This window comes from Gadus morhua, chromosome 4, assembly GCF_902167405.1.
Source record: "Gadus morhua chromosome 4, gadMor3.0, whole genome shotgun sequence".
Classification (NCBI taxonomy): domain Eukaryota; kingdom Metazoa; phylum Chordata; class Actinopteri; order Gadiformes; family Gadidae; genus Gadus; species Gadus morhua.
The window spans coordinates 35,637,845-35,699,214 of record NC_044051.1 but is presented as its reverse complement, the minus strand read 5'-3'; the positions used below and the strand labels follow the sequence as shown (position 1 = coordinate 35,699,214).

Below are 61,370 nucleotides of genomic sequence, written 5' to 3'. Positions count from 1 at the left end.
CTGTGCAACAGATTGTCCCCTCGCAATACCATGGGTGTCACTAACATTGTTTTCCTTGGTGTCACAATTGTGTACAAATGTAAATATATCTCAATCTTTGTTTTGTTATACAAGCCTACTTATGAGTTTCCTGTAAAATTGTGTCTACTAGTTTTGTGAAGTAAACTATCAAGTGTGTGTGTATATATATATATTTAATAGGGCTGTAACGATACACAAATTCAGGATTCGGTTTGTATCACGATTTTTGACCCACGGTTCGATACATCCCACGATTCTTTTAAATTTAAAAAGCATTTTATTTAAACAACACTTAAATACCAATTATCTTAATGTAACATTTAATAACAAATCATTTGGAACACTGAACAGATTTGAACCAAAAGAATACTATTAAAGTATAGCTAAATTAATAAAGAAATAACCAAAGATTGCAGTTGGAGGATGCTTTTTGCTGGTAGGCATAATAGGGCCCCTTTAACTGTTTGGTTGGTTTATTCAAATATCCTTATTAGCGCTTCTTATTAGGCTATGTAGCTTGAATAATGACATAATCAGGCCGTATAGAATGCAACATGTTTAATAGCCTAACTTTCAATAGATGAGGAAAAACATGAACGTCGCAATAACGAGGAGTAGCATATGTGTATGCGCGAGAATGGCAGTGTGCGTATGCGTGTGTGTGTGACGTCAGCGAGTGAGCAGACGAGCGAGGAGAGCGAGCGGTAGCGCGTGTGTCTAGTGAAGAAGCGAACGAGTCCGGTAGAATAAAGTACCCATCCTGTCAATAATCGGTGGCCGCTTCATTCCGACCTATAAGCAGACAAACTGCCAGTCAAATCACACAAAACAATAGAGACATGATCACACAGGCAATTTTTTTCGCGCTTGGCCCACTCTGGATAAATGTCGTTCATATCGCATATGAGGACTTCGACGGCTGTGGAGAAATGCAATCCTCCGTAGCCACGGAGAGCTGTGATCACAGAGAGGGCATCTCGTCACATATTTACGGCATCGATAGGAGGGGGCGCTGTCAGCAGACTATTATTTAGACAAATTATTAGCAAATTTCAATCGGACAATTTGACCGAAGAGTTAGAAAGGGCATATCGCGCTTCTGCCTTCTCACACCGCGAGACAGGTTCGTGGCTTTGAGTATCGCGATTTTCGGTTTGATACGCGTATCGTTACAGCCCTAATATTTAAGCAATAGATCACGCCAGGCTGTGGTATGTGCTCATTATACCACTGTTAAGGGGCGTTGTCCGGCCCCGACGCGCAGCGGAGGGCCGGCGACCCCCTTCACAGTGGTATAATGACCACATGCCACTGACTGAAGTGATCTATTGCTTTTATACAACGGTTACTGTTATGGCGAAACGAAAGTCATAGACACACTACATTTAAAAAGAAACAAGGAAAGTCAAAGTAGCCGTTTTATTAAAGACTACCAAAAAGTAGTCCCTCCTGGCTGCCGCTATGCATCGACGGTCGCTATGCAACACACTTTAGCGTCCCTCCGAGAGAAGGCTCCGATAGAGCGGTTCGCCGGCAATTTATCCTATGGAGCAGTTCACTCGCCGTGTGCCTAAGCTTTCGTTAGTCTCTCCATCGCCTTGCTCACTCCCGGAGTAACAACATTTACACCCTCTCCACATCATCCAACATATGTTTTACTTTGTAACTGTTTCTACTTCCAGGCGCGGAGTGATATTCAAACTTTCACAAAATGATCGGGCGTCATAGCAGTTATGTATACGCTCATTATACAACAGTTGGGAACCAATCAGATCGCTGAATTTAGGTCCCCCGTTGTATAAATATATGTATATATGTGTATAAACTTAGTTTGGAAATAAAAAATATTATTCATTCAAATACAAACACTTGTGGTAACAACAAATGTGCAATTACAATACATACATAATACATTTTCCCATCCCATTGGCTCCCCTGTCACAGACTGTACAAGGCTTGTACAGTGGATGCACCATGGGCAGGTTACGCAGGAGTGAGACAGAAAATACTTCTGCCAGAAGATGAGTGCGGAGCAAGTGGGAGTTAAGCTGGTGGTCCTGGAAATCTGCACTTCTGAGAAACATCTTGGCCAACAACCAGTCGTACTCTGAGTCGGTAGGACAGAAGATGGGGTTGTCCTTTGATGGTTCCTGCTTCAACTAAAGAAAAGGAACAGAGCTCAAAGAATGAATCGAACAAATCAATTTCATGGATATGGGGAGTTCCTCAAAGTTTCCATGCAGTTGCATAGTTATTCTGTAAAGTTTCCGTGCATCAGCCAGCATTTGGGGATGGAATTAAGTGTTAATATCAACCCTTACCTAGATAGCTATGGGCATCAGCTGATCCTCAGGGGTTTTGTGGAGCAGGACGAGTGGAGCCATCAGATACTCCTGCTTGCCATTAACCTTGTTGGCTTTCAATCCATCCAAGAGTTTGTAGTCACACAGGAATATGTTGCCGCTCTGTGTAAAGGTCCCATGGCATGAAAATCTCACTTTATGAGGTTTTCTAACATAAATATGAGTTCCCCTTGTCCCGCCGCGTCCTGCTACGCGGCCCAATACCTCCATCTAGTGGCTACTGTATGCCAGTGGTCCTTCTCCTGACACACCGGTCTACAATCACCAATCACCATTCACTACTTCAGCCGGGGATCTCCTATCAGCCGGCGCCAGTTTGTCGTTACGTCTACCCAGTTAGTGTCGGTCCTACCAGCATTCTTGAGCATCTTTTTCGTAGCCTGTCCCCGGGGTAACCATCTCTCCTCTTCTCTAGTCTCCCCCTGTCACCGAACCCCTTCCTGCCTGACTACCCGCCTGTCGTCGAGTCCTTGCCTGCCTGACTGCCTGCCTGTTATCGGACCCCTGCCTGCCTGACTACCCGCCTGTCGTCGAACCCTTGCCTGTCTGACTTTCTGCCTGTTACCGGACCCCTGCCTGCCTGACCACCCGCCTGTTGTCGAACCCTTGCCTGTTTGACTGCCTGCCTGTTACCGGACCCCTGCCTGCCTGACTACCCGCCTGCCTACCAATAAATCCCGTTTCCTTTACCCCGTCTCCGCCTCCCTGTGTTCAGCACTTGGGTCCCCACGTCCTGTTCCATAACACCCCTAGCCTGCCTATGGTCCCGCAGAGGCTAAAACTTGTGTTGGGTGTAAAACGAGCACTAGGTGTTCTGCTCGCCTTTGAAGAAACGGAGGCTCAATCGCGCTGATTTGGAATGTGGTCCCATATGTCGTCATAAAGGATCTAAGCACCTCCCCTTTCTCTGCCTTGCCCGACCAGAGAATTTGGCCCGCCAATGAGACACGACCGTGCGAGCACCACGTGTGTGTGTGTGTGATAGGGCTTTGACTCCGAACTTCGTAATTCTAATATAATTCGACTATCAAAAAATTAATCAATATTCGAACCTGTTATGGGCAGGCCAACAGGCCAAAAATTACATCGTGAGAAAAGTGGATTCTGAGGATAAACCCCCATTGGCTCCCATTCATTCTGGACTCGCCTACGAGCGCCCCGCATGGTCAGAGATTATTACTGCAACCAGTCCAGAAAACCGGAACTAACGAGCGAGTGCCCATTCTCCTCATATTAGACATTCTCTGCCTGCATCTCTTTTGCTAGGCTCCTCCCGCTGTGGAGGTACACCATTTGATCGGTGACAGGGAAGTTTTCCGGCAATACCGAACAACGATGGATCACCATTGGGTTGACACCGTCTAGAAACTGGTAGCCAAAAAGAGAATCCATCATCCAGTTCTGCTGAACGTATTCTACAAACAGAAGGCATGGTGTGAATGCATTTACAGAGGCTTAGAACACATTTATTTAAAACATTATTTGAATAAAGCTGATCTAGGTAAGATTTGAATGTTGTAAAGAGAGAGCGCCCCAAAACGATTAACATTTGATTGTAAACATCTAAACTCCCCACCTCCGTCCCTCTATGCTCTAGTGGTGGATTTAATGATTAGTTTCCGTGACCCAGTTCGCGTGACCCAGTTCGCGTGATTCAGTTCGCGTGATTCAGTTCGCGTGATTCAGTTCGCGTGATTCAGTTCGCCACGAGGAGTCGTTCGCGAATCGTTCGTTCGTTCAGTCGAGTTTCCGGTAGCACTAACTCCACTGAGTCTGACTGACTCAGCTGAGAACCGTGCAATTGGGTCCATTCCATGATGCGATTTACCGCTGCCGGAAACCAGGCTGAATTAACACACGATTCGTGAACGACTCCTCCACGTTCAGTCGAGTGTCGGGTGAATCGATTCACCGGAAACTCGACTGAACTGGGAGGAGTCGTTCGCGATTCAGCCTAGTTTCCGGTGAATCGAATGGTGAACGAGACGACCGAACGAACGAGAGAGACGAACCGGTTCGGTTCGTTCGTCCTAAAGACTCGTTCATTCGAACCGGTTCGTGAACAAACGAGCCAACACTACTATGCTCCCAACCTCCATACGCTAAGCAGGGTTAGCATAGCTGGTAGCGCTCTAATATACAAATCGTCTCACACCGAGACAGGCATGCTTGAATCATCCCTTTGATTCATACATCGATTGGTCTTAGAATTCTTGTTTAAAGTCAGAAACGTCAATGATATTGCGAAAGAGGGCATTATACTGTTTTTACCAATAGTCAATTTGCATAAACTTTGCCATTTTCTGTTCCACCACGTTTTTTTTTATAAAACAATGAGGGACCTTTCAAACCCAAACGTTAAACCCATAAGTTTATAAGTCACACAATAAAGTTCACAACATTGTATTATCGTTTCTCAATGCAGAATAACAATCTAATTGGGACTCAACAGTTACCATCCTACCTACAGAGCCTTGAATATTTAAAGTAAAACCGCTACATGAGCCATCAACTTAATGTGCAGCATTCTGTACTAGACAGTGTAGTTTGTTTGTGGCGGAAGACTGTGCCAATGGCATCAATGCCACTCCAATTTTCTTTACGATCCGCTAGTCCATCGAGTTTCATATCAGTATTATCAGCCTGGACAGAGAATACACAAAAGATTTCAGCATAGTACCGCACTTATTGAAGTGTTGAAATCCTTTGTCTCAAATAAATAATTAACATAATTAATGTAAGACAACAATAATAATAAAGAATAATTAAAAGAAGTTGAAGCTGACCTTGTCAGGAAGAGCATCAGGCAGAACATCGTCAATCTTCATACAGTGAGGAATGCCCTCTGCATAACTGTGCAAGCTGGGGAATATATTTTAAAAGTTAAACCCCTTGATAATAACAATTCAATACTATTAACACTAGAATAGGTAGCCTTTGGTAGTTGATTGTTATGAATAGACACAACATTTCAAGAATGGTTGCCCGAGTGTGAAGGGTGGGACATTTTAAAAATAAACAAAATAGTTTCTCCCGTGAGGCCACCAGACACCAAAGATATTTAGAACCAAGGTCATATTTTATCATAAATTCGTTTTTTTTCTTTGTTAGCTTATGAAATGTTGAATTGTGAATAAAAACACCCTAAAGGGTACAATATGTAAAAATATTTTTTGAATTGTACTGCCTTGCATTTTTTAGGGGTTAAGTTCCATGTACCTTTTTCCTCTCTTAACTGATGAATTTCATCGTCGATGATAGAACGATGGAAGGGGAACTGGAAGGTCTCTCCTTCTGGGGACTTGACCTCCACCTTGGTAGGGAGCAACAAGTCTCCTGCCGTTTCTAGTGGCCCTACAACGTCGGTTTTGGCCAACTCAATCAGTATCAGTTTGCCAATGGACTTTTCGCTGTCCACCTTACATTTTAACCACTACAGGTGGACAGGACGAGAGAGAAGTATGATACAGTAGCTTGTCATTAGTTCTAAAGAAACAGGTGATTCTCTTCATCATTAACATGAGGAAATGTCTTAGTGGTGTCGAGATTAGGCCCAATGAAAGACGCATGATAAGATGAATTCATCATATCACACAAACGTTATTGTCAATTACATTGACAATAATTTAATGTAGTCAAATGAGCAAGTTGACAATATTTGTACTAAAATGTCTTTAAAATATCATACTTACAGGTTCAGGTCCGTAACAATGCAGGGTCCCTTCTGTCCCCACTAGTTTAATGTGGAGATGATCCCAAGTGGGGGAAAGGAGATGGTCTCCATTCTTTAAGACCACTTCGTATGCAGGCATCTTTCCTTTGTAATGTTAACGTTGGAGTGGTCACTCACATGAATATTTTAACATGAGATAGAATGCAGGTCTTACCTTGTTATGTAGCCCACTAAAGTGATGCTTGGTATTTTTGATTTGACTTGCTTTTATGCTCGTATTTCCACGTCACCCCTCCGGATATAACCCAACCCAACTCATCAATAACTAGGGACCAGAACAAGAAGAACTGCTTTCCTTTGTCACTGAGGGCAATTAAACTAACGAGTTAGCCTGCTATATGTTAATCTAAGTGCTTTCATAGCTGATATCATTAGTTAGATGTAATAACAGCCTTAATCTTTTATTTAACAATGATGGGGGCATATGCTAACACATAAACAGTTGGCAACATAAAGAGACAGGGTTTGCGGGGAAAAGCATTGAATTTCACATAAGTGAAACAAATAACAAATAGCAATTAATCAAGGAGAGCCTGTGGGCAACCCGTAACCACAACAGGCTCCGCCTACAGGAGGTGACAAGTCATTGCAGGAGAGGAGCGAGGCAAAAACAAAGTATTAGTGCAACAATACACAGAGGCAGCACAAAAACATTTACCACGTAACAATCTTATAAAATCTATTCCTCAAATCATGACCCATCTAGTCAGGTGATCATAAGTGTAGGTATATAATTGTATCCGAATGTCAAGTTGAAAGCCAAGAAACTCCAAAGAAAATGTAAACCTTTATATCCACATTTCAGATTCTACGGTGCGGTGGTTTAATGATTTGTATTTTGTAATGTACAATATGTCTTTGGGCAAAAAGGATCAAAATTTGATCAGGATAATCAGCGTATTCTGGAGTTTCTAACGTAATAGATTTGCACAGCTGTTTCGATTGGCGATAGTTGTTACACTTTGGGTTGGGGAGTTCAAAATTCAAATATTTGCCTACCAGTTTACATCAGTAAACAATCTCCTAGAGAGCACAGTGTTCTGTTGTACTCCTACTCATGCCTCTTCCTTTCTTGATCTCTACAGTTGGACCCTGATGCTGTGACAACTGACAAGTCTTCTTCCTCTGTCCTTTTTCCCTGCCTCTGTTCAGTATGTTCAGTGTTGTTAAATCATTTCTCTTTTTGTGACAAGTCATTGCCTTTCAGCGATATATTGATGCACTTCTTATGACAAATGTACTTACTGTAAGTCGCTTTGGATAAAAAAGTCTGCTAAATGCCCTAAATGTAAAAATGTAAATGTAAATCATTGCACATTTACGAGGCTTTTTTTTTATTAAACTTTATTTTCGAAAAATAGACAATGACAGATGAAATGATATTGAGCGGGACATTGACTGTATTATTTAAGGTTGTCATACCGTACCATGTAGGCCTATACAACACATTGAACATTGAACACAAGAATTGGAAGAAATTCAATTTATACCCATGTTTTATATAGTTATGCTCACCATACATAACTATATAAAAAATAAAAGTGCCTGCAGGAAAATATAAATACAGTACGCAAAAATTAACTTCGGAAAGTCCTCAGATTGTGCTTCAGCTTCAGATGCCGTCAAGAGGGGTCTCTGGTCGTAATCTGTCGCAAGTCCGTCCCTGACCAATCAGCATTCATTAGCAGAATGCTAGCGTGCACGGCCAACAACGGCCCAAATGAGATGAGTTTCTCAACTTTTGTTTTGTAGAGGAAAGTCTTTGCTTTTTGTTTTATGTTTATACTGACTTCAGTGAAGAAGTATTTTGTTTCCCAAGCAATTGGCTGCCTGCTGCCTCTTTCTTCACACACTTGGATCCACACCTTACCCAGACAATAGGCCTATCAGTTTGTTACATTCCAAGTGCAAACAATAACATTCATTTGTGATTATAATCTTGCGTGTAACTGTAGAACAAGGAACAAGGAACCTTCAGACAATACTGCCCTCCATTCCAAAGACATGGCAAAGCAAGATTTACGAGAATTAGATGCTCTTGGTGTTTCTTTTGGCTGCCTGATTGATATCTTAAAAAAGTTCAAGATGAGTTGACTGCAACTATATGGAGACAGTTTCACAGGGCACACAGATTGTTTGTCCCTTCTCCCTACAGAACAGGGCCTCGTTTCCCGATAACGATGGATCTTCGCTCCGATGGATCTTCGCTCCGATGGATCTTGCGAACCATCGTGAATTTCTTTGGAGCGTTTCCCGAAACTCCTCTTAACATGAACAAGCGTTCACTGCACTCACGACGTCCGTAGGATTGTAATTGTCTGCTGACACGGTGCTGAAATGGGCTCCGTACTGAGGGAGCCGCAGGAATGTCGCAGCAAAATGGGGTTAAAAAGCGTTAAAATATCTCCCCATCTAGGCCAACAGCAGAGTAGCCTATGAAAAGAATAGACTGCAATAATTTGAATGCTAAAGATATTAAAAACACAATTGATTAGGCCTAGACCGACATATGTATCAGTCCTAATCCTGAATGCACTGTGCGTACATTTTTTCACGGCATTTTCCCCCCTTCCATATTAAAAAAATCAAAAATAGCTTGTGTGACAACTAGGCGCTGATTTCTGAAACATGCTTTGCGCGGCAAAAAAAGCTGACTTTACCTGATCCGCATTAGTTTTCATTGAATGGCGCGCATTAGTTAGATTACCTTGTTACGGAAAAATTAATGGCGTAACGCCGTTCTTTTAAACAGCATTATTACCAACACTGACTGGGAGATAGTTCAAAGAAATAAAGATTCTCTAAATAGCAGTTACAGTGCACAACAAGCAGACCTAGACCCGAACATAGCTAAGTGTTGCTTACCTATCTACATAGGGGAGGATGACGCTGAAGTTAGTATCCGATTCGCAGTATCTGATTCGGCAGTTAAAGGGGACCTATTATGCTTTTTCGACTTTTATGACCTTTAACCGTTGTTCAATGGACAGTCAGGGGGAGGGGCCATGCTCATGGAAACCTCGACACTCAGCAAGGAGGAGCCGGGAACGAACCAACAACCTTCAGGTTACCAGCCAACCCGCTCTACCTCTTGAGCTACTGCCTCCCCATGAAAGTCATGTTTAACCATAATAAAGTGTCAAATAATGACGTACATGCATTTCGACGCATTCCCTGCTGACAGTCTGGGGTGGCTGTGCAGAGCGCTAAACACTCGGGACAACGTTTGCAATTCACTTGTTCACATTTCCGGGAAATCATCTACGTAGAGGCACTCCTGCCACGCCCCCATATGCCTGGTCAAATCTGCCCGCGCGGGCGCTTCAAGGAAGGTAACCAATCACAACGGAGTTGGGTTGGCAGGAGCGGGGCGAGGGGGCGGAGAAGGACGAAACCGAGCGTTGGAAGAGAATGCAGAAAGCGCCCAGATGAGAGGAAGAGTTTCCCGAAAATCTAGATTGTTTTTTGTGTATGGTTAAACATGACTATCAATCATTATAACAACGTTTATAGGTCATAAAAGTTGAAAAAGCATATTAAGGAAGGAAAAGGTTAAGGGATTCTTAACGAGCAGCATGGAGCAACTGATTCTTTGTTGTTTAACCTCTTCAGTCGCGGTAAAGTTTCGGTTGAATTGGTCTAGGGCAGCACTATATGGAACCTTGCAATTCTGGAACAAGACACTTTGATCAAAGGAAAGTATAGGGGAGAACGATGAAGACATATTATAACATCTATTCCTAAATTATGATTTAGTCAGGTTATCATTTGTGTAGATATATCGTTTAATCAGTCAAGTTTAAAGCCAAGAAACTAGGACGTCATATTATATAGCGCACCATGCACAGTGGTGTCCACATCAGACAATCATTGGCTCATCATCTGCACCTGCTTATTTATTCCATCTGTTCCCCTCACTCCCTGCTGAACCTACACAAATGTTTGTGCTGTGGATTATTGACGTAACGTGGATCCATAGTCCCCGTTATTGTTTTTGAGACAAGCTTCTGCTCAACTTTTGTTTTGTAGAGGAAAGTCTTTGCTTTTTGTTTTATGTTTATACTGACTTCAGTGAAGAAGTATTTTGTTTCCCAAACAATTGGCTGCCTGCTGCCTCTTTCTTCACACACTTGGATCCACACCTTACCCAGACAATAGGCCTATCAGTTTGTTACATTCCAAGTGCAAACCATAACATTCATTTGTGATTATAATCTTGCGTGTAACTGTAGAACAAGGAACAAGGAACAAGGAACCTTCAGACAATACTGCCCTCCATTCCAAAGACATGGCAAAGCAAGATTTACGAGAATCATATCCTCTTGCTGTTTCTTTTGGCTGCCTGATTGTCATCTTAAAAAAGATCACGATGAGTTGACTGCGACTATATTGAGACAGTTTCACAGGGCACACAGATTGTTGGTCCCTTCTCCCTACAGAATAGAACCATGTCTCCATGAAGGACATCAGGTAGATGGCCTCGGGAGACCATTCTGATCTCCGCTGAATGGCGGCAGCCATTCTAAAGATGCCCTCAGATAATCAGTTGCTGCTACCCTAGGTGCTGGGCCTAGAGGGCACCTCGAGAGCTATTAAGATAAGGATGCAAAAAAGGGGGAATATTGAACATCAAATCTGCCATCTCTGTTATTTATATGGATGCTCCATTATTATTTTTTTAACCGTTAACAGACAAGAATACCTTTTCTGATATGGGCAAAAGTATGCAACCCATAAAAAAATCTGCAATGTTTTGTTTTCATTGAAATAGAGGGCTGGCCAGACTGATTGCTTGCAGATGTTAGATTCCGATAATGCTTACGTTTCCGAAGATACATTTGAAGAGTTAAACTCTGTAAGGCCCCATCATTATTAAATAAAAGATTAATATTAAGGCTTATATTACATTGATGGATATGAAAGCACTAGTTATCGATTAGCATATAGCAGGCTTACAGGGTGAGTTAGTTAATCAGTTAGTTGTACCCTCATTGTCGAAAGCACGCAGCTCTGACGGGGGTTTCCCATTCTGGAAACGGCCCCTATTTATTTCCTTATGAACCATAATGTACACAACGGTGTCATATCCGGAGGGGTGACGCTGAATCATGAGTATAAAAGCAAGGCAAATCTAAAATACCAAGCATCGCTTTAGAGGGCTATATAACAAGGTAAGACCTGCATTCTAGCTCATGTTAAAACGATTCATGCGAGTGGACCACTACACCATTAACTCTACAGCGGAAAGATGCCTGAATATGAAGTGGTCATAACGACTACAAATCGTCTCGGTGCCATCACTTGGGATCATGTCCACATTCAACTATTCGGCGAAGTTGGGGAGAGCAAACGCAAAGCTGTCTCTACTGAACGTTTTTTTGAATCTGGATCTGTAAGTATGATATTTTAAATATATTTTAGTAAAAATTTGGTCATTTGCTTATTGACTACATTTAATCATTGTGCAAGTAATTGACAATAATGTTTGTGTGATATGAACAATTCATCTTATAATGCGCCTTTCATTGGGCCTAATCTCACATTGTTTCCCTGATGTTAATGATGACGTCAATGCTCATGCTTATATTTAGAACTAATTACAAGCAACTATATCACACTTCTCTCTCGTCCCGTCCACCTGTAGGTCTTAAAAGGTACGGTGGACTGCAAAATGTCCATTGGCAAACTGCTGCGTATTCAGCTGAACAAAACCACCAGTCTATCAAGTATCATTGCAGGGGGATTGCTAAAAAAAGCAGGAGACTGGTTCCCTGCCACGGTGGATGTCAAGTCCCCTGAAGGAGAGACCTTCCGCTTCCCCATCCATCACTGGATCACAAACAATGAAGTTCATGAGTTCAGAGAGGCCACAGGTACATTGAACCTACCTTACCTTAACCCTTACCTCAAGCCGGGCTTGCAGATATGTATTTGTTATTAACCAATACGATTTCTGTAAAATGCCTATAGCCGTTAAAGTTAGCATCTACATGACAATTTATTTGAGTACAATCAAAACGTATTCTTTACATATTGTTCCTTATATGGTGTTTTTATCTTGCGTTGCAGCTCGTTTAGAATTTGATGACAAAATGCTTTGTGTGAGAAAAACCAGAGCGTATGAGTTGAAACTGAGAAAGGAACAGTATCGGTATGTAATTTACAATTCAACATTTCACCAACAATTCAGATGCTTATTTCAATATTTGTGTAAGTGGCTTAGCCTAAAACTTAAATCCACTGAGGGGCTGCTACTCGGGCTATAGAGTCCTATGGCTAATTATGTAGCTGACGCGCTCGCTGTATGCTGGCTGTTGTGTCAATAACAATGTCCAACTTCGTCCTTTTCTTTTGGGTATTTATTCCAAAGGCAGTACAAACATCAGGTTCATACATTTTCATCAATCAACGTATCTAACTAATGCACCAGGTGGTGGAGCGAGGCGATCGAGTTAAGCGCTCGAGTGAGCTTTCAAGCTGTCAAAAAAGATTATCTTTTTTTCGTAGGATGGTAATAATAATAATAATAATAATAATAAATGAAATTTATATAGCGCTTAATATGGTACTCTAAGACGCATTACGTATTGCCCTATCAAAACTATGTAAGACAGACTAGGAATGAAAGAAAAACAGGTTAAACATGAAGAATAAGGTGGGAGTTAGGTGGGGAAGGCTAGTGTTAAAAGGTATGTTTTGAGGGCAGATTTGAAAGAAGAGAGGGTTGGAGAGACTTTTATGTGGGAGGGGAGTGAATTCCAAAGGGTGGGGGCAGCAACTGAGAAGGCCCGATCACCCCAAGTCCGTCGCTCAGCCCGTGGAACTTGTAGCAGGTTGGCAGCATTGGACCTGAGGAATCGGGAGGGGGTTTGGTGATGGAGGAGGTCGGCAAGGTAGGGGGGGGGCTAGGCTGTTGAGGGCCTTGTAGGTGATGAGTAAAGGGTGGTAGGGGTAAGTACCACCTTTTTCACCTCTGATTGGTAAGAAGGGCTCTCCTCCAATTGATTATTTGATTTGGCTGCAGGCTGTCGGCTAGTCTACCACCAACAGAGGGAACCAAACTCAATCCAACAGTGTTAATAGCTTCATTAAATAGTTTCTGTTAAGCAGGCAGGATGCAATAGGACCAACACATCTCACGTCACCTCAGGGAGCCTTAATGAACTCTGTGTTGACTGATCTGTTAATTGTACTGGGCCCATTTTCCCGATAATGATGGATATTCGCTCGTACGATCATTCTCACGATGGATCTTTCGAACCATCGTTAAATTCTTTGGAGCGTTTCCCGAAACTCCTCTTAACATGAACGCGCATTCGCTGCACTCACGACGTTCGTAGGATTGTACCTGTCCACTGACATGGTGCTGAAATGGACTATGACGCAGGGGGAGACGTAGGAATGTCGCAGGGAAATGGGGTTAAAAAGGGTTAAAATATCTCCCCATCAAGGCCAACCGCAGAGTAGCCTACGAAAAGAATAGTGCTGTTTTATTCAATGCATAAGTCAGCTTATGTAAACTTGAATAGGATAAATGTTCAGTGCTTGAGAGCCACAGAGAATTTACGAAACGTAGGCTGGTCAGATTTATATTCCAAGTTCACATTAACCTCACAAAAGTCCCCAAAACACCTAGGACTAATCTAAACACGATCTAAAGAGGCTATGAAAATGGGAAAAATAAACTCCCCCAAAACAGCTAAGACTAATCGAAGCACGATTTAAACAGGCTATGAAAATGTGAAAACTATGACAGAAAGCACTTATCACTGTTGGATTGAGCTTGTTTACGTTGGTGGTAGAATAGCCGAAAGCCTGCCGCCAAATCAAATAACCAATCAGAGGAGAGCCCTTCTAACCAATCAGAGGCGAAAAAGGCAGTACTTAAACCCAGGCCCCAAGGAGCAGTGCATACTTTCGCAATCCACCAGTGCTCAGCGGCCAAGCCTGGTATTGCAGTTGTTTTAGCGGGCTGTGGAAGGGTCCCTCGATTCATGGGACCAAGTAGTTGATATCCCTGTTCACTCCAATACAAGTGGGGAGCAGCAATGCGTCTCCGCAAAAAAAATCTTGATATCAATCAAAGGCTCATAATTATCTTTATGCCATGTGCTAATAAAATGTAAATGTTCTCTTTTCAAGACGCAACCTCAAGCGTTTTATTAGTCTTTTTGTTTATTCGTAGAGAAACAAATAGTGAAACAGTCGTAGTGAAACAAATGTTGTTTATAATAATTGTTAAATCATAATTGTTGCCCAGATGGCAGGAGGAGTGTAATTTAAAGATCACATATAGAGAATCATCGGGGGGGTTGTAACTTAAAGCCTACTTCCATTGTCGGTAAACAATGCGACTGTGCTCGCTCAGAGGGGTGTTCCACGAACGGAGGTTTAACAAACACTGAGTTAACGCTGATCTCTAGGTTGATTGACCCTGTGCCGACCCACCCAGAGTTTTCGGTTCCACAGCAGCGGTTATGCATTAGTTCAATCAACTCGGGGATGGTTAACACAGGGTTGTGCGCGTCCACGCCAAACCTAAAAAGACGTGATGTATGGATCATGGAAACCCTGATCGAAATGGTGAAACGGGCCGCTTATTTCAATGAAATGGAACTCCAGGTTCTCCTGGACAGCTATGACGAGGAGAAGGACATTATCACAAGAAGAGGGAACGCTAAAGCCTTTGCAACCCGGAGAACCAAAGCCTGGCAGCGGATCGCTGACCGCGTAAATGCGTTAGTTACTCGTCAAAAGCATGATCCTTAATATTTGAGCCATGAATATATAAATATCGCAGTGAAGCATTCTTAAAGATCCTACCACATAACCCCTTTCTTCTAAAAAAATATGTAGGCCTACTCCGATGGCTTCCAAGCGGTCAGCGGATCAAGTATAAAAATGAAGTATAAAAAACATAGGCCTACAAACTGGTAAGCTTTTCCCACCATCGTATTGGTATAAATTTAAATAAGCCATTTTTTTAAGGCAATCGTGAAAAGGCTGACAGTCGGCAGACTGGATCTAGCCCTCAAATCTTGACCCCGGTGGAGGAGCTGTTAATAAACATAAATTCAGGGTGCCGTGGCATGGAGGGGTACCTGGAGGTACCTACCTCCTCAGAGAGTCAGGGGCCATACCCCACTGGTTGAATGTAGGTTTTTGTGTTTTCTTGTATTTTAGATTTGTTTTGCCTTCGAAGTAACACATGCAAACTGTGTGCTTGCCACAGCGCATACTATTCCAAATGTTTCTTTTTTTGGTAACTGGGTAGAAAACGTAAAAGTGACAATTCATCAACTTCACAAATCAAGATGGATTAGTGCTTGTAATGAAGCCGCCGGCTACGCAGACCCGTCGCCAGACCTGAGTCTTAAGGGGGGCATTTGAAATGCATAGGGGGGGGCACAATTATTATTAGCCTACAGTACGTATATTTCCTCTATTCGCACAGCACATAATCATCACGTTAAACATAACAAACAGCAATATGACCCGGTAGCCTATAGCCTACAACATCACATCATTCCTCATCATAAAGCAATACATTACATAGAAGCAATGCTATGAATATATATCCATAAAACACTGGACTATACAACATATTAGGTGTAAAAGCAGTTAACAGAGAGATATGCATTGCCAGATTACACACACACACACACACACACACACACACACACACACACACACACACACACACACACACACACACACACACACACACACACACACACACACACACACACACACACACACGGTAGCTTACTTTGAGTGGATTCAGCGCTGTCCTCCCTCCCTCCCTGTCCTCAGCGGGAGGCGGCGTTTCTCCGAGCTGAACCTCCTCATCAACATATCCTTCCAATCAGACGTAAACTTGTGAGTCAGGTCCTTTTGAAAAGCAAGCTGAATCAACTGGGCCTTGCGTCTGTGCAGCATACAAGTTCAAGTTCAAGTTTATTATAGCCATTTCAACAGTATATAAAATACAGTTGATAGGAATTTGTTTTGGTGTGCTCACATGTATTACACAGCAACATAACAACACAACATTACAAGACAGAAAGCCAAAAACGGCACATAAATAACAAGGAGTACAACACTTAACACACATGAAAAACACACAATGCATGGTTCGCGGGGAATGACAGCAGTAAAGTACAGTACAGTGGTGCAAATACTGCAAGTGAGGTAGACCATGAAGATCTTAAAGACCTTAAAGTGCTTAGTGCTTGTTCAAGTGGCGTATAGCTTGTAGATAGGTACTATCCCTAAAGCGTGTTGTTTTATTAGTGATGCTTCTGTACCTCCTCCCTGATGGTAAGAGTGTGAATAAGTGGTGTGCTGGATGAGAGGGGTCAGAGATGATCTTCCTAGTTTTCCTGGAAATTGTGGTGTCATAGCGCGAGCCTATGGTAGGCAGACTACAGCCAATGATTTTAGAGGCCCTGCGTACTACCCTCTCAAGCTGTTGTTTGTCCTGGCTGGTAGCACTACCATACCAGACCAGGAGGGAGAAGGTGAGCACGCTTTCGATGGCTGCACGATAAAAATGGGTCATGCCTGCCTGACTTGCCCCAAACTTCCTCAGCTGACGGAGGAAGTATAACCTCTGATGGGATTTGGAAATAATAAGACTAATGTTGAGGTTCCATGATAGGGACTGGTGGATAGTGGTGCCTAAGAAGCGGAAGGAGGAGACCCACTCCACAACTTGGCCATTAATGGAGATGGGAAGGTGCTGGCCTGCCTTTTTCCTATAGTCAATAATGATTTCTTTGGTTTTGGTTGTATTTAGTATAAGGTTATTGTCTTCACACCACTGCACCAGCTATTCAACCTCACTCCGGTAGGTAGATTCCTCCCCATCTGATATGAGGCCTATGACAGTGGTGTCATCTGCAAACTTTAACATTTTAACAGATGCAGAGTTTGATGTACAATTATTAGTGTACAGTGAAAATAATAGAGGTGACAAGACACACCCTTGTGGGGCGCCAGTGTTCAGAATCCTTGGTGATGACACATTATTTTTCAACTCCTGCAGCCAGGAGAAAATTGTACAGTCTGACAGGAATGATGGTATTGAAAGCCGAGCTAAAATCAATGAACAGTACACGGGCATAGGTGGACTTAGTGTTCAGATGTTGCAGAATGAAATGTGTGCAAAGTGAAACTGCATCGTCCACTCCCCTATTAGCCCTGTAGGCAAATTGGTGAGGGTCTAGCGTGATGTACGTCAAGTACCTACAAACTAGGCGCTCAAGTACCTTCATAACAACAGAAGTAAGTGCCACAGGCCTATAGTCATTAAGACAGGTTATGTTTCTTTTCTTGGGCACTGGAATGATCATAGCAGATTTAAAACATGCAGGTACCGTTGCTGTGTTAAGAGACCAGTTGAAAATGTAAGTGAGTATGGAGGCAAGCTGGTCTGCACAGCTCTTTAGAGTAGCTGGTGTCACACCATCAGGCCCTGCTGCTTTATTGATTTTCTGATGCCGTAGCAGTCTACGGACATCCTGCTCTGGGATGGAAAAGGCAGAGTGCCCATCCAACAGAGAATGTGGGAGAGAACTAGTCTGGGCACCATTGTTCTCAAAACGGCAGAAAAAGTCATTAAGTCGCTCTGGCAGGGAGGAGTCACAGTCAAGAACGTGATGTTTTGTCTTCTAGTCAGTGATCGCCTGTAGGCCTTGCCAGACACCAGTGTTGTTTTTGGCAGGCATTTTAGATTTAGTTTTAGTCTTAGTCTTTTTGACGAAATGCTTCTTAGTTTTAGTCCCATTTTAGTCATTTCTATCTTTGAAAGTTTTAGTCTAGTTTTAGTCTGACGAAAACTCAAAAGGTTTTAGTCTAGTTTTAGTCTGACGAAAACTCCAAAGGTTTTAGTCTAGTTTTAGTCCGCTGCTAGCACCGCTGCTAGCACTGCTGCTGCTGCCATGGTGTGTGTGTGTATGTGTGTGTGCCTCGTCCACCAGCCTCTCTCTGTAGTGTATGAGTGTGTGTGTGCCTCGTCCACCAGCCTCTCTCTGTAGTGTATGGGTGTGTTCGAAACCGCGTACTTGCTTACTACTCCTACTAACTATGACGTCAAATTGAGTATGCAGAACGTAGTAAGCGAGTTTTAGGTAAGCGAGTAGTATCCGAATGTCTTCTACTTCCGGAAAGATTTTGAGTAAGCATCGCCAGCTTATTAGACGTACTCAACTGCCCCAGAATGCACTGCGTCTATTCAAAAGAACAGTGGAAGCAATGGCGCTAAACGGGGAGCCGCAGCAGCAGTGCTTTTAATAATTGTTTAATAATTGTTTTTAACATATCACCGCAAATCCTTAGGTTGAAGATGTACTGTGACGTTAAATGTGACGTTTATATATTTATTTATAATATTTATTAACGGCGCCCGGCCGGTAGGTTATTGACACGTCATTTGATTCACGTCATCTGAGGTGGTTAAGTAAGGACGGTCTTCTGAACGTCGATTACTCAAATGGATTACTCAATCATTATTTAAGGATTCGAGAAGTAAGCCAAATATTTAGTAGGTAGTAAGCAGTAAGCAAGTACGCGGTTTCGAACACACCCTATGAGTGTGTGTGTGTGCCGTGTGCGTGCAGGCGCAGCTGCGCGCGAGCGAGGCTTTTAGTGTGTGATGGGGGCGTGACTGTTAGGACAAGCAGCTGGCTCCATTTCTGATGTCTGAGCTCTTGATTGACATTGCACGCATATTATAGTTGGCGGGAAAAAAGCATGTTTTGAAACTTTGTTCGTCCACTCACTAACAATTTAGTCTCGTCTAGTTCTCGTCTGACGAAAATGTCTACATTTTTCGTCACATTTTAGTCTTTATATGGCTTTGGTGACGTTCGTCTTAGTCTCATTTTCGTCATGGAAAAAAGGGGTCTGACGACGTCATTTTCGTTTTCGTCTTGCCTGACGAAAACAACACTGCCAGACACCCTTAATGTTGTGATCTTGGAGTTTGTTTTCAAGTTTGAGTCTGTAGTTGGCTTTAGCTGTATTAACTGCTTTCCGGAGTTTGTATTTAAGTAGTATGTATTGCTCTTTGACCCCACATTTAAAAGCGTCATTTTTCTCCTTACACAGGCGCTTAACTTCCTTGTTAAACCAAGGCTTGGTGTTGCTGTAGATAGTAACAGACTTGGTGGGGATGCACACAGACTCGCAGAAACAGATGTAGGACATTACGCAGTCAGTGAAAGTATCTATATCATCCTGATTCTCAGGTTTAAAAACATCCCATACCGTGCCGATGCTCTGAGAAGCCGTTTTTCAACGTGGAAAATGACTTTTCACACATTGCTGTGGAAACTCCTAAAGTTAGGGCAAGGTGTAGGCTGTGAGAACAGTTGGCATAGCCTGGAGTGCACAGTTGAATGTGCTAAGGCTGTTTGCTATTGTCTATGTTCCGTCTTCTGGGGGAATCGGGTGTCATTAATTTCCTTAACCAGGAACTCACGAGCCACAGTATATTCAGATTCAGCCACATCAGTTCCAGCTAATAGCAGGAGAGGGTTTACCTTTGATGGGTCCAGGAAATTATCTGACTGATTATTAGACTGTTGGTGGTCTTTTCAACCACTTACGAATATCCATGATGAACTAGAAATTAAAGTAAGCAGGGGCGATTCTAGGTTCTGACTTTTGTGGGGGCTCAACCCCAGGAAGCCACAGGTGTATATGAAGTATATAAAGTCCTGTCCAAGATTTTTTTATTCCACAAACTTTATTTTATTAGTTAGTATGCGGTTGTATGTCCAAGCCAAAAGCTGGCAGTGTCAGCTAAATAATGCAAAAAAATAATGGAAAAAATACTATTTGGATGAAGGAATAATCAATGGATGTGAACTGTAATAACAAATTTGAGGTATATTAAATTTCCTTTGTGTAAGTTTCACTCAAAAATGACCATATTTCCCCCTTTTTTTTTTATTTACACAGTTACTGAAATACATTGGTACAACATGTACAAGATTAATAATATGAGAAACATACTACTATTTCGGGAGCAATAAACTACGTTGTCTCACTTTCAGGGACCCATACATTTTTACAAAACTTCTGATGCAAAAAAAAGGGGTGCTAATTTTCAGTTAAAACAAAACCGCTGGCATTATTTTATCAGCTGTGGGTGTTTTCAATGCCATAACAACGTGAGCTAATCAACAAGTACAACATGTTCTAGATCAGTGGCTCTCAATTATTTTCTGTCATTCCCACCCTGGGAGACAGATATTTTTTCGCGCCCTCCCTGTATTGAAATAGCCTACTATTGAGAACCTGCTAATATTAATTTATTTAGATTAATAAAATTAGCGGAGATAACATCTGCAACAACTTAAAACAATTTCAAAGTTCAGTTTATTAACTCAATTTGTAACATTTAAACAAGACTGCTAAGTCTGTGTGAATCTCAAAACAGAGAAACAAGAGCATATGATTCACTGGGGTTTGCATTTAATTAAAAATATTTTTAAACAGTAAACATTGGTCACTTGTCAGCTTCACCAGCTTATTCCCTTTCAAAAAAATAAATAAAAATAAAATTCATGCATATTTCAAGCATGAATAAAGACACCAAGTCCCTCTGTCATGACTTTGTACGATCAAAATTATTGTAAAACTTCTGACCCTTGGTATTATGTTTATTTAAAATAGAATAAGTAACTTATTAAAATAAATAAATAAATAAGACACAGTCCCGTCTGCTGCTTGCGCACCCCCCCCCCCCGACACTTTTTTATAAGCTGAGGGCGTTTCCATGAGTCATAGTATTAGAACATGTTGTACTTGTTGATTAACTCACGTTGTTATGGCAATGAACATGCCCTCAGCTGATGAAATAATGCCAGCGTTTTTTTGCAACTGAAAATTAGCACCCATGTCAACTTTTTCTGCTCCTTGCACCTTATCATGCTTATCATGCTACGCAGCATTACAATCCCCTGCCGACTGAAACATGAAGCAATTCAAGAGGAGGCATAGATAGAATCGCCTTGTGGTCAACTGTCATTTAATAGTCATCTGACAGATTATGTCAAGGTTTTACAATTATTATTATGTTATTATTATTAGCTGGTCATGTTATAACACAGCTGGAAATCGTGGATTTTCTGATAAAGACTAGCAAGCCTTTTTGACAGACAAAACAGCAGAAACTATGTTAAGTGTGCTCGGGCTGCCTTTTTGGTTTTGTCAAACAGGAGACGATTCATTAGTGCTGTACACTAATGAATGCCTGTTCATTAGTGTACAGCATCTATTCTCTCATTGCTTTTGTAAAAAAGGGTCTAGCTTCGCCAATGAAATTAAGCTAGCGAAAACTCATCCAGCTTCACTTTTCAAAAATGCGCGGTAACTGTTAGCGGCTACATTGACGTAGGACTACGTAGCCAGCAGATTTAATAGTCCGCCAAAGACGTTGACGTCGCTTTGCAACCGAAGACGCTGGGTTTGACAAGTTATCGGACTACTTGCGGAGTGTAACCAAAGACGCCATTAGAGGCAAAAAAGTCTTTGTTTACCTTGATAGCGGTCAATTATACTTGTGGATGCAAGTCCGTTAGGTCTATTTTGTAGGCCTACTTTATGTTGTAAATGCCCCTCGGCATATGTACTCAGACAATATTGCTCTTTGTATGATAGGAGGCCGATACAAATCTTGGATGGGTCATCTGAAACGACTGAGATGTGCTCTGCATCTCCAACATTATAGCCTGGATAAAACGACATTTGCAAAAAACGGAGGGCTACACAAATAGTCTGTGAACTGAGGCCAGGTCCTCGATTGGTAGTGTTGGCTATGTAAGGCTATTTAAATATATTAAAGATTTGCGCGAGAATCTATGTCTCTCCACTCCAGCAAAAAGTCATTCGATATGCCAAGATGTCGAGCCTTGGTCTTATCAATCGCTCCCGGTGGATTGCACGTATAATTTGCGCTCCGATATCAGCAGTTCTCTCATCAAAAGGGCATGCCATTGTGAACACATGAAATCTGCGATGAACGCCGGTTTGAATACCCAAATGTTTCAAACTTAACCTGCGCAAAACCTGCTCCGACCAGGTTTGATTCAGAGCCTTTGTTTCTATAGCAACTAACATACCGTGAACCTTTTGGAACGGAAAACCTAGGGTTACCGCAAACCCTGGGTAACTAGGCATTAGCCTACAATAAATAGCAGCAATTAATCTAAGGGTAGACTACTAGTAATTTTAGCTGACTTAAAACTAAAAAGTCAGCTAAAATGTAGGTACCCTTGGTTTAATGTCTGCTAATATTGTAATGCAGCCAATCAAAATATTCAAAATCTGTTTACATAAATGTTATTATCATGCTGGCAAGCAGTATGGAATGTTAATCATTGCATTATCTCCATGGTCTGGGTGAATACTCGATTCTGATTGGCTGGAGGGTGTAGGTTAAAAAGTGTTAATTTACACCTAGGAAAGACGTTGACCCTATGAAGACGCTATGGCCACATTGCTTGGCAACGCCTGCATACGGGAGATATTAAATAGTCCGCTCGACTTGTAAAAATCATGTAGGCTTTTTGTAGATTGGATATCATGTGAATGGTAATGCAAACTATCTTTTCAGTTTTATCATCCAGTGCAGGCTGTAATTATTTTAGCTACAGCAGTGCTAGCTGCTAGGCTTGTTATCAGGTTGCTGGGAAAGTGTAGAGGGAGGGATATACCTTTCTTGGTAAAAAACAGGGTGACGAACTTTCGGCCGCTTTGAGCTCTTTCCTCTCTCTTTCCTCTCTTTCCTCCCCTGACAACCTGATTACTCAATTTCACCGACCGGGATACACACAAACTGACTTTAGACTGCTAGTCTACGACACTAGCAGCCTGCACTTGCTTCACAACGATCTGCCTGGCTGCTACTTTGCTCTGCAGTAGCGCAAGACTTGGGCTGTTCTGTACCAAATAATGACAAAGGAGAGGGGTGAAGACTTTCTAATGATTTTGTAAAAATGGAGAAACAAACCACAACAAAACAAACCACCTGAATTTGATGATTTAATCCGAAAAATTAAGCTTTTTTTTTCGCATATAGTTTTAATAATACCACCAGTGTCCTCTGAGGCGCCCCCGTAAATGCTGCGCCCCTGGAATCATCCTAATTTACCCCCCCCCTAAGGACGTCCCTGGATACATTTACACTTATTACACCAGGTAGGCCTTCAGTACAATACAGGCTACAATATAGGAGTTGCTTAAAGTGCCCAACTAAAACTCTAGAAAGAACTGATTATTTGTATGTAAAAATATAAATGAGGATCGTACCATTCAACGAAACATAAAAAGATCAATGCTTAACTAAAATGGTCCTAACTCTCCTCCGAGAATTGAAAGGCGTGACATTACCCTAATTACTCGCATAGGTCTATTAGTTCGTCTTCATTTAATTAAGTAATCACGTTTGCATACACACACCAAGAGAAAACAATGACAAGTAATTGATTGACGTAGGTGAGGGCAGATTCCAGACTCAGATTTCAACAAAAAGTAGACTAGACTATTTCATAATGTATGTCAACATTATTATCGTTTTTATTTATTAAAGTTTTATTACATCAAAGTTCACTTTACATTCCCATTGTTTTTGTTGGTAATTAGCTATAGCACAAAATGCATCCACCATGAAGTTAAGACTGCATCTGCTCTGGGGTATACTAGAAATCAGAGCAGGCCTACTTTCAGTTTCCAAGCAGTTTAAACTGAGTCAGCTAGGAATCAGCTGATCCTGTACGAGTCGTTACACAGCAATCACGTTCAACCTCGTGCGCAGCTACGTGTTAAACTCCAAAACCTCTGTTTTAAGGAGTACGGTTTTAAAGCGCAGCAATGCTAACTGACAGAGCAATTGGCCCAATGTGTTGCATTTAAGGAGTTTTAACCCACCTACTGTTTAACAAACAAGAGACACGAAACAAAGCTTCCACTTGCTCGCAGGATTTATTCTGCGGTAACGTGTCCCTGTGGTGTTAATGATCCCCTGGCCACTGTGCGCCATCTAGTGGCTCGGTGAGTCATTCTAGCGAAAGCCGACATTATCAAATTAGATTAGATTATTATAGTCAAATACAAAAAAATAAAGGGGCATTAGGGGCATTAGCATTATATTTTTACTAATGCCCCAAATGTATTTATATTTTTAACCCTTTACATACAATAAGGAACTATTTTTCTAACCCATTACATTGCCATGCTAAAACTCGCGCACGGAAACTAGAAATAGATGGCACAAATTGGGTTTTAAATTGTTCAGCAGTTGCATGTATAAACAAAAGCATCAATCGGAGATTGAAAACCTAGAACCCTAGGTTTTCAGGAACACCATCGTTGTTAAATAAAAAATAAAAAAACACCCTATTGAAACATGTTGTTAACTCATATTTAAACAGAACGGCAACATATTCCTGTGTGACTACAAAGTCTTCACAGGATTGAAAGCAAACAAGGTTAATGACAAGCAGCAGTACCTGATGGCCCCACTCGTCCTGCTCCACAAAACCCCTGGGGATCAGCTGATGCCCATAGCTATCCAGGTAAGGGGTGATATTAACACCAAGTACCATCCCCAAATTATGGCTGATGTATGGAAACTTCATGGAATAACTATGTAACTGCATGGAAACTTTGAGGAAATCCCAATATCAATCAAAGGGATTTGTCCAATTCATTCTGTGAGCTCTGTGTCTTTTCTATAGTTGAAGCAGGAAAAATCAGAGGACAACCCCATCTTCTGTCCTACCGACTCAGAGTACGACTGGTTGTTGGCCAAGATGTTTGTCAGAAGTGCAGATTTCCAGGACCACCAGCTTAACTCCCACTTGCTCCGCACTCATCTTCTGTCAGAAGTCTTTTCTGTCTCACTCCTGCGTAACCTCCCCATGGTGCATCCACTGTACAAGGTGACCGTTGTTTTGCATAATCTCATAAACTCCATATAAAATGTTAATTAAGAGGGCATTACAGTAAACCTTTCAATATGATCGATCTGGAAAATATAAGTATTTTTTTTTTCCTTTTTTGGGCTAGCTCCTGGTTCCCCACACTCGCTACAACCTCCAGATTAACGCCCTGGCCCAGAAGCTACTCATATCTGACAGTGGAATTTTCAATACGGTAGGGAGCAGACCGTGTGTATGCATCTTTCTGCCTTAAAGAGGAACCGTCACGTTCAACTGTATAAGAGAGAACTGCTTCATATGCCTTCTGAAAGAAAAATTGCAGTCTTCAATAATTGTCGAAGTAGTTGGACCATTGATGTTATTTTTCTACACAAGGAGTATACAAATACCTGACCAATAATGAACAATGGTCCAACATTTCAGAATTCTTTTTCACAGAAACATTTCATGTTGCAGACCTTAATTATTTTACAACACAGGTGTGACACAGTAGGAGCCCTACTTTCTTATGTGCGTAAATAGCCAGGCATGGCAGAACGCCTTCAATGAAAAGATAGCATATGTCTTATTTCATATCACTTCATGAAAAATATGCATGTGATTATGATATTGTAGCAAACCTTGCGATTCGTTTATTTGTCATCCTTTCCAACCTGATGGTTAGTATAACAATTTGATTCCTTCCCAAGTTCACCTCTTCTGGTGGAAAGGCTAAGCAAAAAATCCTGCAAAGAGCCATGTCATATATAACCTACAAATCGGTCTGCATTCGGGATGACATCAAGGAGAGAGGGCTGGAGTCTGTGCCCCACTTCTACTACAGAGACGATGGCTTCAAAATTTGGGACATCATCAAAAGGTATTAGAGACACTTATGGAACAGAATAACTGCTTGTTGTGTGATTTGAGAGGTTCATTCGTATCATGTAGTGTGTGGTATTGTAATTGTGTTATGAGTCAAAATGTATTAGCACCTTCTATAAAAAGTCTAGCCCCCGTAGCTGCCGCCATTTTATTCTTTGGCACTGCTACTGTACGTGTATGATACAGGTTTGTTCAGGGAGTGCTTGCCTACTACTACAAAGATGACTCTTACGTCAAGCGAGATATGGAGCTACAGTCCTGGGTTATGGACATCTTTGTTCATGGATTCCTTTACCGGCCGAAATCTGGTGAGCTTCAAGCAAAATATATTCGATCATGTTAGGTGGTCGAAAGAAAAACATAATTATACTGGGAATAGGCAAACTGCAGAACTAATTTTCACTAATCCAACTAACGTTTTCTTTAATATAAAAATACATAATAATCAGGAATGCCGGAAAGCTTGAACACTGTAGATGAGCTGGTGAAATTCGTCACCATGGTGATCTTCACCGGTTTAGCCTAGCACGCAGCAGTCAACGCTAATCTGAATCATTATTTGGTCTCTTCTTTACAATATTTTTTTTTTTGGATCCACTTGTTTTACGTATTTGTCGAAATTTGACAAAAATGTGAACTCATAACGATTTATTTTTAGTTTGACTACGGTTCATGGATGCCCAACACTCCAACGACCCTACAGCGCCCCCCACCGACCACCAAGGGAACTGCAAATGAAAGCTCCCTCCTGGGAACTCTCCCTGACGTGAACGTCACCGTTAATGGCATCTCTGTCGTGTGGCTGCTCAGCAAGCAGTCCAGTGATTTTGTGAGTTGTTATGAATGTAGAATATATACTGTACATCCTGCAGTTTTCAGTAGATCTATGCTTACTTTACTTCCTTGATTCCGTATACTTATTCCCTGGAGTATTTGCGGTATACTATACTATGGTGCTGCCCCGAGTATGTTATTCAAGTATTTAGTGTACTGAGGCTTACTCCCCGTCATATTTATAGTATTGTGAGTAACAGTTATCTTCTGTATGCATTATATTCAATGTCTTATCAATTAATTATTAGTTATTGTGTTCTATTATCGGCCTATATATTTAATGTGTGTGTGTGTGTGTGTGTGTGTGTGTGTGTGTGTGTGTGTGTGTGTGTGTGTGTGTGTGTGTGTGTGTGTGTGTGTGTGTGTCCGTGTGTGTGTGTCCGTGTGTGTCCGTATCTTATTATATGTATTTAACATGTGTTTATCCCAACAGGTGACCCTTGGCCGCTACCCTGATGAGCGTTTCTCTGAAGAAATTCCACGCCACCAAATGCAGCTCTTTAAAGAGGAGCTTGGACGTTTAAGTTCAGAGATTAAAGCCAGAAACTCGGGTCTGGAAATCCCGTACACGTTTCTGGACCCAGAGTTTCTGGAGAATAGCGTAGCCATCTGAGTAGCGGAGCTAAGGGGGGCAGGAGGGTCTGGTGGTCCTGGGGGTGGACTCCCAGAAGGGTTGGGTTCAAACTCCATTGTCTACGCTACCTGCTGCCTGCAATATTTAAAAAAAATTAATAATTAAATTCTCAAATCTTTAGAACTTTGAGGAACAATAACTGATAATATGTGCAAATGTTTGTTACTCTGAAATTGTTGGTTCCTGAATTTTTTTTAACTTTAGCCATGTGTTGTACATTGGAAATACTCCATTGTGAATGCTTCTTTACTTCTGCTTATGTACCTCCCTCACCACTTTTTATTTCACTATCCTGCATCACTTTTACTTGCTAAACACAATTCATTCATGTTTAGTTTTGTTATAGGTCAGTTTGTTGTTTTCATATATTATTATATTATTGTGGGGATCACGACCGTGGTCGCCAAGTGCCGCAACAGATCCTGGGAGGGTCGGCGGCACCACCAGGAGGCGGTCGTCATTGTGGGGGATAGTATGTGTGTGTGGTGTGTTTAATGAAAGCAACTCTCAGGGCAACGAGAGTTGCAAACTCCTATAACCTGGGCTCCAGTTTGGTCATTCCCGTTCTGCTCCACATTATTATTAAAAACATATTTTTCTTCACAAAATGACTTTCCTTTCTCTGGCGGAGCTTAAGCCCCCACCAGCTACGGTCTTGTGAGTTCCCAGACCAAAGAGACGAAATGAAAATTAGCCACTAGCAGGTGCTACTTAACCACTTTGGTGACTGTGTTACAATAGACTGCTGCAGAGATGTCTAGTGCAACAGTTTATGGGCCCAGTCATGCAGGACAAAGATGGTTCAGACTTTGTTCGACGGTGATGAGAACAATTTTGAACTCTGGGAAACTAGGTTCTACACGCACATGGAGCTGTGCGGCCTCAGAGAAGTTATCTCGGAGGACCCGGAGATAGATGAGGACGACGAAGCAGCTCTCGCGGAAGATGAGGCAAAGAATAGAGGCATATGCAGAGCTAGTGCAATGTCTAGACAACAAGAGATTTTCATTGGTAATGAGGGACGCGAAACGTGATGGAAGAAGAGCACTGGAGATTCCTCGCGAGCACTACGCGGGAAAGGACAAACCCTGCGTTGTGAGTTTGTATTTTCACCTTTCCTCGCTCCATAAGGCTAGCAATGAAACTGTCACTGACTATATCATTACAGCAGAGGCTATAGTCACGTCATTGAGAAGAGCAGACGAGAAAATTAGCAATGGGCTGCAGATAGCGATGGTAGTAAAGGGGCTACCGGAGTCATACAAGCCATTCGTCGTGCACATCACCCAGACAAATGCCATTGTAACGTTCGGCGAGTTTACAACAAAACTGCGAAGTTATGAGAGTACTAAAAATAAGTGTGACATGAATGTAGAAGAAGACAACGTGATGAAGACTAGCGGTGCAACGTGGTCACGTGGTAGTGGAAGAGAAAATAAAATGAACCTGGCTGATAGAGTGTTACACGTGCAGTAAAAAAGGACACATGGCCAGGACATGTACTTCCATGGTGAAGGTCAATAGGACCCGATTTAGAATCCCCCTCCCCCTCAGTCAAAATGGTTTCACCCATCACCTTCAGCACAGCGACCCCTCAAAAAATGTGCCCTTGGCAGCAGACTGCACAATGCATGCAACAAGTACAAAGTGGTTTTGAGAAGAGAGGCTGATTTTCCTGAGCAGTTTTGAAGTAAGTTTGACCAGTGACCACCACGTCGAAAAAGTACATAATCAGACAACCCTGCAACGACCTCATTGTTAAGGTACAAAGTTCTTGGTCCAGCTAGGAGGATTTCTGATCCTCAAAGGCCTGGCCTGGCTAACAGAGACAGTGTCAGGTGGTTGATCAGTCCCTGCGATACAGTCCATTGTTTCATTAGAATCGGAATCTGTGCTCAACATTGACAGCGCTGACAAATGGGAGGGTTTCCAGATCCTTCCGTCGTCCAACAGGTAAGTGTAGGGTCTAGTGATCGACCGATATATCGGTCGGCCGATATTATCGGCCGATATTCGCGTTTTTTACGTGTATCGGTATCGGCCGATACTCGGCTGATTTTCGCCGATATTTTTTCACTTTCTTTTTTTTTTTTTTTTTTTACTTGTTCTACCTCACCTGTTTTTAATATTTGTTAAATATTGCTCATCTAATTTTTCTTACTTGTCTACCTCACCTGTTCATTAAAGTTCAATAAATGTTCCTTTTTTTAAATTGAGACTTGTAACATTTGTTATCAGTGTAATTTTTATGATTGAGGGAGCAAAAGCAATATTGGCTCTAAATATCAGTATCGGCGTATCGGAGTATCGGCTAAGGCTGATGAAAAAATATCGGTATCGTATCGGCCCTAAAAAATCTGTATCGGTCGATCCCTAGTAGGGTCCTCTCTTTGTCACAACACTCCTTGGTTTAGTTCTCCTTTCTTGACTCTCCATGGCTTCCTAACCCGTACTTTGTCACCAGGATGGAAGTCGGTGGAATTGGCGTGTCTCTTGGCATCTGTGTATTTTTTCATCTTTCGTTGTTTATCCTTTACTCTTTCACTGTCAGATGGGGGAACAGGCATGTCTATCACCTGAAGCTTTGTTCCCATCAGTCGGCCATGGAGCAGTTCTGAAGGGGATACTCCAGTGGTAGAATGGTTACTTCTACCAGGGTTACTTCTACCACTATAATGTTTTTGAAGCTGTAAAGTATGTGCTTCTTTCCTAGAACCTGTGCTTGATTTAGAGGACTTTTGCAATAAATTCATATATATTCAATAATACCAAACTAGAACCAATTCAAAACAATCACATGTCACTTTAACGAACACAGGTATTTTTTTTAAACCAAAATAATACTAATATAGGCTTTACAAATGTTACACCTTTCCTGTTCCTTGGCTCTCAGACCGTAGTCGGGGAGCACAGGGGAGACGTTCCCTCCAGGGCCAATGTCCTTTCGGGGGTAACACCCTTCACTTTAACCGGCAGTGGGTCTGTTTATAGGTCGGAAGACACGGGCACGGATTCTTGGCGTTTGGTACTTTATTTAACAGTAAACGTATACTTGAAAAATATGGAGGTAGATTTGTGTCTTTTAACCCTTCATTCTGGACTACACCATTTAACCTGATACCCCCAAAATAACCCTTCATATCTGGATCAAACCATTTAACCTGATACCCCCACAATAACCCTAGATATCTGGATCAAACCATTTAACCCCGAGAGGAAAGATATCTCCACATTGAAGTTAAAAGTCAATTAGTCTGAAAATAACAAAAAAGAGTGTCATATTGTTTTTCTAAAATTAGAATTTCTCTTGCTGTTAGGGCCAATTTATTCTTAGTTTTATTTTATTGAAAATGACCTCCCCCTGCTGGCACTTTTATGTTGGTTTGAGATGCCTCCTGGAACTCAATGTAGGTAGTGTGACAGCTCCTGGCACCTCCTGATTGGCAGGCTGCCAGGAGCTGATTGCTGATCGTCGACACCCATGCTGGCTGCCCTCCTGCAGCTATAAAAGCTGCAGGAGTCAGCCACTTGGGTCTCTCTCTCTTGACGAATGGTTTGTTTTGGTTTTGGTATTGGTTTGGGTTAGTTAGGTTGAGTTAATGCTGCTTTACACACACCATACACTCATTTACTCACACAGACACCGCACCCATTACTGACTAATGACATTCACGCATCATTTATTAGTTTAATTTTGAATTGGTTTAAATAAATTATAATTTGGTAAAACTACCGGTCTTGTGTGGTCTCCTCCTTTGTCCTTCCCTTGAGCCGGGATGTGACATGGGGGCTCGTCAATAAGTTGTCGCATTGAGTAGCTGAACAGGTTGGAGGAATATCATATAGGACAGGTTAGTAGTTGGTTTGGGAGCAGGTTCATAGTGGGTAATGCGGCTCATGCTAGGCTAACAGAGTTGATTGTCTGGTGAGCTCATGTCTGAGTTTGAACTTTCCCTGGTAGGCTTCAGTTGCGTTTCCCCTTTGGGTTACGTGAATTTTTTCTTTTGTTGTTTTTCCCTTTTTGTAGTGCTGTGGGGCGTGGTTAGTGTCAATTGTTCAATGTCAATTGTCTCGGGGGAAGGATATTGGGGGTTGCCTGCTTGCAGGTCGCCTTTCAAACCGGCTGGTTTACAGTGCGTAAATACCCACCGCAAGCTGCATGAACATTAGGGTCAAGATTATTCAGGGTTGGATAGGCAGTTAGGGGGGAAGTTCTTATTCTAGTGGCATCCCAGTGATCAAAGCTGTTTTGGCATGGCTGCGGTAGTAGAAGCGTTTATTCAGTCTCCTTCTGAGACCTTGCTGGACAGCTGTACAAAGGACCAACTGTTGAAAATTGCTGATCATTTCGGAATTGAAATTGCAGCCACACGTCTGAAGGACACAATCAAACGTATCCTGAAGGCGACTTTGATGGAGGAAGGGGTTTTGGCTTCTGATGAAGGTAAGGGTTTACCAAGTACGATGGTTTCACCAGGGGGGAGTCTCACCTTTGATCAACAAAAGGAACTGATGTTAATACAAATGGAACATGAAAAAACAAAAATGGATAACGAATTGGCTCTTGAAAAAACAAAAATGGATAAGGAACTAGCGCATGGAGCAATGAAACAAAGAACAGAACAAGCAAAACTGGACATTGAACAATTTAAACTAGATCTAGTTAGAGAAGGGAAAATGGCAGGAACTGATATAACTAGGTCTGCTGGTTCATCTAGGGTAGATTGTACTAAGAATCTCAGATTGCTGCCTAAGTTTGATGAGGAAGACCCAGATACGTTTTTTTCCTTGTTTGAACGTCTAGCTGATTCACTGGAGTGGCCTGATAGTGAACGTACGTTGTTACTTCAATGCGTGTTTAGAGGTAAAGCCCAAAAGGCATATGCAGCATTAACAGCAGATGAGTTGGTTGGTTTTGAGATGAGTTGGTTGGTTTTGAGATGAGTTGGTTGGTTTTGAGATGAGTTGGTTGGTTTTGAGATGAGTTGGTTGGTTTTGAGATGAGTTGGTTGGTATGGAGATGAGTTGGTTGGTATGGAGATGAGTTGGTTGGTATGGAGATGAGTTGGTTGGTATGGAGATGAGTTGGTTGGTATGGAGATGAGTTGGTTGGTATGGAGATGAGTTGGTTGGGTTGATTGGAATTGGTTTGGCCATTTTGATTCATGCATTTAGGTGAGATTGTTTTGGTGTTTTGTTCGGCAGCCTTGTGATTTGATTTGGCCGAGATTTTATATGTTGGTTTGCTGTGGAGATCAGAGGCCAGAGTAATGTAGCGGCGGATGCTCTTTCCCGTGCACCATTGCCGTAACTACACCCGTCTGTTTAACCTGTGTTCCTGTTTTGTAGGTTCCTAGGTCGTTTTTATGGAGGGGGGTGTGACAGCTCCTGGGACCTCCTGATTGGCAGGCTGCCAGGAGCTGATTGCTGATCGTCGACACCCATGCTGGCTGCCCTCCTGCAGCTATAAAAGCTGCAGGAGTCAGCCACTTGGGTCTCTCTCTCTTGACGAATGGTTTGTTTTGGTTTTGGTATTGGTTTGGGTTAGTTAGGTTGAGTTAATGCTGCTTTACACACACCATACACTCATTTACTCACACAGACACCGCACCCATTACTGACTAATGACATTCACGCATCATTTATTAGTTTAATTTTGAATTGGTTTAAATAAATTATAATTTGGTAAAACTACCGGTCTTGTGTGGTCTCCTCCTTTGTCCTGCCCTTGAGCCGGGATGTGACAGTAGACAGGATGTGAGGCCCATTATGAGATCGCATTATGAAAACACCAGCCACGGTCGGGAGAAATTTTTGACCACAAATACAAACTAGAATACGAACACCAACACGATAAGAATTGCCTATGTGAATTATGTACAAAGACACGCGCGCGCACACACACACGCACACACTTCCTGATCTGTAAACATCAGTATCAGTAGTCTGAACAACCAACTTGTCTGTTTTATCGTCTGTTTGAAACTCCTACCTCTCCTCTCTGGAGGGGCGTCCATCTTTAAAGTTAACAGGATGATCCATAGACCAGTCACTCTTCATGGAGACACAGCTGGGTCCAGGGGAGTCTGCTCTCTCCTGCCTCCTTCTGAAAAACAAACACCTAACCTCCAGCATCTGGAGGTTAGGATTTGTGGATATCGTTTCATTTGATCATTTACTTGGTCCTCTGTACTTGGTCCCCTACTTCTCATCATCTACATCCTCCCACTCGGTCAAATCCCCCGCCAACATGGCCTCCATTTTCCCTGTTACACTGATGACACTCAGATCTACCTCTCCACCAACACCACCTCTGCAGCCACCCATTGCACCCTCACCAACTGCCTCACTGAGGCCAAAACTTGGATGAAACACAACTTCCTCAAACTAAATTGCAATAAATCATAAATCCTCATCATTGGCCCAAACTCCCTCACCCGCCCCGCCCAGGACATCTCCCTTAATATTGATGGTTCCATTGTCACCCCCTCCACTCACGTCCACAACTTAGGTATCATCCTTCACCCCACCCTCTCATCCCTCCCCCATATAAACCAGATTACCAAAACAGCCTTCTTCCACCTCAGGAACATCACTCGTCTCCGTCCCTCCCTGTCACTCTCAGCCGCCGAAACTCTGGTCCACGCATTCATTTCATCCCGCCTTGATTACTGTATCACCATCCTATACGGCTCATCAAAACACATCCTTAATTAACTGCAAAATGTTCAAAATTCTGCAGCCCGTATGCTCACATCAACCCACCTCTCAGACCACAACCCTGTTCTCCAAGATCTCCACTGGCTTCCCGTCAAGTACCGGATTGATTAAAGAATACTACTCATCCCCTTCAAGGCCCTCAACAACCTGGCGCCCTCCTCCCTCTCCGACCTCCTCCACCGCCATCCCCCTACCCGTTGTCTCAGGTCCGCCGATGCCAACCTCCGGTCCTGGGGAGACAGAGCCTTTCCTGCAGCCGCCCCCCCCCCCCCCCCCCTCTGGAAAGCCCACCCAATCACATCCGCAATGCCAACACGCTTTCATCTTTCAAACTTCCCTTAAAACACACCTTTTCACCCTTGCTTTTAACCTTTAAACTTTCGTTTTGTGTACGTTTGTTTTGTTCAGCTTCTTTATTGTTTCTTATGATTTAGCTTCTGAATCGATTGTGAAGCGTCTTTGAGCACTGGGAAAAGCACTACATAAATGGGATCTATTAATATTATTATTAATTATTGCAGGGCTTCTAAACTGTTTTCTCGTGACCTTTAATTTTAATATTCTTTCTCAGCTTTTTTAAATGGAAATTTAAGGGGGGCGGCAGAAAAAGTTATTATTTAAGCACTTACATGACATAAAAACACACTAAATACCCTTCACACTGTGCATAGAGTGTTGATTCACAATGTGTTTAGCTAACATAGAAAATAGAGCACTCAGTTTCTACATTTCTACCCAGACCTGTGTTATTCCTCACAGGTAATTTGTTTCAACAAATCCCTTCACCTCCAAAGATAAATTCAAACTGATTCAATAAATGGGGCCGTTTGAAAGCCATTGAACCTTTAACATTAAACCTGTAAAGTCTGCTACAAGTCGTCTTGATATTAATTTCATTCATACGATTGCTGGGTCCAGGGGAGTCTGCTCTCTGCTGCTGCTCTGGGCTTCAACACACACACTTTCTTTTTTATGTGTGTTTGTTTTGAGCCACTCCAGTCTGTTTGAAACTCTTACCTCTCGTCTCTGGAGGGGCGTCCATCTTTAAATTCAGGAGGATAATCCATAGAGCGGTCACTCTTCATGGAGACACAGCTGGGTCCAGGGGAGTCTGCTCTCTGCGGCTGCTCTGGCATTCAACACACACACAGCTGTTACTCAGACTAATGATGGAGTCATGATGTATCACTGCTGAGCTCTGAGATGGACAACAGTCACAGACAGAGAGATCCTCTTCTTACCCCTACGAACACATATCACATAAATATTGAACGCAGTGTTCAGTTCATCACACGGGTCAGAAAAGCAGTGAAACCTGAACTAACGTTGTATTCTTTACAGTAAACTTATTATTATATACCAGTAACCTAAAGACGATATAAACGGTAGTAAACTAGTAAACTGTCTTTTATCTTTTCTTACCTTGTAATGTAATTAAAATGCGTCCCAGTAGGCCAATATTTCAGAACACTAACAAACACACTGACAAACCTGGTTTAGGAGCAGAACCGTAATCATGTTCTGTCATCAACACCGAAGCTGCGATCTCCTCCATCGGCTCTTCTTCACACGGCAGCGGTTGCTCCAGAGGAAGGGCTGGGTGAACGTCATGGCCTAAGCGAGTTGATGCACTTTTATAAACGGACTCCCTTCTTGGCAGTCCCCAGTTGTTCCACTGGAAACGGGAGGGTACAGACCCGATTTTCAGTCGCTTGAGATGACCCCGGTTGGTTGCTAGCCTGCGCGCTGTAGCGTTAGTGTAGTCTTATTCACTAAAGTGCCGGCTGCAAACAGACGTGCTACCTTGTTTTATTTTAAAGTTTGGCCCTTCATCCCGGCGAACTGCTTGAATCCACTTCTTCCTTAGACTCAATTCAGTCGGGAATCCATGAAAACTTAAAGGAGCATTTCACCGGTGGAGGCATGAATATGTATTGCAATTGGGTCCTATATGTAGTCGAATAATAAAATAAAATTCTACTTTGGTGCAGTCTTGACCGAGAAAAGGCAGAAAGTGACTTTTTGGCGCTTGTGGATCGAAGACAACAACTCCCACCATGCACAGCTTCGCTGGCGGCCACTCCCGCTGATCATCTCCGCCTATCGGACACCTCCTTGTTCCATCTACTAATGGAACAAATCAGCGTGGAGCTTGAACCGACGTCACTAGAGTAGTGACGCTTGCACAGAAGCATACGGCCGACATCTTTCTTTATTCTGGGTGGAAATAGTAACATAGTTACGCAATTAAATGCGTTTATGTAAACATTTTTAGCGAGAAATGTGCATTTTAATTTCATAATGTTCGCTCGTTGAATGTGAAGGATGTTTGGTTTGATAGTTATGACGAAGAGGGAACGCTCCATTCACTTGCATGGACAGCGTCTCTGGTTGCTAAGCAACCTCAACGTCTTGGCGGACTATCTGCTGATCAACACTACGAATGCTGGAAACACACCAGACACACCATGTGAAGTTATTTAACCCGATTATTGTTATTTATATCCGACATTATTTATTCTAACCTGATCTAAACTCTATCATGCACCCAAACACGGCGGCATTTGGGTTTCCTACCACGGACTCCTAAATCCAGCGCAGCCACAGGCGCGTTGGCGCGTTGAACCATTTTTGTGACACACAATGATCAAGCTTCAAGTTAAGCACGTTACACGCGTTTGGTGTGGCCGTAGCCCGTGTCCACCAAAAGCGTCTTTTTATGCGGTTTCACCCAAAAAATCGGCTTCGTGTGGACGGGGCCAAGAAGGCGAACACACGTCACCAAGACGGGGAGACAGCGCCAGGCGACTTACGCCACTATCTGCCAATGGATCGTGGATGCCTGGGCTGATATAACAGTCTCAACTGTGGTCTAAGCTTTCACGAAGGCAGGAATAATCACTGAACTGCCAGGCAACAGCAGCGACACTGACTCGGATAATGACGAGAGGGATCCGGGCATGTTGGATGCCGTACTCGCCCAACTGTTCAATTCGGACACACAAGAATTCAAGGGATTCGTAGACGGGGAATGAACTGAAAAAGTGAGCTTATTGTTAAGAGATATTGATATTGATGAGATATTGTTAATATGCACATTAACGTTTGAACATCGTTACCATGGGAGTGACCGGAGTTGTCAGAGCGCTTAATAAAGTTTGACTTTATCTGACTGTTTTGTTGACATTCCCTTTAGCACAGCTCGGTCTGGTCGATGCATAACGCAACCCCAGTCAAACGTTTGACTGCAGTATCTTCTATTCTATGCGCCTTATAATCCGGTGCGCCCTATACATGAAAACAGTTCTAAAATAGGCCATTCATTGAAGGTGCGCTTGATAATCCGGTGTGCCGTATAGTGCGGAAAATACGGCAGCCCTCGTCTATTTCTTTCGAAATGGTGAACTTTTGCATGGAGCCATCTTCTATGTCAGATCGAGTACCCTCCGCCAATGTAGGCCTACTTCAGTTTTATCAACAGCCTCTGTTATCTTAGCTTCAGACGCTGTGGATGTTAGTTTCTGCTGGAGAAGTCCCACCCACTGGCACTGCTCTAATAGGTCTGTAGCGTCAGTGGGTCCCACCCCCTAGAGGGGGGTGGGACTAGTGGTTGTAGTCGGACGAGAATCATCCCCTCTTACACTTCCTATTTTCTTGTACGCAAAAATCGTCATATTGCGTCATAAAAAACAGGAAGTGTTGGAGATCGATACGGATCTCTCCAGTCTCTCCAGAAAATAAGGAAATGATGCTAGACCATTCAAAAATATGCGGGGGGTTCTAAAAATACAAAGCTTATGTGAAATGGGTGAAGTTGCCCTTTAAGTAGGGTCGGCGTTGTTTGTTAGATGTACAAAGTGGAAGAGACCAGTGACATCTTGTTTCAGCCATTGTTGAACTGCGCCGGACGTGTTCATGCACAACGAAGACAAATCCCGCCAATGGTACCCGGAAGCGTGATAATCCCCCATTGGTCCTGTCTCGAGTATTTTGCTAATTTCGAATCGCCCCTGCCTGCTTCACAACGGTTGTCCACCTGGGCATACAAAAACACCCCTAACCGTTCCGTTTCATTTACAAAATGCCAAATAAAGCACGAAAGGAACATCCACTCCATGAGTTTCATATTTCTTAAAACAAATATTCAGGGGTGTCAATTATTATTGTAACAAATAAGCTGTTTTCCTCACGTCCTACACACGGAACACGATTCCACCAATTCCACACAAATTTATTGGCAGATTTAGTCCCCATCATAATTTATTACATTTATTCAAAATAGTTCTAAAATGTATTATTTCAATGAAAAACGATGCATTGACACCATTAAGCAATATAAAACAACAACGAGTGTGAGTGCGGTTATTCGTTTTTTTTTTTATGGGGGGGGGGGGGGGGGGGGGGGGCGCCAGAGGATCAGAGTGGTCAGGGGTGCGTTTGCTCAAAAAAGGTTGAGAACCACTGGTTTAAAACTTGCACTTTTTCAGGCACTATTGCACACCCTGTTGGTAAAAGTTGGTGTCACAAAGGCACACACACACCCATACACAAACACAGGCACACAAACACGTGCACACTTAATCATATCTTAATAATCTTAATACGATTTAATCATTGCATTACGATACACATGATGGTAGTTTATTGAAGTAAGGCTTGGTCGTCCAAATTTGATATCAATTTGAGTGTTAACAGTTATAAATATAACGATTGTTTTCTAGTTTCGGATGTCGTAGAATTCCGTAATTACTATGGAAATGTGGTTCCTTAAAAAAATAAATAAGAGTTCAAGCGGAGTGTGTGACGCAAAGGACAACATTGAAGTGCCCATATTTTTCCCAGCAGGTGGGCGCCGTAAAACACCATTCTGTGTAGAGGTGATCGCCATCTTACTTTTTCATTGACATTATAAAAACGTATTCTTATCTAATCAGAATAACCACGACAGCTGTGTTTTTGTGTACTTTATTTAACTTGGGGAGTTGTGGGAACAAGAGGCAGCAGACCGCCAGGAACATTCAGTGAGGACATCAGAGTGATCAAGGCGGTTCCTTTCACAGTAAACATAGTGTGAGAGACACTACAACGCCAGAATAACTTTAAATCGACCGTATCAAGTGGACGGACATTGTGAGAGTTCAGTGCTGGGCCAAAAAAATTTTGCTGTAAGAAAATAACACTTCAAGAGCAAGCCTACTTTAAAATGATGCAACTATTCGGCTCAAGTGTCACAGACCAAGCTAGAGCAACTGTATTACAAAAGGCCTTGAATGCACATGAAATGGTTCTCCTCACGCACGCACTCACACGCACACGCGTGCGATCAGAAAGTTTGAGTTGGGATTTCATTTTCACTGTGCATCTTGGAAAGCAGTAGCATACAAACACCAACCATTAACAAAATGGTTTACCTGCTCAGAAATCGCACCACCGTTTTTACCCTTGATCAAAATTCAACCTCCGAAAACAAAATGTTGATTCTCCAAGGATGAGAAGAAAAGACCATAATAAACAGGAGAGAACGTAGAAAGGAAATGGGACTTTCGGAAACCGTTAACAGAGGGCCTGTCTGCAGACCTCAGGTAGAGAATGAGGCCGCCTCCAAGTCACAATTAAAAACAATGGAATAAAAACAAAAACAATGGAATAAAAACAAAAACAATGGGATAAAAACAACAAAATCTGCCAACAACAATAATCCCTTCCCGCCTGAAAAAAAACAAATGAACCGTTTCCAGGAGAGATAAGGAGCCTAGAATCGACGACGCTTGCTGTTGGGGCCCTCAAAGGTCCCCGCGACTGGGGCCCCCCTGCCGAATCCTGGGACCACTCCACCTGGAGGTCCTGCTTGCTGCTGCTGCTGCTGCTGTTGTAGCTGCTGCTGCTGTTGTTGTAGCTGCTGCTGCTGTTGTTGTTGTAGCTGCTGCTGCTGCTGCTGCTGCTGCTGCTGCTGCTGGGGGGACTCAACCCCTGGCCGGCCCCCTAGAGGGCCCCCTTGTGGGAAGCGCTCATTGCGCTGTAGCACATCGCCAATCAGCAGTGGTACGACCACGCCACAATGTGGACCGGGTTCCGACGAGGGAAGAGGGGAAAGGTGTTGCCATTAGTTACAGGTTATTTTCAATCTGTAATACACAGATTGCACACATTTAAAGGATGCTCTTCAATTATTTAACTGGAAGAATTTCGGGCCCAATTATTGTATTATTATTATAATTATTATTGTCGTTTCTAGTTTAAAACGACCCAAGAAGAAACTTAAGCGAAAAATGAAAGACGAACGCAACATCCTTTTGCGCACACGTTACCATGGCTCCGTTTTCTGGCATCATGGCTGCTCCCAGATTTCCGGCTCCGTCCGGGCCTATGGCTCCACCCCTTGCACCCATGCCCATGCCCATCATTTGAGGGGGAGCCTGGCTGCCACCGGCCCCAGCCACGGCAGGATTAAAGCCATCTACACGCAAAACAACGAAGCAGGGGTTGGTCAGCGTCGTCGTGGGGATAAAGCGCCAATGTACGTCCCTGCTTGAGTACGGCACCAAAGGGCGTGTGCTTGGTGAACGCTAGCTTAAGCATCACTGTGCTCCAAAGGATATTAACATTAACGTTGGCTTTTGGTGACTTGGTTGACTGACGTAATTATTGAACTATTTCAACAGTCCAATTGTTGAATTATGATTACAAATGCGACACGGTTAAAGTTTTATTAATCTCGTGTTTTTACACAAATAGACCCCAGACCATTGGGCTTTACTGAATTTTCTTTGTTCCCAAAAATTCCAGAATTGCAACCAAAAGCCAATGTTAAGTCATAAAAAGTCGTATTCAAGACACGGTGGAAAATATTTCAGAGATACTGAATATTAAAAATATACTTTACAGATCCTAAATAGACTTTAGAAAAAAAAAGTAGAAAGTTACGGAAGACGCAGGGGCGTGTTCAAGGGAGGTCTTCCATATCGTTTGGCTCGCTAAACCCAGGATTGCACATCAGCATGGTTAAAAAGCAAATGGAACGTTCCTAACGCCTGCTATAACAAACAAAGTAGGCCCTTTTTAGGCTTTTAACAAAAAACAAACGAACATGTAAACATGTATTCAGGGTTAGGAATGAACCAAGTCGTTCAGATTCCCGGTTTCCAGAGACACAAACAAAGCTGCGATCGGATTGGACGTGCTTCGAGTGATCAGCGTCATGGGGGACAAATTTAAATTCTTTGAGTTTTGTGTTGATGCATCCCGCTGGGAAAACCCGGGCGGGCCGCTAAGCCCGGTGTAGCTTCGACGCTAGGTTGGGCTTCAACGCTAAACTACATAGAAGTACTTGGGAAGCCGGACGATGAAAGCTCACCATGTGTGGGCCACTCTTGGCCTTCAGAAAATGCAATATACATTTTATAAAAACTTGCACGACTTAATGAAAGGCTGCACTAGTGTTGGGTGTCGTAGTGACTTAAGTTAAGTGCGCATTTTTTGTCTAGCCGCCGTCAACAAATATGAAGCGGGAACTGAACCGAAATGTCCACAGTAGGGATCGACCGATATATCGGTCGGCCGATATTATCGGCCGATATTCGCGTTTTTTACGTGTATCGGTATCGGCCGATACGCGGCCGATTTTCGCCGATATTTTTTTCGCCAATTTTTTTTTTTTTTTTTTTTTTTTTTACTTGTTCTACCTCACCTGTTTTTACTATTTGTTAAATATAGTTTTTTATATTGAAGTTCAATAAATGTTCCTTTTTTTAATTGAGACTTGTAACATTTGTTATCAGTGTAATTTTTATGATTGAGGGAGCAAAAAAAAAAAAAAAAAAGTAGTATCGGCTCTAAATATCGGTATCGGCGTATCGGCGTATCGGCTAAGGCTGATGAAAAAATATCGGTATCGTATCGGCCCTAAAAAATCCGTATCGGTCGATCCCTAGTCCACAGGCCATGAAGACATTGACATCGCACAAGTTGACCGGCAGGGTACCCTGTAGCGTTCAGCAGGCTTTGTGTAAATGGCATATAAGCGTGTATTAATCGCAGAGGTGGAAGCAGGGCCGAAAATAGGTGTCGCCCCTGCGGGTTCAATCCCAACCATTCCTCCCGTTCCTAGGTTGCTTTATTACCATAAAGGTTCTGTCCAATGGACGTTGATGTGCAATCCTGGGCGGGGACAACGACCGGCATGGAAGGCCACCGTGAACCTCCATGCAGTCCCTTCCGATCCTCAATCTCATTAAATATGTCCCTGCCTGACGGAAGCCCCCTAGGAACCCATCGTACAACGCTTTCAATGTCAACCGTGCAGACCCCCGATTCCACAAACTATATGAAATATCATACATTCTTTAATAATTGAAATGCTGTTAAATTTAGGAAAACGCCCCAAGATTAGCTCGGGTACCCACAAACGTAGGAATATTAAGCTCTTCAGGTTTTTCCCAGGGTCCATGTATTAACATTTGCCAGCGTCATAGAATGAGAGCGTAGGGGCCAAATAATCTAGTTATGAACCCAGCCCCCCCCACTACAGAAGAAAACAGGAAGAGTACACACATTGATCCCTATAGGCTGAATAAATAACTAAACTAATTTGGAATTGCATGCAAAAGTGTTGCTATACAACTGCAATTCTGCCATGTTGACTACATGAACAAGACGGGATGTTAAAATACGTCAACTTTAAAACAAGATACACGTCCATAAAATAACAGTGGTATTTAAGCACTTGGTTATCTAGTCTTGGTTATATCAGGAGAGACCACACCCGTACCTCCCATATTAATGGCTCCACGAGGGCCCAGCTCACCCATTCTCATTTCCTGTTCCCTCTGGAAGAAGTGAAGAAGACACTTGAGTACAAAGCCCTCCTTAACCATAGGTCCTGTGTGGATGGGTCTACAGCTAAACACTGCCAACCACTGGACAGCGTTGACGGCATGTGGAATCGTTGCGGGGATTTGGACATCTCCACCGGTCACCTTGTCTACTAATTAGACAACGTGTAATGGGCGGGCATCCGATTTCGTATGCTACGATCCAATAATTAAAATTTATAATAAATAATTAAAAGACTTCTAAACAATGCTTGGTTTTAAAAAAGTTACACCTAGCTTTAATTGCCCTTTACTATATTTGTGTTAAAAAGCAATGCTCTGTAAAGTGAAGAAAAATACTAGAAAAGCTAAACCTAATGGAAAAAAAGTAAGATTTGTAAACAATATGGGGAATGTCCCCTGTTGGGATATCAGGGACACTTTATATACCTGCCACAATTAGCTTCTAGCAGTAAAAGACTACTACCTTACAGAATGGTGGACAGAGATTTGGGGTTTATAAAATACAATTTTAATAATATGCCCACTAACCATAACCCTCAAGAATTGTAATCAAATATGGGGGGGAACTAAATTAAACATGCTTTGTAATCTTAACTGATTGGGAACAAAATGAGTAAGGATTATACATGTAGGAAGTAACACACATATTTAGAAACATTATTGGTACACACACACACACTGGGAGAAAATGTATACATATTTCACTCATGACACATTCATCCCACTCATTTCACTTGCACAAATATAATCAGACTACTTGGAGTTAGCAGATAGTGAAACCAAAAAACATCCATGTATCCATTACATATATTTAGAAGCTACGGATGCTTTCGAACTGAATAGCAAATATATAAATCTTTAACGTAAAATTCTAATTTCCAAATTAACTCAATTCAAATCAGTAAAAAAAAATTGGAATAAAACTACCATATAGTGCAAGAACTGCAGGCTTAAAACACACACACACACACACACACACACACACACACACACACACACACACGATTTGGTTGGTTTTTTAAGACCCTTCCATTGTGGATGTTGTCTTTGTCGAGATTATCCAAAATTTGCCAATTGCTGCTAAACCCTACACACTTGAATATAATGGATTTAAATGGACTGCAAACATCACGACAACCTCAACATTGTCAATGTCAACAATTATCCCGGGGTCTTAGCAAACCGACCAAATCCTTGAAATCCACTATATATACACCCATCGAAGTTGAATCAAAATGACCCAGGGGAAAATGTTTAATGTTAAAGGAAAATGGAAAGGAAATATACCTAAATGGTCTGGTAGCTACGTAGGGATAGTTTTACAAGCAATGATCGATAAAGTTGAACAGCATATATATACATATATATACACACACACACACACACACACACACATATATACACACAAACATATATTCAATATAGATAGATCGATAAAGTTCTACAGCATTTATGTCTGGATGTGTGATCCAACTTTCGTATGAAGAGTGTGAGAGATTTGTAGCATCTCAAAGATAACGATTTGGACCCGTAAACCTACAATCCGTAATGTATGCACTAACGCGGTGGTTATTAGCAGACTCGTAACCAAATTACGAAGATACTCCAATAGGAAATTTCTTGCAAAATACCGGTATTTATACGGTAGGCTGCGATCCGACCATATTTTGTAATTGCGCCATGACGTTAATAACATTGAACGTTTTTGGATAATATATATATTAACTAGCAGCATTTTGCTATAGATTCTTGCATTATTAACTATTCTTGGGAATGCACTTCATTGGCTGATAGATCCGTACATCCCCATTGGTCTGATCGAAGTCAGACCATCCCACCCGACGTTGGTTATAAAGGATGGTTCACCTCATTAACAACAGACCGGCAACCATTACCTTGACAACAACCATTTAGGTTGTCAAGTTGCCATGAAACATTCATGGGTAAGAACGGTGTTCGCATATTGATTAAGGATTGCAGGTTTAATTATTTAGCCCGCCCCCATAAAGTGAAAGTTTTTTTAATGTAAAAAAAAGTCTTTAGCACCCCATGCCTGGAGAATTGGAAAAACACAAAACAATGAACACAAATTCAAATATACCTTAACTATACAGGTCCTTCTCAAAAAATTAGCATATTGTGATAAAGTTCATTCTTTTCCATAATGTAATGATAAAAATTAAACTTTCATATATTTTAGATTCATTGCACACCAACTGAAATATTTCAGGTCTTTTATTGTTTCAATACTGATGATTTTGGCATACAGCTCATGAAAACCCAAAATGCCTATCTCAAAAAATTAGCATATCATGAAAAGGTTCTCTAAACGAGCTATTAACCTAATCATCTGAATCAACGAATTAACTCTAAACACCTGCAAAAGATTCCTGAGGCTTTTAAAAACTCCCAGCCTGGTTCATTACTCAAAACCGCAATCATGGGTAAGACTGCCGACCTGACTGCTGTCCAGAAGGCCATCATTGACACCCTCAAGCAAGAGGGTAAGACACAGAAATAAATTTCTGAACGAATAGGCTGTTCCCAGAGTGCCGTATCAAGGCACCTCAGTGGGAAGTCTGTGGGAAGGAAAAAGTTTGGCAGAAAACGCTGCACGACGAGAAGAGGTTACCGGACCCTGAGGAAGATTGTGGAGAAGGGCCGATTCCAGACCTTGGGGGACCTGCGGAAGCAGTGGACTGAGTCTGGAGTAGAAACATCCAGAGCCACCGTGCACAGGCGTGTGCAGGAAATGGGCTACAGGTGCCGCATTCCCCAGGTCAAGCCACTTTTGAACCAGAAACAGCGGCAGAATCGCCTGACCTGGGCTACAGAGAAGCAGCACTGGACTGTTGCTCAGTGGTCCAAAGTACTTTTTTCGGATGAAAGCAAATTTTGCATGTCATTCGGAAATCAAGGTGCCAGAGTCTGGAGGAAGACTGGGGAGAAGGAAATGCCAAAATGCCTGAAGTCCAGTGTCAAGTACCCACAGTCAGTGATGGTCTGGGGTGCCATGTCAGCTGCTGGTGTTGGTCCACTGTGTTTTATCAAGGGCAGGGTCAATGCAGCTAGCTACCAGGAGATTTTGGAGCACTTCATGCTTCCATCTGCTGAAAAGCTTTATGGAGATGAAGATTTCATTTTTCAGCACGACCTGGCACCTGCTCACAGTGCCAAAACCACTGGTAAATGGTTTACTGACCATGGTATTACTGTGCTCAATTGGCCTGCCAACTCTCCTGACCTGAACCCCATAGAGAATCTGTGGGACATTGTGAAGAGAAAGTTGAGAGACGCAAGACCCAACACTCTGGATGAGCTTAAGGCCGCTATCGAAGCATCCTGGGCCTCCATAAGACCTCAGCAGTGCCACAGGCTGATTGCCTCCATGCCACGCCGCATTGAAGCAGTCATTTCTGCAAAAGGATTCCCGACCAAGTATTGAGTGCATAACTGAACATAATTATTTGAAGGTTGACTTTTTTTGTATTAAAAACACTTTTCTTTTATTGGTCGGATGAAATATGCCAATTTTTTGAGATAGGGATTTTTGGTTTTTCTTGACTTTTTTGCCAAAATCATCAATATTAAAACAATAAAAAGCTTGAACTACTTCAGTTGTTTGTAATGAATCTAAAATAGATGAAAGTCTAATGTTTATTAGTACATTACAGAAAATAATGAACTTTATCACAATATGCTAATTTTTTGAGAAGGACCTGTATATGTATTTTTTTAAATGTAAACAACTTCTTTAGGTTCTAGAAATGCATGATTTGTTGCAAATTACTGAAAATTTACACTATGGAATATTGTAGGGTGCTATGGAGGATGAGAGTATATCTAAATATCAACGTCAATAATAAACTACTATAAAAACAACAAAAACAAATGAGGTTATAAATATAGTGTTGGAAACCCAACCGCACCGGTTATAGTATTAAATGATGGTCTGTGAGGCCATGTCTCCTAAAATGTGTAATCATGATTATTACACATTATTCTGTAATTAAGTTTGTGAGGTCAGATGAACACTCCAGCTGGACCTCTCAACACGCCAAAGGAATAGAGGAGAAAAGTTATTGCATAATCACAGGTTATACATATCTAAGACAAAATCAGCAAAAATCAACATCAAGATTACATACATTTCCTGACATTCATAGAATATCCATTTAGACGTTTATCCATGATTCACGTTAAATAATATGTGATGCGTTATTTCATAATAAAATAAAATTAGAATTTAATCAAATGAAATCAACATGAGCATTAGCACCATAGCATTATAGTTATTCCAAATCATCATATAAAATAGTTTTTTTTTTTGGTTTGTTCAGAAAGACAAAGAATGGTATAAGATCAAGTAATTATAGTTTAAATATAGAGTGAAATGAGTTCACAAGAGCATCTACTAGGGGTGTGACGAGATCTCGGAGAAGAAGAGGAGGAGAAGGAGGGGAAGCAGGGGAAGCAGCCATAGGCAGTCAGAATGACGTCGGAAAATACCCGTATTACCGTCGAAGATGCCCCCGCCACTTTTAAATCATTTGTTTGGCGGCATTTTGGGTACCCGGCGGAAATTATGAATGGCAGTGGAGTGACTGATAAGACACGGACAATACCAAGTTGTCAGTGACATACTTGGTCAGACTCTGTTTGCACTATTTGCACTCTGTATTGACGGAGTAGAACTTTGATTTGGTTTTGCAGATAACATTGTTCGCACAAAAAAATAGAATTATTTAATTTAATTTATTGTACTTCAACTTTTATAAATTTTTGTTTTAGTTTCAATTTAATGCATGTAAAGAGTTATAATAAAACATTTCAAAATGCATGTGCAACTCGGTTAAATAAAAGTCTGTTGTTCCAGTCATATATTTTGTCATTGTAGTTTTCTTAAAATCTCGTCTCGTCTCGTTCTCGCAAACCGAATATCGTGTCTCGTCTCGTGAGCTGAGTGTATCGTCACACCCCTAGCATCTACTAATAAATTCAAAGATCAGGACAAAGAGCTTTAACCAACACGATATTGCCTAGCATTAATCATACTAAGTAAGCAAAAGGTCCCTGCTTTTAAAAGGTGTGGGTAGCCAACCACCAACAATACTTGGATGAACAATTTAACTGGCATAGTAGTAGTTAAAGAATACTCTGGATCTGTACCACGAGAACTGCAGACAAAAAGTTCCTGGGTTTGAATGAACCCCAATCTCCATGGTCTACCTGCCTCTCAATGACATGCATCTGCTTAACATAAAGCGCGTGCATATATATATATGAATTATATATGTATCTTCACAATAAAATAAAAAAGGTACAGACAAGGCTAGGTGAGACATGAAATTACGGTCTTCATTGAGATGGAATAATAAACAGCTGGCTGTCATGGTTGGACTTGCAGAGCTAGCGAGTAAAAAACGAGGAGATCAAAGAAAAATACAGCCCCTCAAGATATTGTATAACTATTATATACCATACAAGTACTGGAAAGGTCAAAGTCATTTATTTGGACTGACATTCAGTTTTTCATTTCTCCAAAAGGGCAGAACTACTTAAGTCATTACCATGCATTAATACATCTGCGTTTAGCAAGATAATGGTCAAATCTCGCTTTTTAAACCAAACATAAAGCACAAATATTATATATATGTGTGAGTGTGAATTTGTAGGGCCAAGTCAATGTCGATAAAAATAATCACAGGGAGTGCTCTATAAAAACGATCACAGATTCAAACCCAGTCAATGAGGACTTTAAAGGGTTGATATTATGCCACCAGGTGTGAATTTGATTAGCCATTACAAGCCGTTTGAAAATGTGGGAGTATCCATCTAGATGTATGCTAGATAGATCATTCTGCCAGCCTACCCAGGGGACTGTAGCAAATGTTGCAGATCTATCCATCATACATCTAGGTGGATACTCACACTTGTGATATCACTTGTGATGTCACTAAAATAGGAAAAGGCAGACTTTTGAACAGCTTCCCTCAATATCAACCCTGGAAAAATGGCAGTTTTTTTTAATGTATCACAGCTCTGTCCCTCTCTGTGTGTGAGTTTTTCCTATTGTATTTAGGGATGCACCGATCCGCTTTTTTCACCTCCGATACCGATACCGATATCTGAGGTTTAGTATCGGCCGATACCGATCCGATACCGATATAGAAAAACAGCGCGAAATTATGGCTACAAACTGTATGTTTCATTGAGGGGAAAAGACTGGGATCATGAGACTTGAATTTTTGGAGGTGCTTTATAAGGTTTGTGGTATTAAAGCTAGAAGGTATAGTACCACCCCTCGGGACATTTACTTTGCATATGTTGCATGTAGCCGTGGAGCTTGCTGGCTTAGGTAAAGTGAAATAGCTCCAGATAGCAGATCCTTTTGCTCGCTCCATTTTGCAATCACTGTAGGCTCCGCACAGCGTGTTGCTTGTTTATGACGTCACTCACAGCGCACAGCATAGAAACTGAATAGATCAGCCAAGATAGATAGATACACTTTTATTAATCCCGTGAGAACATTTTCGTGGGAAATTCAATTATCAAAGCAGCAAGGTAGTAGGAATAGGATTCAAGTATGTACATAAACGTAAAAAAAAAAAAAATAATAATAATAATTTTTTTTTTTTTAAATATGGATCGGCCCATTTGTCACCGAATCCCTGATCTAGAAATGTCTTCAATATCGGTACCGATACCGATACAAATATCGGATCGGTGCATCCCAAATTGTATTACTTTTAACATTTTAAACTCATGCACTTTTTAGCCTTAATGAATGGGTTGGCTGTAAAACCGAATTGCACCTCGGGGACTAATAAAGTAATCTCTCTGTGTGTGTGTGTGCGTGCGTGTGCGTGTGTGTGTGCGCGTCTAAGAAGTACTCACGCCCTCCATGAAGTTAGGTTTGAACCCGTCAGGCTGCTCTCTGTGTCTCATCATCTCATCCTCTCTCCTGCGCCTCTCCTCTTCATGCCTTTGGACGGGAAACAAGTCTGCTCGTTACCGAGGGACATGAAGCCATAGCTTTTCACTGCCAACAAAGTGTATCACCCACAAGTGTCGCTCAACAGCAGTTTGCTCTTTCGATGAATTCCACGTCCTCGATTGAGTCGCGCAATCATTGGATTATATCTCCAATTTCAGCACTTCTTGTGCATCGCTTTGGACCAAAGGCGTCAGCTCAATTAATGTAACGTTGTGATACAAAAGTCGGGGTTAAGGTAGAGGAAGACCTCAATTATCACGACCACAACTAGTGGAGTTAACAAATGGAGGACAACGTCATCCCCTCCGTCTCCTAGGCCGGTCGCCTTCTCGGCCAGATTCAATGAGTAAAATTCTGTCTTCTTCAATGGCGGCGCATGTTGTTGATGTTAACGTTAGCGGTTTACTGTGTGCCGCTGCTGCTGTTGCCGTCCTGGCCACGTCTCTCTTATACACACACAGAGGCTTAATAGCAATGGGACCTACATGGTGAATTTAGGGTTCATTAAAACTAATTATTCATACAAACGGTTCATTTTCTGTTCCTTGTGGGAATGACTAGAGCACCATCAGCAAGCGAGAGCGGTGCGGTACGGAGGGTGTGAACAAACGCACCTCATCTCAATCTGTTTGCGCTTCTGCAACTCCTGGTTCCTCAGGTCCTCCAGCCTCCTCAGCTCCTCCTGGCGTCGCATCAGATCTGGACCAGACAGGGGGGGGAGGAGGAGCTCTATCAACTGATAACACGTGGCGTAAACAGGGCTGGTTCACCACGACGCACGATAATGATGCATCGTGGGATGTTTTTGTCGCCGATACATTTTGTGATATATGAGAGAGATGCAGAGAGAGAAAGAGATGCAGACAGACAGAGACAGAGAGACAGAGAGAGAGAGAACCGTGAATCAACGCAAAATGAACGTGACATAGGCAAATCTTTGTTTAACCACATCCAAAAATGTCCCGTTTAATCACTGAACAATGACCAAAAACGTTACTACCAATAACATTTTTATGTTCCGTTGATTGCAAAATGGAGGCGGTCGTGGAGATTTGACGTCCCAACGTTGACGCCCTGTGGCCCCTGTTGCACACAGCTGTCACGCAGACAGACTCCCTTATCCCGGCTCTGCTCCGTTGTTGTACCAGAGCACGGGCGGCGCACTGAACTAGAGTCCAGTCCACTACTCGCGCCGTGGTACGAAAACAAGTGCAGACCCACGAATCAGAGCTACGAGCGCAGGGGTCGGCTTAGCTCAGGAGGTAGAGCGGTTGTCTTGTAACCGAAAGGTTGCTAGTTCGATCCCGAACTCCTCCTAGCGTGAGTGTTAGTGTGTCCCTGAGCAAGACACTTAACCCCTAACTGCTCCTGACGAGCTGGCTGTCGCCTTGCATGGTTGACTCTGCCGTCGGTGTGTCAATGTGTGCATTAACCGATGTAAGTCGCTTTGGATAAAAGCGTCTGCTAAATGCCCTAATTGTAATTGTACGACGCCCTTATCGGCCCTCGGTCTCATTCCCCCCCCCCCCCCCCCCGGTGGAGGCGGATGCGTGCGTCGGTGAAGACCCACCCTGTCTCATCATCATGAGCTGGTGCTCGTGCTTTGCCGCCTCCATCTCCGTCTCCAGCTTCTCGCGGGCCTCGCCGATGTTGCGCTCCACCTGCTCCCGCTGCTGCCGCTCCATCTCGTCCAGCGCCTTCCAGCGGGACGAGTACTCAAACTCAAAGGTGCCCGGCTGGGCGAAGCGCGGGGGCTGCTCCCTCTCCCTGGGGGAGGAGCGAGAGGAGACGGCGAGAGGAGAGTGTGAGAGCGCGAGGCGGCCGATTTGGGAGACTGACCTGTAGGTCAACTCGGGTCGCTTGGGTAGGGTTCCACTGCGATGTGGTTTAGGTTACAAGATTGTTTATTGTCATATACACAATGGAAACATAGTTTGCACTGGGCAATGCAATTCTTAATTCGCAAGTTCCCCTTCACACAAAATATGCTTAAAATAAAGTACATAAATAAACTAAACTACTAAATATATCTGTATATTTTAGTTAATTTAGTTAAACAAAAACAGTTGGATATAAGGTGCTGTTTAGTATGTGCAATGTTTGCATACAGCAGAAGGCCCTGAAAGACATTGAAATATAGGATTTTTTGAATATATACATTGGATATAGAATATTATTAGTAGATAAGTACATAGTGCAAATGAAGCTCACAGTTGAAAATAAATAAAGTTCACAGTATTGATTAAAGTGCAAATACAGGGTGTCATCAGTGTTTGAGAGAGACATTCAGCAGCCTGATGGCCTGTGGATAAAAAACGTTTTTAAGTTGTTCTGGCTTTCATGCTCCTGTAGCGTCTGCCAGATGGTAGCAGTGTGAACAGTGTGTGCTGGGGGTGTGCAGTGTCCTTGGTGATGTTGTGTGCCCTCTTTGTAACCCGGGTGTTGTAAATGTCTTGAAGTGATGGGAAGGCTGCTCCACAGATGTATTGTGCAGTTTTAATCACACGTTGGAGTGCCTTCCTTTCCTGTACCGTGCAGAGGTCGCAGTACGGAGACACCCTCGATGCCCCATCAACGCTAGCCATTGGTTTAATTCTTAGATTTCCATGCTTTTGTTTTGTCTTTTAGTTAGTGAATATATATATACTGTTTATTAGATAGATAAAGAGAGAGATCTCATTCCTTCCTTCCCTCCCCCTCTCTCTCTCTCTCTCTCCCTCCCTCTCACGAATATGAAACTATATAATGTAAGCGCCACCTACTTGTGGTACAGGGGCGTCTTCTGCAGCAGCTTCTCCGCCAGACCGTCCTCATCGTCCAGCTGCTCGGTGGGCTCCACGATGGCCGGGCGTGGGGTCCTGCCAAGACCACCACAACCTCAACAACTAGTATGGATCTGAGCAGGGCTCAATTAGGTCTTTCAATTAGGACACACACACACACACACACACACACACACACACACACACACACACACACACACACACACACACACACACCCCCCCCCCCCCCCCCCCCCCCCCCAAAGTATGGATCCTTGAAAAGGCACTCTTATATATTATTTTTTATTATCAAGTCTTGATGACAATTTAGTACACATAAAGTTAAAGGTCGGGATCCATGGCTCAAAACAAGTCAATGCATCATCCATAAACCTCTAGATCAGGGGTCAGCAACTCTAGGCACACGTGCCACCACCGGCATGAGGCAGCATAATCATTGGCACACTTTTTCCTTTCTTTATTTCGACGCACAATGCGGGGGCATAATCATTTCTTTTTGCACTTTATTCTGTTTTGGTCATTTCCTCCCAGTGCAAATATGTTAAAATGAGTTACTGAAAGCAGTGTTCTGAAATGGGATCAATTAATAGTTTTTAAACTTAAGTGGCCTGTATGCATCGCCTTCACATGGTTTTGCAAAGCTGTACATGTCTTAAAGATATTGATGTGGATGGTTCCAACATTCTCATATATTCTTGGTTTTTACATTTCTAACAGTGCAAATATGTTCACGAATGAGTTTCTGAAAGTGGTGCTTTAAGATTGGACATATGTAATTATAATTTGTAAGCCCATGTAGCAAATATAAAAACTTTATTTTTTATGTTGATGCATGATTGTGCACTATATGGAAATAATACAATTCCAGGGCTTCTGGAAATGTTTTCGGTTGCTGTGTAATAATTCAGTTTAATATTTAATATATTGTTGCTTAAGGCACACACTCATTAACGAGAAAATGTCAAACTGGCACTGCATGTGGAAAAGGTTGCTGACCCCCTGCTCTAGATGACCAGGTACCCTGGACTATCATCACTACCACGGGGTAGTCCTACCACCATCATGGACCCCTCCAGCGTTCCAGCCCCCCCAGCAGCGGGTCTCTTACGTGGTGAGCAGTAGCGCGCCGTCAGCACACCGGTCCAGGGCTTTGCGGGCGGCCGGTTTGTTGGCGAACTCCACGAAGCCCTTCCCCGTGGGGCGGCCACGGGGGTCCACCACCACCACGGCCCGCTCCACCGGACCGAACTCCGAGAACGCCTGCGGGGGATGGAGGGGAGGTGCGGGGCACTTATTCTACGCAGCTGCGTTAGCATTAGCATGGTGACCACCGGTGACAGAAGGACAAAAGGTTTGCCTGTGCCGACTGCAGCTGTACTTGACATTCTTGTCAACGTGTTAAAGCTAGAGTTGGCCATTTGGAGACATCAGCCAGAGTCGGCTCGGGGTTGTATCAAACCGAAAGAAACACACGTCTACATCATCGTTAGGTCTCCCTTCAAAGCCACTCCCCCATGACACATGCGAGCTCGTTCACTTAAGCAACGGGTCTTCCTAGCCTTCTGGACGGTTCCGGTCATGTGCAATGAGTGCACAGGCCGAGTGCATACAGTTAGTCGGGTACGTAGGTAGACGGACAGGTAAGACATCCAATCATTTCATTCTGGCCGAGTGGAATGTTTGGACTGGCTTCTTACAGGCCCGCGACAGCAAAATACAACCGATTTTTTTATTTTCTCGTCAGAGCATTCGATTTACCCTAGCTTTTGTTTATTTCACAATGTTTGCGACAAGGCATGTTAACTATCTCAGACTTCTTTACAAATCGAGACCACCCATATACACATAAGTAGTTACTTCCCCCTTCACGCGTACCTCTTCCAGAAGCTCATTGGTCACCGCCGGCGACAGGTTGCGCACGGTGAGGGCGGCGCCATGGGTGGCGAAGCGGATCCTTATTGGTCGATTCTTCAGAACAATTCCGTCCAATTCTGCTTTGGCAATTTCTGCCAGTGTACGGCTCTCCTATAAAAGGATTTCCGGAAGATACCAGAAGGTGTTAGCATGAAATCAGTCTGGCTAGAGAAGGTACAAAATGTAAACGTGTGAAAAGAGATTGTGTGAAGTATTAAAAAGACAATGGTAAACTACAAGAGGACAGTTAAAAAAACTGAAACCACTCATCGATACAGATGAAAATGCAGTATACATATAGAGATAAAACAAACAAAGACAATTATGAACTAGCCAACAATAGTCCCAGCATAGGACAAGCAAAGTCGAACCATAGACCTACACTCACAAGACGTGAAAGTAAGCAGCTAGAGACTTCTGGTCATATTGATTGTATTCTGGTCATATTGATTGACAGTCCTGTGGGTGGCAGCAGCCTCTGACCCATCCTCCTCCCACTAGTCCCAGTAATAAATTGTGTGCGTGCGAGTATTTAACCAGTGTGTGCATGCATAGTTTGAAACACATGGCCATAAATAAGAGCCGATATCGGGGGTGCATCATAAACATACCAGGCGGATGAACCCGAAGCCCCGGTCTCGGTTGATGAACACCTCGTTGGCCTCTCCGTACTTGGAGAACAGCTTCTTGAAGTCCTCCTCGGAGAGGTCCGTCGGCAGGTTCCCGACGAACAGCCGACAGCGCTGAGTGAACGTCTTCTCCCAGGGCTTCCTGAAGCTCTTGAGGTCCAAGATCATCTCCAGGGACAGGGCATTGGGGTCTGGTCCGCTTCCCTCCCCGGGTACTCCCCCCTCGCCGGTGGCCGGCGGGGAAGGAGGAGGCGGCGTCTGGCCTTCTTTGTGAGGCGGTGCATTCTGCTCCACCGCGGCGGGAGAGTTGGTCCCGTGTCTCCCCGCCTGCGGGGAATGGTGGCTCTGCATGTTCATTTGCTGTACATTTCGGTGAGCCATCGTTTAATGACCCCGCCACTCAAAAAAGACAAGAATCGCATGCAGTGTGTTCAAACACTCGACAACGTTGTGCAGTCAAAGGAAGAAGAACACGGAAGAAGTAGCACGTATTTCCGGTGGGAACGGGAAGTCAGTTGGAATATGTATATGAAGCTCCTGTTGTAAAACCTGAATGATACTTCATTTTGTTTTTTGTTTTCTTTACCATTTGCATATTCTTGGAATATACATATGTTTTTCATTCTTCATTCTTTCATTGTGGCTGCAACAATAATGTTATTTTAAGTCATTGTAATTAGATTTAGCTGAGGTCCTACAAGCCCTATTGTAATTGTTACATAATATTGTAATATTTTGCAATTATATCATGATAACCCTATCGTGTGTGTGTGTGTGTGTGTGTGTGTGTGTGTGTGTGTGTGTGTGTGTGTGTGTGTGTGTGTGTGTGTGTGTGTGTGTGTGTGTGTGTGTGTGTGTGTGTGTGTGTGTGTGTGCGTGTCTGTCTATGTGTGGAGTTTTCCCAAATCTGACCAGTTGTTGGCATCCTGTCCCACTTCATGTGTTTCACGGACGTACTGTAATTACTTGATCACATGCCATCCTGAGTTGATGTATCACAAAACTATATCACAACATGAATTGATAAACTCCTCGTCCTATTTCCCATGATACTGTTCATACTGTGGGTGAAGGTCCAGAGCAATGTTGATCTGTTTGTGTGGATTGCACTCTGTAGCACTGAGTATACTTTTTTATAATTATTATAATTATGTTTATGATTATTAGTTGTACAAGTTGTGGACATAGCCAAAGAATGTGTTTACTAAATGGAATAAATCATTGTTAATCAGTAGAAATGTAGTTTGCTCATACAGTAAATGTTGTTACAATAATTTCTAAATGTTTGATTATTAATGGTTTTGTATTAGGGGTCCTTAATGTCTATCTTTAATCCTTTTGGGATACTGATCATTTAATTAAAACCATTCTTGTTTTGTTTGCCACTGGTATCAGCCAACATTGTACTTTTAGTTTTAGTTTTTTTGTTTAATACAACTTCAATGCAGCTATATCAACTGCATCCAATAGTGACTATGTGTGTGATTGTGTGTGTGCGCACGGTTGTGTGTGTGCCTGCGTGCGTCCATATGTACGTGTGACTGTGTATGTGTGCGTGCGTGTGCGTAAGTGTATGCATGCGTGTGTGTGTTTGTGTGGTGACCCTGGTTCATGTTTTGTTAAGGCTCAATCCCTGGAACTTTCAGCATTCATAAAGGAACTGCTGGCCTCAGCAAAGATCTATGGGCACGTGCACACGCAGGGCCACGTGTGTGCACCCACAGGCAGTCAATAACCAAATGGATGCCACTTAGGGAACAGAAGAGATAGTAATGGGGACATTGAAAGATTTGGTCATTGTAGGTCAAATAATACATTAACACAGAAAAACAACTGCAATTATATTTGGTAATGTTTGGCTAGTAGAGACTAGGCTACTCCCTAACGAATCCTGAATATAAATCCCTTGATCCAACTGTTCAAAATATACAAAACTAATAAAGGCTTAAAATTAGGAAAAATGTCACCTATTTTTTGAGAAAAATAGGTGAATCGTTCAGATGTGGCTTATAGCATGATCAAATGTTCCCGCCACGGCCGACAGAAAGCAAGACTCCACAGCACAGATGTGGTACAAAAAACAGTTTATTTGGTTACACCTTTGTAAACATCTGAGGTAAAGGACCACTTACATCAACATGTCCTCGCATAAAAGGTTTTGACCCAAGGCACTTTCTTAACACAGGGAAAAAATGCATAAAAAAGGCATGGGCGTCCTAACCACCATGTGTCTGGTCTCTATGAGACCAACAACACAGCATTGTGTCTTTTCATTTGTTTGGTGCAAATTATTCATTTGTAGAGTAAGGGGGTGTGGGGGTTAGCAACACATAGTCATGGCGTCACACTTTTAAAGCACAAGGTCCCAGTTGCCAAAATTAGGACAGAAAATGTCACCTTTGCTATTCGTTCTGATATATTAATATTCCAATTTTCTGTTTTTTACATGAAAAAGGTCAGGCATATATTTCTCTCCATCTTGGACAGAGCATATTCTTTGTACTTCTAGACGTTTCTGAACTGTGCAAATGTTAATCTCTAGGTACAAAACAATTTTTTATCCCAAAAAATTATGAATAAAAAACAATAATCAAAAAACGTATTTCAACAACCTTTCAGATTTGTTAGCAGAGCCCTATAAAATAAACTATGGTCCAACCAACAACTCTGATTTCAAGAGGATGATAAATAAGTTGCACTACGGTACGTTTTTAGTATCTCTAACCACAGACCTTTTTACATATCACATAACTTATCACAACTAATGTTAAAAAAATTCTCACCAAAGTGATTTGTTGTTGAAGTTAGCTATTTACCTATATTTTATATAAGCTATGCTTTAGATACTCGAACAGTCACTAATTGCTGGTCAGCAGTCTCTAAAATAATATAATAAAACAGTATGTAATAATGAAATCCTTTTGGCATTGCTTGGTAACTTAAATATTCTACAAGTCAGTAGAAGTTGGCAGTAGCAGAACGTCATGCCCAATTTTAACAATAACAAATATTAATATCACAAATAGATATGGGTGTTTTAATGTATGTCAACTGAATGCCTATTAATTAGCATATTAAACAAAAGGTGTGAAATAATTAAAGGCTAAAATATGAAGAGTGAAAACATCTATATGCTTATTACTAGCCATGTGTTAAAAGCATTTTGGATTCCAAGAACAAGTTAAGATTAATAGTCTTTAACCTCAGAAATAACAGCATTGCATTACACCAGTACAGAAATTATTGTTAGGCTACCGTTGATAAGCCTTTTCCCTAACAAAGTGCTGTTCTCTAAGTTAAATATATTTGTTTTTCTGTGCAGGAACACAATTTTTAATTGACCGGAAGAACGACGAATTTCCGATACGCCTTGTTTGATCGACACACAAATCGTAATCAGCCTAAGCTATCTTTTAAGGGGCTTCAATTCATGATCTAAAGTAAAGCCTAAAGCCTAATTTCCTATATTCCCACTAGTCTAGAAGCTGACTGAACCAAGCACTTATTCATGAAGGCCACCATAGCGAGGCCCTGCGTAAGAAAAATAAAATGAAGATCTTTACAATGAATGAAGGCACTTCCGTATCACACTGCAAACACGAGCCTCACACCCGATCTATCGTTCGTATTGGTAACTTCCTGGCTGAATAAAAAAGGCAAACCGTCAAAAGAAAACACGTTTCCGATAAAAACGATGGTTTCTCGTCACGTTCGCTTTCACACATGTTTCACCTGTAAAGCCTTAAGAAAGTATCTCAGTATGGGACAGCTTTTTCACACGTCACACCCTCTCCTCTCCTTAGTTTACAACACATCCCATCTCTTCATTGACGCTGAGCTGGCTCGGTGTAAACATAGGCACAGGTACACAAACAAACATACTTCCAAGCTCTGAGAAGCAGGAGCCTTCCGACATAGGGGTCCGGTCAATATGGGTCGTGTGATCCACATGATAAGTAAGGTCTTGTGATTAGAGGCCTCCCTCTAATCACACTAATTTCCACACTGGGACATGAGAGCTGAAGTTTATCCCTCTTTTCTCATCGGCCAGCGTGTGCTTGGCGCCCACTCCATCCGCACATAGACTAGTGGGGGAGCATAATTTGGCTTGGCATTTGATCCACAACGCATCTTTATCACTATCGACAACCAAATACTTAACCGGCACGCTCTATGCAAAATGTCCCCACAACCATATTTCGCAAAAAGTGTGTAAGTACAAGAAGCACACCCGGATAAGTGTAGATAATAGCATAGGGTGTCACCATGTGACACCTCAAGTGACCCGACATGGAAGAGTCCGGCAGGGGGGCGGGGGGGGGGGGGGGGGGGGGGGGGGGTGGGGGGGTTGCTCTACGATGTCACGCATCCGGCCGGACCATACAAAGAGGAACACGCGCATTGTATTGAACGTGAGTGAATCCACCGGCCCAAACCTTTTGGCTTCAAAACGGGCAAGAAAGGTGCATAGATATGACGTCACAGAAGTAAAGTCCATGTATATGATGCACTCTGCAGGCCGCGTGCTGCCAAGAAATCAAGTCTGGGTGGACGACTCCTTTCGCCACAATCCAGCATCCTCTATTGTCCTCCTCTTTGATCATACAGACTCCCGGAAGGAACGGCCCAAAACTGGTCACCACACGGCATCGGCGCATGTGAGTGCATGCTGGATAAGGGGAAGGTGTAGAAGATTTAAACTGAACAGGGAACACATGTCCAGGAAAACATGTCCAGGGACACATGTCCAGGGACACATGTCCAGGAACATATAACCAGGAACACATGTCCAGGGACACACGTATGCAATATAAAGGTGTGGTGGTGTTTGCGTGTGTGCCTGCATGCGGGAGAAGTGCGCATGTGTGCTTATGCGTGTGTGTGTGTGTGTGTGTGTGTGTGCGTGTGTGGGTACATGCATGTGTGTGTTTGTGTGTGTGTGTACATGCGTGTGTGTGTGTGTGTGTGTGTCTGTGTGTGTCCTTGGGTGTACATGTGTGTGTGTGTGTGTGTGCGTGTGTGGGTACATGCATGTGTGGGTTTGTGTGTGTGTGTGTACATGTGTGTGTGTGTGTGTGTGTGTCTGTGTGTGTCCTTGTGTGTACCTGTGTGTGTGTGTGTGTGTGTGTGTGTGTGTGCGTGTCTGCATGCGAGCGAGCGTGTGTGTGTGTGTGTGTGTGTGTGTGTGCTACACCACCAGGTCGTCGGGACGCCCGCGGGGGCCGCTGACCTTGCTGGCCCGACTCAGCCTCCGCACGTCCGTCGCCACGGCGGCCGGAGGCGGCCTGTGCATCTGCGCCCTGGTCACCACGGTGACGCGGCCGGGCGGGCCGCCGTCCTCCGCCTCCTCGTCCCACATGAGGTGCGAGGGGAGGGAGGGCAGGCGCGGCGAGGGAGGCCCCTCCCATCGGGGAGGAGCTCGACTCTTCCCGCAGGAGGAGGAGGAGGAAGAGGAGGAGGAGCAGTAGGAGGGCGCCAGCGCAGAAGGTGCCGGCGAGTCGGCCTTCCCCATCGGACCACTCACCTCCAGCGCCGCGTTCCTCCAGTTCAGCTCCAACGCCGGCAGGCGCCCGGGGACCTCGCCGCCGCGCAGGAAGCCGTCGTCGTCGGGGAAGGCGTCGGCGTTGATCTTCATCGGCGCCGTGGTCGCCGCCGCCGTCGCGTCAGGGCTCAGGGCGAGCGCGCAGGAGGAGTTCTGGACGGGCAGGTAGCGGACCCGCTCCATGGTGCTCCTGCCGGTGTAGCCTTGCAGGCAGTGGTCCGAAACCAGGGTGGCGCACTCGGGGACCGCCCGGGGGTCACCGGCGTCGTCGCCGGGGCCCAGCCGCAGGGACCCGCAGTCAGCCGCGAACTTGTGGGTGACGCTGTGTTTGACCTTCTTCCAGCCCAGGTGGTACATCTCTAGCAGGTTGAGCAGCAGGGAGATGCAGGCCACCACCAGCATGAAGATGATGAAGATGGTTTTCTCAGTGGGCCTGGGAACAGAAGGAACAACAAGGCAGCCTTGGGTTTCAGAACCTGTGGAGGTGATACATAGTTTCATATTCGTCTTGGGACAATGGTACAAATTCGTTATTAGCAAAGGATGTAGTTG

General features: G+C 42.9%; 2 protein-coding genes and 1 pseudogene across 4 annotated transcripts in view; 1 reads left to right on the top strand and 2 right to left on the bottom strand.

Moving 5' to 3' along the window:
* Nucleotides 1-11,788: 11,788 nt before the first annotated feature.
* LOC115541748 (arachidonate 15-lipoxygenase B-like) lies at nt 11,789-27,937 on the top strand (annotated as a pseudogene).
* Nucleotides 27,938-39,068: 11,131 nt separating this feature from the next.
* Nucleotides 39,069-55,763, bottom strand: pspc1 (paraspeckle component 1). 2 transcript variants are annotated; one of them, XM_030354541.1, is made up of 10 exons: nt 55,259-55,657; nt 54,609-54,758; nt 53,842-53,993; nt 52,713-52,808; nt 51,521-51,717; nt 50,565-50,649; nt 49,851-49,938; nt 42,887-42,944; nt 40,428-40,576; nt 39,069-40,135 (listed from the first exon to the last, which is right to left on the bottom strand). In XM_030354541.1, the coding sequence occupies exons 1-10, from the start codon at nt 55,655-55,657 to the stop codon at nt 39,872-39,874; spliced, it is 1,638 nt and encodes a 545-aa protein (XP_030210401.1). In that variant the 3' UTR covers nt 39,069-39,871. The 2 variants fall into 2 exon arrangements, 1 of the variants encoding a protein (XP_030210401.1); XR_003976498.1 differs by lacking the exon at nt 42,887-42,944 and having other exon boundaries at nt 39,857-40,135; nt 55,259-55,763.
* Nucleotides 55,764-60,404: 4,641 nt separating this feature from the next.
* The window catches only part of LOC115542330 (gap junction alpha-3 protein-like), a 4,798-nt gene continuing 3,832 nt past the window's right edge, over nt 60,405-61,370 (bottom strand). For both annotated transcript variants that reach the window (XM_030354576.1, XM_030354577.1), the window contains one exon: nt 60,405-61,251. In XM_030354576.1, coding sequence (XP_030210436.1) covers nt 60,465-61,251 — 787 coding nt within the window. In that variant the 3' untranslated portion in view covers nt 60,405-60,464. The remainder of the gene's footprint in view (nt 61,252-61,370) is intronic.

What these genes read in the sequence shown, in the direction of transcription:
- pspc1 (XM_030354541.1), bottom strand. Translation starts at nt 55,657, where the DNA reads ATGGCTCACCGAAATGTACAGCAAATGAACATGCAGAGCCACCATTCC. An exon ending in CGCAAACAGATTGAGATGAG is followed by an intron (nt 49,939 to 50,564) that starts GTGCGTTTGTTC and finishes TCCCGTCCAAAG; the next exon opens with GCATGAAGAGGAGAGGCGCA. An exon ending in TGGAGCCATTAATATGGGAG is followed by an intron (nt 40,577 to 42,886) that starts GTACGGGTGTGG and finishes TTTTGCGTGTAG; the next exon opens with ATGGCTTTAATCCTGCCGTG.